The following is a 72089-nucleotide window of genomic DNA, read 5'->3' on the forward strand; positions in this document are numbered from 1 at the left end:
ATGTTACATTTGTCTGATCATCAACTTTCATAATCAGAAGCTATGTCTAAAGGCTATAATTAGGTGCTATTAAGCTTCAATTCTGATTTGGACCAGTGTGCACTGAATTATTATTTATTTATTTTTTTAATTCAGTTGTGTAAATTGGTTTCACGCAAGGAAACTGTTTCTTTGATTTAAAATGTAGGCTATTGAAAAAAATGATCCTAAAAGTATCGATGCTTCCGATACTGATGTTGTATCTGAAATATCGATCCTCACAAAAAATATCGATTCTAAATTATTTTTTTAAAATATGGGTATTATTATTTGGTTATCACGAACAATAATCATAAAGCTTCAAAGTGAAATAAAATGGATTAGGATATATTAGCAAATACTTGTGCAGGATGGGAACTGTTTCTTCCGCTCATCTTAAAATTCATAAGTGCTGAAAGACACAAGCGCTTGTGCCGTCACAAGACTCGTTCAAACGAGGGATCAGCGCCTTGTAGAACTGATGATAGAAAATCAGAGAAACAGTTTCTGGTATAGTCGAGGGCATATATACGTCGTATGCCCACATGAAATAACTGATATTATATAGTATTTGATTATTATTTATAGATTCTCTCTAAACGCGCACGGATATGCTCTGGGGATCACTGTCAAGACAGACAGCTCGACTGAGCTGATCCACCAATCAGAACGTTCATTTCAGGCGCAATTGAATATTTGCTAACCAATCATATTTTCTGTTTCAGTAAGGGGCGGGGTATTTCCAGCGTCTGATGCTCAAGCGTCACTGGAGAAACTATAATTTGGACTGCATATTTATTTCTCTGCTAAACGAAAATATATGTATATACATTTAAATGTAACTTATGCAATTAAAATTTGTGAAAATACTGCATGTTATTGCACCCCTGATAGTTTTTGATGCTCTTTTATTCTTTTCTTTTTTTTTGCCCATTACTGCTGTACGTGGTGCCCTTTTCTCGTGATATCAAATAATTTATATTTCTAATTTCACTCTACACAGAAAAGCAAATAATATTACACAAATAATTTTTTTCAATATTTTTTTATGTAGGCTATATATGGTAACACAAGATAAAGTGTTAACGTGAACATTACCACACTCATATAACAGTTTATTGCGTATTATGAATTAGTTTTTTAGTTAGAATAATAATCAAGTATTAACTATTTTCATAGTAGCATAATAAATGGAACAATAATGACGCCTATTCATTTAAATACATATAACATGTAGGTACTATACCATTGAACCCATCGATTTACTACAGTAATTTTGTAGTTGTAACCATGGTTAATTGTTAACTATGGTTTAATTAAATACCATGGTTAAACTATACTGTATTACTGTAGTGAAATGGTTAATTTTTGTAAGGGTAAACAAAATAGAAGTCTAATAATTTCTGTTTAGGCAAAAAAAAAAAAAAAAAAGAATACTTGAATAATGACTAAAATATTATTTCAAATTACCCATTTTATCCAAAGTAATCGCAAAAAAAGTACATTTAACAGAAGTATCGGTACCGGTATTGACGATATTGGACTTGAAAATATTGGTATCGGATCGAAAAGAATAAGTGGTATTGCCCATCCCTACATTCAATCGTTATTCTGATGATCTCTCTGTATTTTCTTCATGGGTTAAGAAATACACAATCAATTTTCAGAAGTAATGTACCCATTCTTGATCTAACCATTAGGTCCACTCTTCCCCACAATGGTAATCTCCAAATATATATATATATATATATATATATATATATATATATATATATATATATATATATATATATATATATATGGAGATTACCATTGTCTACGCAAAAGAGGAGTTTCTCTCATGTTGCATAGTAAGGCATTAAAATAGTTCTCCCCATCCAATCCCATCCAAAGCATGCTGGGAACTGGAAATCCCCTGCCCAGTTTCAGCCTTACATTGATTAAACAAATCTTATTCAAATAGTCCCAACACGATTGGGTAAGAGAACATTGATGGATTGTATACAGCGAAATTAAGTTAAGACCAAATGCTAAAGAATTGTTACATTAGCCCATTTAAAATAAGTTAATTGAGCAAGCAGTAAAGAAAATCACCATCCAATGAGTGAACACCATCCATTAGAAGTCTGAGTCCATTTTAACATCTATAGCTATGTGATCATAATACTTTTTAATGACTATGTTGTATATCACTTGGACTTTATATGCAATATAATGATGTTCTTATCTCAAACATAAATGTGTTGTTTATTTCAAGTGTACTGGTTTAGTATTTTCAGAGCTGCTTTCCTTTTTAGTGTTCAAGGCTGCAACTCTTGAGAGCTGAATCACTGCATATTTCAGTGGTTATAACCTCTAAATGGCTAATTTGTCATTTATGTTCTTTGGGATGATCATCATGAGCTTTTTACTAAGGCACGCATCTGACTAATTAGGCTTAAACTCCGCTTGTTTGCTTGTATTCCCTGAAACCAAATCCGATGTTGACACAGTAACCATCTGTCCTTACATACTCTCAGCCTCTAAGTAATTTGTTTCTCAATAATGATTGTTTTATTACAAACATGTATTAGAAGTTCATTACACAGAAGAGCAATCATTAATATGTAAACAAAACAAAAAAAATATTTACAAATCATTCACCCTTTTTATTGCACACAACTGTAGATAATTGGCTTTTATATGTGCATTTTCAGCTGTCTCTCAGTAAACATTTCCCTCCCACTTTAAGTTACTGTTCCGTTCAAGTGATGTAATCACGGTTTGTGTTTTGACAGTCTGTACAATCACCGAATAACAAAATTCGTAAATGCATGCCGGCATGCATTCACTTGTGGACTTCCAAAAGAAGAGGCTACACAAGTGGGCATAAATCAGAGGTTGGGCCTATCCTTGTAGATAGAAGTATGTCCCTTGTAGAGGGAAAATAATAAATGTAATCAGCTGTACAAAACAGCCAATATTAGTCAATATAATCAAAAGCCTGACGATTGATCAACCAAATTGTTCATTCAGTGCTTAATGGCACAATAGTAGAAATGTAGCTCCAAAAGAATGGCTTGGAAATCTTTAAGGCCACTGTCTGATGACTCAGACTTGACATATATTGTAGTAGACTGTGGGTCGTTCAAAAACCGTGTCCCCAACCACCTCGAATATGCAGTCTTTGCTGGCCAACAGTGGTACTTCAGTTAAAGGCACATTCTCCATTTTACGAGCAGTCTGAGTAGCCTGTGAAGCTCCATTCACTTTGGTCTAGAGAAAGGAAAGTCACATACATGTAGCATTTATAATTGTGTGGTATTTTAAGATTACAGGTTAATCCGTTGTTTATGTACATCTGCAAGACAATCAAACATGAGCTTCAAAAAGACATTGACGCATATAGCATTTGTATGTAAATAAAGATATTGAGGTTAACTCACTTCACTGTCAGGTGGGAACTCTTTTCGACACAAGTGGCCAATGATTCCAGCTGCCAGAGCATCTCCTAGTACGTTGATCATTGTTCTAAACCGATCTCTTTAAAACAGAAATGGTGAAAGATTAAAAATGTTTTGCCTCATGCTTTGTGTATTACAGGATGGTTATATACAACCTCTACTGCTAGCATCTGTTGCCTACTGTCAATTACCAGAGAAAATAGTTTTGTACAAATGGAAATAGAAGTTGATTTTTTTTCTGTGGTAATCGTGGTAAATATTTTCTGATAATAACTGTCAACTTGTATGAAGTCCAGAATTTTAATTCACTACTTATTATATTTTATCAAGATTCAATAAATTATTTGAACACAGTATTCCATCATGGCAGTGATTAGAGATTATCATAAACTGTAAATGTGATTTTATTTTACGGCAGATATGTGGCAGTCATTTCAAACTTACAGAATCCAATCAATGGCCACAATCAGTGTGATGTCATCTGGTGGCAGTCCTACAGATGTCAATACTATCACCATGGTTACAAGACCTGCCTGAGGGATTCCTGCAGCACCTATGCTGGCAGCGGTTGCTGTTATACTGGAGGAAACCAAAATATTAACATTAGTATATGATCATCCTTTATTTCTCATAACTGATCAGGTCAGATGGAGCTGCTAATGTCAGGGATCATGAATCTTTAAATGTAGATTTCTGTGACTATTACAATCAACTGAATATTTAGATTTTCTTTAGATTACCTATATCACTGTCTGTATTAGAATGTATCAGCTTATCTAGTTTCAATTAATCATTAAAACAGGTAGACTTGGCATAAATACCTGATGGTGACCAACTGTCCAAGATCCAGCTCATACTCATTAACCTGGGCGATAAAAATAGCAGCCACTGCTTCATAAAGGGCTGTTCCATCCATGTTAATGGTGGCTCCAACTGGCAGCACAAACCGGGCAATCTGCCTGTCCACATGGCAGTTCTCCAGCAAACATTTCATTGTAATGGGCAGTGTTGCTGAACTGTGACATTGGACAAGTAGTTCCAACTCACACTTAGAGATCATGTACTCAATGCATGTATTACTTTTATTAAATTTGTGGAGTTTAATGAGAAGCTGCTCATACCTGGACGATGTGGCCAGGGCAATGACCATGGCTTGCAGAAGCCCTCTGATGTATGTGAAAGGATTTTTACGTGTCAGAATGAAATAAAAGAAGGGGAGCAAAATGAGGCCATGCACAAACAAGCCAGCCAGGACCGTTATCCCGTACCAGCCCAGCTTCTTCCCAAGTGTGGACGGATCACTCATGTCCAGGATTTTCCCGGCCACAAGAAAGATAATCCCAAAAGGAAAATACCTGCAGTATAGGCAGAGATTGGTCATTTAAGAGTTTGTATGGAAGGTGAAGAAATTAGTCATATGCTTTTTTCTTTTTGAGAAAGAGCTTCTTCAAAGGCCAGTCATCTTGATATGGTAATATGCAATATCTTCAGCAATCTTAACTGAAGACTTGTCCACATTTATTTGCCTGTATTGCAGTACATGGTCATGAGAAATAGAGTGCAACAGTTCTGGAAGTAAAAATCCCATTCATTTTGTAGATAGATTTTGATTTGATTTTAACCATACTTGATCAGATACAATTATTTTTAACTGATTTATGGTATGTGGTGCACTTTCTTTTAGCTCACTCCCTTAGCACCTGTTTGCATCCCCCTTTTTATGGCACCCCAATAAATTGTGTGGCACCCCTATGCTTTGCATACATAGCATATATCATTTTGCACCTCTGTATACATATTATATAGCCTAAGTATATACTTAAAGGGAAGGCTCATCCAAAAATGAAAATTCTCATCATTTACTCAACCCAGTTTTGTATGACTTTCTTTCTTCCACAGAACACAAACAAAGATTTTTAGAAAAATATTTCAGCTCTGCAGGTCCATACAATGCAAGTGAATGGTAACCAGACCTTTCAAGCTCTAAAAATCACATAATGGCAGCATAAAAGTAATCTATATGACTCAGTGGTTAAATCCATATCTTCAGAAGCGATACAATATGAATGGGTGAGAAATAGATCAATATTTAAATTAAAATATTACATCTCCACATTCACTGAAAGTGGAGATTAGCTATTAACTATTCATTAGCTTCTGAAGACATATATTAAACAACTGGATTTATATGGATTACTTTTATGCTACATGTATGTGATTTTTGGAGCTTGAAAGGTTTGGTCACCATTCACTTGCATTGTATGGACCAACAGAGCTGAAATATTCTTCTAAAAACCTATGTTTGTGTTCAGCAGAAGAAAGTCACACATCTGGGATGGCATAAAAGTGAGTAAATTGGGGAGAATGTTTCTTTTTGGGTGAACTATCCCTTTAAATATACAAAGCACAATAAGCCTTAAAGTCAACATGAAACGGCGTTCGCAACCCATTTTATCTCAGTAATGTGACGTATTTCTGAGCAAAAAATAGGATCAGTGGCGTACACAGACCTCAGCTGGGACAGGGGCGAAATGATAAAAAAAAAGGGCAGTGAAGTCCTTATGGTGGCGTAGTGACTCGCCTCAATCCGGATGGCGGAGGATGAATCTCAGTTGCCTCCGCGTCTGACACCGTCAATCCGCACATCTTATCACGGCTTGTTGAGCGCATTACCGCGGAGACCTAGCGCATGTAGAGGCTTCACGCTATTCTCCGCAGATCATCCACGCACAACTCACTATCATCCAACTCACCACATGTCCCACCGAGAGCGAGAACCACATTATAGCGACCACGAGGAGGTTAACCCAACGTGACTCTACCCACCCTAGCAACCGGGCCAATTGGTTGCTTAGGAAGCCTGGATTCAAACTTTCAACTCCAGGTGTGGTAGTCAGTGTCTTTACTTGCTGAGCTACCAAGGGCACTGATTTTTAATGTACTTTTTTTTTTTTTTTTTTTTAAAGAGTAGCACTTAACTCAATCTTTGCTTTTTGTGTACTTAAGCATTTTTCTTGTTTTATAAATACAATTTTTTTCCATTATTTCCTTTTTGACATATAATAGCCATCTGTTATATTCTTATCAAAAGGCACCATATTTTACACTTTATTTTTTCAGGCATGATCTTTGATAATCCCATGTTTTTAAAACCATGGTATTTTTTTTAAGTATCTCGGCAGTAACATGAAATATAAATATAGTCATTCAGTACCATGGTATTACCATGGTAATGACACAGTGTCTTTTTTTTTTTTTTTTTTTAATATGGCTCTAATCATTTTCTTGTCTCATAACTCTTTTCACTTTTCTGCACCCTCACTTTATAATTTTATCTCTGCTGCTTCCATTCTGACCTCTCACCATTGTTTTGAATGGGTAGCCCACATGTCCAAAAATAGTAATACCATGGTATTTTTCTGAAAGTGATTAGTCTATTAGTTTAAACAAAAAACAAACTGGCTTTGGCTGAATCAGAAAGCTCCTTCAGTTAATGGCAGTATTCTATAAAAGACGTATTATATTTCTATCACTGAAAACGATGCCACTGCTCCCTTTAAAATGAATAAAGCTGTCTACACTGCAGGTGTGCCATGTGATGTCAGAAATGTGGTAGCAATCAATTAATAATCTGTTGACGAAATTACAACACAATTTATAGAGTGGACATTTTATCTGACCTATGTTGGTTTGCATTTATAGTTCTGCGTTGGTGTGGCGTCGTTCTGTGTGTACACAGCCAAAATGCTAACTATATTTTTCATAAATAAACAAAAGCAATGCTAGCAATGTGATTTCTGGATTCTAAAGTATTTTTTAAATTATTGTATGTGAACATGTTGAAATGTAGGCTATATTATTTATTTTACATGTTGCCTTTTTTGTTGAAAATAAATGACGAAATTACTGTATGCTTGTGCTTAAATAATAATGTATATACAGTGGGTATGGAAAGTATTCAGACCCCCTTACATTTTTCACTCTTTGTTATATTGCAGCCATTTGCAAAAATCATTTAAGTTCATTTTTTTCCCTCATTATTGTACACACAGCACCCCATATTGACAGAAAAACACAGAATTGTTGACATTTTTGCACATTTATTAAAAAAGAAAAACTGAAATATCACATGGTCTTAAGTATTCAGACCCTTTGTTCAGTATTTAGTAGAAGCACCCGTTTGATCTAATACAGCCATGAGTCTTTTTGGGAAAGATGCAACAAGTTTTTCACATCTGGATTTGGGTATCCTCTGCCATTCCTCCTTGCAGACCCTCTCCAGTTCTGTCAGGTTGGATGGTAAACGTTGGTGGACAGCCATTTTCAGGTCTCTCCAGAGATGCTCAATTGGGTTTAAGTCAGGGCTCTGGCTGGGCCATTCAAGAACAGTCACGGAGTTGTTGTGGAGCCACTCCTTCGTTATTTTAGCGGTGTGCTTAGGGTCATTGTCTTGTTGGAAGGTGAACCTTCGGCCCAGTCTGAGGTCCAGAGCACTCTGGAGAAGGTTTTCGTCCAGGATATCCCTGTACTTGGCCGCATTCATCTTTCCCTCGATTGCAACCAGTCGTCCTGTCCCTGCAGCTGAAAAAACACCCCCACAGCATGATGCTGCCACCACCATGCTTCACTGTTGAGACTGTATTGGACAGGTGATGAGCAGTGCCTGGTTTACTCCACACATACCGCTTAGAATTAAGGCCAAAAAGTTCTATCTTGGTCTCATCAGACCAGAGAATCTTATTTATCACCATCTTGGAGTCCTTCAGGTGTTTTTTAGCAAACTCCATGCAGGCTTTCATGTGTCTTGTACTGAGGAGAGGCTTCCGTCGGGCCACTCTGCCATAAAGCCCCGACTGGTGGATGGCTGTAGTGATGGTTGACTTACTACAACTTACTCCCATCTCCCGACTGCATCTCTGGAGCTCAGCCACAGTGATCTTTGGGTTCTTCTTTACCTCTCTCACCAAGGCCCTTCTCCCCCGATAGCTCAGTTTGGCCGGACGGCCAGCTCTAGGAAGGGTTCTGGTCATCCCAAACGTCTTCCATTTAAGGATTATGGAGGCCACTGTGCTCTTATGAACCTTAAGGGCAGCAGAATTTTTTTTGTAACCTTGGCCAGATCTGTGCCTTGCCACAATTCTGTCTCTGAGCTCTTCAGGCAGTTCCTTTGACCTCATGATTCTCATTTGCTCTGACATGCACTGTGAGCAGTAAGGTCTTATATAGACAGGTGTGTGGCTTTCCTAATCAAGTCCAGTCAGTATAATCAAACACAGCTGGACTCAATTGAAGGTGTAGAACCATCTCAAGGATGATCAGAAGAAATGGACAGCACCTGAGTTAAATATATGAGTGTCACAGCAAAGGGTCTGAATACTTAGGACCATGTGATATTTCAGTTTTTCTTTTTTAATAAATGTGCAAAAATGTCAACAATTCTGTGTTTTTCTGTCAATATGGGGTGCTGTGTGTACAATAATGAGGAAAAAAATGATCTTAAATGATTTTAGCAAATGGCTGCAATATAACAAAGAGTGAAAAATTTAAGGGGGTCTGAATACTTTCCGTACCCACTGTATATACTTGCGATTGGAAACCGCCCCGATCAGCTGTAGCACGAGCTGTTAAAGACATCTATGCTTATTTCCCTTTAATACGCCCACGATTTACCACGAAACCTCATTATAACACATTATTACTGTTATTGTGAGATTATTAAGAGATTTGAATGTTGTTTTATTTGAAAATTAAATGTAATTATTACATTTCTAAAAAGAAGGGCACCTTCAGACTTGCAGCCCCTTGTGCCCCTGCTGCCCCCGTTCTGTGCACGTCACATGGTTGGAATTTCAATGGAAGATAAATGCAGAGAGGGACTTGATTTTATACATCAGGGATGGATTGTGTAATTGGTCTGTAAAAGACAGGTGGTTCAAGGGATGGGGTTGAAAAACAAGAGGGCTTGAAGATGTCGTTCAAAAAGTTAAGTTTGATGTGGAGCAAGTATTACAGTTTTATGTACAGTTTTACAGTTGTATTTTATTTTGTTTGTTTAAAATAGTGTGTGCTGATGAATGTACAATAAGGCAATGCATGTGTATTAAGTAAGTAAATAAGGTCAAATTTGATTTCATCTTGACTGATAAAAGCCTTGATCAATGATTTTAAGAAACCAAATAGAGAAATTCCCTACTCTACCCAGCAGCGTGGAAAAGCGTGTGAGAGCTCTTAAGTGCAGGTGATCCATAATCCTTGCATGTGCTGCATGACAGCATAGCTTTAACACACCTCCATGGTGTTAGCCGTGTCTCACGTACCATCTGCATACAACAAACATTCCCTCAGATCCTGAAGTTAATGCTATCTGAGCCCTCAGGCTTCTCAATGACTTTGACCTTAATTTCAATAATTACTTTTAGATTTTTTTTGTGTGGAATTGGTTCTATGATCCTTTAAAACCCCAAATGTATTATTTAAAGATTATAGTTCTGACTGATCTAATTTTCAAAGGACTTAATAAAACATCACAGACTGCGTAGTTTATTGTTAAATGAGTTCATACCAGAGCTATGTCTCTTACCATACAGCTGCATTAATGATCTTCATCACACACTCATTGATGCACTGGCAAACATTTACTAGGGGAGCCCCCCGTTCACCCATTTTACCAAGTAAGAGACCTAAAGAAGAAATTGCATGTATCATTTTTTTTATTGTGTCATTTTACTCTATGAAAATCCTTCATTAGCTCCACTTAATGGAGGTTGGAGTGATTAGATATTTTACCCATCGTTGCTGAGAAAATAACAATGCCAAGTACGTTCATCTGTTGGCTGCTACCCGGACGAGTCTTATACTCGATATCTGGAGGTGGCGTGAGCTCCAAAAGCACAGTTCGACCCTTTGGATTGTCTTCATCAGGCATCAGGTACACAAAGTTTGGGCGTCCCGTGATCACTGGAGTTTTTAAAATGGGAATAAGGTCTGTCTTATACTGAAAAGAGATGATAAAAATACAAAAATGTCAGTAAAGGAGATGAGAGGAGATGATCATTGTTTTAATTGTTTGACATTTTAAGATCACTCATCAGATAAGGATGTACTGTATATGTTAAAGTGTCGATTCACTCACCTGCTGAAATGTGGCTTCAATGAGATTGGAGGGGATCATATTTCTGTGAATAGAAATAACACGGAATAAATGGCCATGTGTCTTAAGCGTTTGAAGCACAATATACTGTAAAACACAATCCATCTATCCCCTGTCATACATGCTGTGGACCCAACCACTGAAAACATAGCCCATGGATTACTAAAAATATCTTAATCATCCCTCTGCTTTAATAGGATTGCACTGTAATGGCCTAAACTCCCCAGACATGGCCAGCTCTTTCGAATGGCAGACACAGGGTGTCTCGTAGACATGTTTTCGATAATTTTTTGGAAAATTAATAAATGGAGGGGATGGATTATGTTGGGCTCCCTAGCTTATCAGAATGAGGTGAATTTTACCCCAAAACCCTTCCATCTTTTCTGTAGCTGGAAAGGCTGATATAAAGGTGACAGTGAGTTTGCCAAGTTGGACTTGTTCCTGGACTGACATCTTTTGTTGGTCTTGCAATAATGTAACTGAAATGCAACATAGCCTTAACCTTAACAACATAACCCTAACCCTTACCAAAACCTATTCTAACCCTTACAATTAACTACCCCTAAAATCAACGAGCAATGATTGGTTGATTATAATGTTGTTCAAGCCCCTAGTTCCAGCCCAAAGCAAACCCTAAACCAAACCCTGACTTATGGAACTTTTCCACTGCAGTTTAGTGCCATCTCAACATGGGTGGGATTATAGGCTGGTCATCATAGTTGCGCCGCGACATCATCTTAAACGTGACACAAACTAACCAAAACAATAACACGACCGCTAGCTGTTAGCAACTAGCTCATTGTGCTGCATAAAGCAGTTGTTGCATAGTGTTTTTAAAGTGTAGCAGTTAAATTGGCCTGGTTGTTTTAGAAGCAAGCTTCCAGTAGCTGTTCAATGAAATAAAGTGAAGCTTTCAAGCAGAGACAGAGTTAACGTAACAAAATGTACCATCCTCCATCATGGCTGAGTCCAGGGCACTCTCCCTCCCATTGCTCGCCGGTTTAGATAGCATCCAATTGGTCGAACCACTTCCACTTTTCCTTGATGGTTCTGTAGTCACTTTTAAGCTTTTTTTAACTATTCCTTACACTGTTTGGTAGGTCCTGTGGTAGCCGTGTACGGCCAACAGCTGAGACACTTCCTGAGAGAGATATTGCGTTACATTTAGTATCTGCTTGACTCGTTTGGAACCTCGACCAAGGTGGTACTAAAAAAAGTATCAGGTACTAGGTACTATACACAGTGGAAAACCCCCAAAAAGCGCCGAGTTGAGTTGTACCGTGCAGTGGAAAAGCCCCTTTAGTTGATGGGAATATTGATCCAGGACTAACAAGGATGTTGATCCAACAATTTGGCCTACTTGTCGACAACAACATTAATCTCAACCAATCATTTATAGTTGATTTTAGGGGTATTTAATGGTAAGGGTTAAGATTGGTTTGGGTTAGGGTTCAGGCTATGTTGATAGGGTTGGAGTTAGGGCTATGTTGGTTTTAGCTATGATGTTGCAGGACCAACAAAAGATGTCAGTCCAGGAACATGTCCTATTTGGCAAACTCACAGTCACCCTGATATTAAACTGAGTTTCTCTTAGTCTATTCTCGACAGTCATACCTGACCAGATCTAGCAGTGCATCTGCAGATGTCACGACCTGTCCACCCCCCAGCCTATGGCTCTCCATGTCTGTTCCATAGCCAGGTTTGATGATCAGAACAAGTATAATGCCAACCACTACGGCAATGAACGTGGTCCAAAGGTAATAGGTTACCGTCAGCACTCCCATCCTGCAGCAGGCCTTTGACTCCATAGACGACAGTCCAGACATCAAACTACAGGTAGACAGTAAGAGCTGATATGAGGAGTCTTTATTTATGAAAAATTATATTTTTGTCTGATAGTAAATTTATTAAATATAAAAAGTGAGTAAAAGTGTCACCTGGAGGTGATTAAAGGGAGAATCAGCATTTTAAGAATTCGCATAAGCAGCTCTCCAGGGAAGGAGAAATAGATTTTTGCCTGTTTAGAAAAACAAATATCTGTATTTTAGAGGTTTTAAAGACTTTAATAAAATGTCAAAATGTCACATACAGTAGTACATAACTTTTTATTATCAGTTTATAGATAAGCAAAAAGAATGAATGTTAAGGATGCTGTAACAGGCTAAAAAGGTACAACATTTTACAACCACTGTCAGAGGTATTTTATTTTAATTTCTTGTTGATATAATATGTGTTATTCATAACTGCAATATGTATGCAAATTATTTATTTTGAATTAAATGGCTCTCTGGGATACTTGATTTAAATTAGTTAAATTGGTTATTCCGCACTCACATGTTTTTGTGTAACAACCCTAAACCATATTTGACTGTTTTCCCAGTTCACTGACTTCCTACAAAGCTGTGCTAGTTTCAACAAATCAGCGTTTCCCATTAACTACCTAGACTGTAATTACAAATATTTTTAAGGGGGCCTAAGTAGCTCAGCGAGTAAAGACGCTGACTACCGCCTCTGGAGTTTGCGGGTGTGCTGAGTGACTCTAGCCAGGTCTCCTAAGCACCCCCAAAAAATTGGCCCAGTTGCTAGGGAGCGTAGAGTTACATGGGGTAACCTCCTCGTGGTTGCTATAATGTGGTTAGCTTTCGTTGAGGCATGTGGTGAGTTGTGCGTGGATGCCGCGGTGGATGGCGTGAAGCCTCCACATGCGCTATGTCTCCGCGTTAATGTGCTCAACAAGCCACGTGAATTGATGTGTGGATTGACGGTCTCAGTAACAGAGGCAACTGAGATTCGTCCTCCACCACCCAGATTGAGGCGAGTCACTAAGCCACCATGAGGATTTGTGGTTCAATTGAGCGCATTGAAAATTGGGGAGATTCTCATAATAACATAAAAGATTTCTAACGTTGTGTTTTGCACTATTGCTGCCGCAAAGCATCTCTCACTCCCAGTCAGTCAGCCACCCCCACCACCTCCCCCTGCTGTACGTGCGCATGCTCACGCACTGGAACCAATTATAAAACGCTAACGTTATTGGAAGTAGCTCTGAAAATGTAACTGTTTTCATCATCTGAGGAGCAAGTTCAACACAGGTAACCACTTTTGCTTCATTTCTTTGGTGGCTCAAATATATGCTTGAGTAAAGTTTTTGTTTTGACCATTTGTGAACTGCGTTAAACTACGTCACGTTTATGCTTTGTGGGTGTGACTTTTTTTGCCGTGTCATCACAACATTGTTTACAAGAGCACAAAGTTTCCATAGATCTAGCCTCTTAATATTGCTCTCAAAGTGCACCAGATTGATGCATTTAACTTTAAAATGTGCAAAATGTTCTTCTGGGGGAGCATGCCTCAAGACATACCTAGAGGGTCCGAGGTCCACCCACCACAGTCTCACAAAATCCTGTGGGAAACACTGCAAATCTTCACTCCGATGTCTGTTTCAACTCCCAGAATAACCTCAAATCAATATTTAATGTCTAAATATTTATGCATTTTCTAGGTTGACATGTAATGAGTAAGTAATGTTCATTCCTTGCAAAATAATCCCTCTTCAGGATGATACGAGACCCTTTTGTGTCAGACACTATTTTGTGATAATGACTGGAAGCCTTTGACTGGAAGCCTTTCTCTTTCATGTTTTTCCTCTCACCATTTAAAGTTAGAGCTGTCAAAGTTAACACATTAATTTGTGTGATTCATTTTAAAAGCTGAATGCATTCATTTTTCTTAATTGTGATTAAGAACACATTTGCCGTTAATAAAGCATAAACCAGCATAAACACTTGTCGGAGTAGGTCGAAACCTTGAACGATGTGTCCGCCCAGAGTCATTACACTGAAACACGTGGTTAAATTTGGAATTGCATACTACCATACTACTTTTCCTATTTCTGCCATAAACATATTTGGCAGAAGTAGTATGAGTAGTATGGCTAGTATGCCATTCCAAACTCAGCAACACTCAAAAGCCATGTCAGTGATCAAATGATGTGGAAAACACCTCTTAATGCTATTGGCGTTGACGCCCTGGCGCGAATCATGAAAGCAGCTCACGATTGCTGCAGCAAAGCGGGTAGCCACAGTTTACCAGCTGAATAACCTTGTGGAGGATGAAATTTTATGAGATTTAATGCCTATTGCAATAAATATGCATCCTATATGTTTTTTCAATTAGTCAACCTCGTACTAAAACTTGAATTGGTGATATTTTTGTGCATTTCTATCTTTATAGTGTAGAAGGCTTTGTTTGGAAAATGTTAGTAAAATATTATTGTTACATATTGTTTTTTTTTTCTTTCTTAATAGAAAATAAGTGCATTTTGACAGGAAAAAATATATATAGAAATACAATTTGTATCGACTGACAGCACTATTTAAATTGTAATTAAGTTACTTGGTAAACTAGACCAAGTAGGGTTCATGAGCTTATAGCTTTCAGTGTCCAAGTTCATCTCCCAGACAGCCCCTCTGAGCTACTTTCCTCATATGTTTCTCCTGACTGTTGACATTAAAAGGCTCAAACGTCACACTCCGTGTGACTTTCTCTCGCACGTCAACCTCCAGTTGCTTTGGCAAACTGCTCTCTGTCTGGGATTAAGTCAACTGAGCATAGAATGTTCTCATTTAAGTTTTCACTATCATTCTCCCCTACATGCCTCCAACCATCACATCAAAGGTCAACAATGTTGTTCCCATGTCATATTTTGTTACGTCGTGAAGATTGATTAAATCCTGAAACACAATGAGTGAATTCAATGTGTGCCCTCTAAAATGTGTTTAAATGAATGTTTGCTGGTCATAAATCACCCAACCATAGTTAATAAAATGCCCCCTTAAAAGCACATGTGGACTGAGCAAATTGTCCTACTAAAAACCACACTATGAAATTATAGAATTGGCTTGAAGCGAGAAAATAGTTAAAGGCTGGAGAGATGTTGCAACAAATTTGATAGTGAGACTATGTGGTGTTGTTTATTTGACCAAAACAATCTTGGCAATATGTTCAGATTTAACTAAGATCCCTTTGCTGGAAAAAAATGGGCCAGTTAATGGTCACATGTTCTTTAAAACACACAGTGGACAGAGATTAAATCTAAGAATAATACCCTTCATAAAATGTGTCCACAAAACAGGGTGTACCTACCATGGTAATCACCCAAACTGCATTTTTATACCTTTTGAATATTACTGCCTTGTGTTCATTATCATTTACACTTTCATAATGATTTACTTCATTCAAATCTGAGTGAAATACCTGTGTGGAGAGGGCCAGACCCCTCAGCATGAAGCCCAGGATGCATCCTGTGATCACAGCCAGCACTGAGAGAGTCAGAAGTCCATTTCGCCTGATGTACTCCTTCACATACTCCATGACATTGACCGAGAATGTGCTCTTCATGCAGTCCTTCACTCTCTCCAGTGGGGTTTTAGCAGGTCCTGCTGGAGAGAAGAATTGGGGAGGCTCGGGGGGCACCTCCTCGGCATCTGTGGGTATCAGTAGCTCCTCCATGGCGAGACACTGCGAGTAACGCAGGGAGCCAAAGTGGTGGTAACCTTTTCTAGCGAGGTATTAAGCCATCATGCATTCATCGAGCAACTCAAGACCATGGTCAAAAGGAATTAGGAGGCTAAGAGGATTAGGACGCAGTAATAAAATCTAACACTTCCCTGTTGACAGTGGCCTGATGCCATACTATTGTATTTCTGGCATGACGGAAACGGATGTCAATAACCCCCGTTTTATGCGTATTTACTACCATCAGCAGAGGTACAAAGGGACAAAAGGGCATTGTGTACTATGTGAACCTGATCCATAGTGTGGAGGGTAAATTATCTGTGGCTCTAAACCCACAGGGAAAGTCAGCACATGCCTTAACATGATCTTGTTACCACTAATGCCAAAGAGGATGCTTACAGAAGTGGGGATAAAATATTGTACAACCAGGCCAGGAACACACTTACAAAGGAAATTAGAGTGGCTAAAAGAAGCTACTCTGAAAAGTTGAACAGTTTTCAGCCAACGATCCTGCACCTGTGTGGAAAGGCCTGAAAAGCATCACAGAGTACAAGACAGAGAGACTGGGTAAATTCACATCCTGGACCCTCACTATTAGCACAGGTGCTCCTCAGGGATGCATTCTCTATCTACTGCTCTTCTCCCTGCACATGAATGACAGCACTGCAAAAGACCCCACTGTCAATCTCACCATTCTAAACAGCACTGTGGCAGCAGTGGAGTCATTAAGGTCATTTCAGAACCTGAATGGGACACCCACATAGAAAAAAAGTAAAGAATGGGACATCCACTGTAAAAAGGCTCAGCAGAGGTTGTATTTCCTTCACAAGTTCAACCTGCCACAAGAGCTGCTGACACAGTTCTACTCGGCCATCACTGAGTCTGTCCTGTGTACATCTATAACTGTCTGGTTTGGTTCAACCAAAACTACAATGGACAGTCAGAACTGCTGAGAGTATTATTGGTGCCCCCTGCACACTCTCCAAGACCTGTATGTCTTCAGAGTGAGGAAACGTGCAGGTAGAATCACTCTGGAACCCACACACCCTGCACACTCCGTCTTTGAACTGTTGCCTTCTGGCTGGCGCTACAGAGCACTGAGCGCCTAGAAATCCAGGCACAAGAACAGTTTTTACCCTCAGGCTATTTACCTCATGAACAGTTAAACTGTCACAGGACTCCCTCATAGTGCAATAATGTAAAATTATATCTCATGTACATATGTCAATTCACATATTTAATTCAATAACTGTACCCCCTACCTTGCACATACATTAGCACTTGCACATGTACATACGCCATTCTGTTATATGTCCTATTATTTCTTTGTCTATTTATACTCTTACCTTGTTTTATATTCTGTGTCTCACTGTAATGTTCTGTGTGCACTTTTTTGTCCTATCACACAAAAAAATATTTCCCTGTGTACTCAAATGTGCTCAAATCTCATTTAAGTTTTTCTTTTTTCTTCTTTTATAGGAAGTTTGTCATATGCACTGAAATTCATCTATGGAGGACATTTACCGTAAAAAAATTTTTTTTAAATACAGTGACCATGATTCAGAAATAACAGGATGTCATTATGGTGCTGTATACAGTCCACTGCCATTTATATTATTTAATTATATAAACCAACCATCTGTAACCATAAAAATCTGCTTTTCACTGTAAAATGTATTATTAATCACCATAATAACAACAGAAGGCCATATGATTAATTAAAGTACATAAAGATTGGGCCTTGCAGGAGCACTGACCAATTCACAATACACCAACTGTCAGACATGGAATACTTCACTAAAACTCCACCGGAATTTAATTTGACACAAGCTTACAGTCGAACTAGTGCACCATAATGACCTCTGCCTGCATCACCTTGGTCAAAGGATGGACTACACTCTTAAAATGGAATATATAGATAATAAATTAATTGCAGCCTTTATCAGCTAAATAACAAAAGACAATGCATCTGTTTGCACTTCTGCAGATAATTAAGAATGTAAATTAATACAAAAGCGTTTTGTTTAAAAATGGGCCCCTAACACTTTTAAAATTTTAAATCTTGACTTGTACTACATTTTGTACTACACATAAATAACTAATATTGGCATTATATTCATGCTGTTTAGTCAGCTGGTAACTGGCACCCACAGTGAGCCTGGTTTCCCCAAGGTTATTTTTCTGCATTAACCAACATCTTATGGAGTTTTGTGTTCCTTGTCACAGTCTCCTTAAGCTTGCTCACTGGGGGTCTAAATAAAAATATAATTTTTTTAATTATTTATTTTAAGTCGTATTTTTTTTTTTATAAACCTCACTATTATGATTTGAAGACATTACTATATTACAGCCATTTCTGTTAAAGCATAATTTTCTGTAAATCTGCTTTGAAATGATGAAAAGCACTGTTAATACGGTAGTACCACAAGTTATTTTGTATACGCTGTAAAAAAAAATTTTTTTTTTTGCTAAAACCTTCATTTGAATTAGACCCGTCTCCAATAACATTAAAAATATAGTAGTTTCGAGTGACGTCCCCTTCATGCAGTGGCCCTTTAAGAGCGCAAAATTCTGCCCTTTATATGGTATTGTTTATTTTTCAATGAGTGGTCCCATGCTTCAAACACATGTCTGAATCCCAGTGTATTAATTTGGTGGTCACGTCTCCTAATGGATAATATGGATTTAAGTAAAAATTTGGAGAGTAAGATGCTTTTTACACAACACAATTCATGTAGCGAGATGAATTATTTTTGGTTTTGCCTGATGAGACCAGGAAAACCCATCTGCCATGAATGCCTACAGAGATTTCAAGCCAATGGGGGAAACACCAGCAATTATTAAGCATATTCAGACACATCCCACCACTGCTTCTGTAGAATACGCACGGCTTAGTGCCACTTCATTTAACCTAAATGCTTTATCTTAATATTTACAGATTTACCGCCTCTCTGAAAAATCGAACGTTGAACGTTTAAAAATGTCCAAGTAAAAAATGGATGGTGGCGGTAGCTCATGTCCCTAGAGCCGTGCGATCAAACCGTGTGTGTGTGTGTGTGTGTGTGTGTGTGTGTGTGTGTGTGTGTGTGTGTGTTATCTGTAGTCGCACTGCGTTTTACAAGGAGAATGTCAGGGATCAATCAGTTTCATTCACACCCACTGCACAAAGATCACAATCACCTGAGTATTAACCACCTGCACCTGTCATCTAATCCAGCACCACTGAGCACTACAAAAGAGCACACTTCTCATCCAGTCTCCGTCGAACCTTGAACTAGGAACCGACCTGCTAACTCTCTCTCTCTGTGATTCCCAGATTTGTGTATTCATCAGCTCCAGTGTGACTCCACAGTATTCCAGCAAAAGGACTTACCTACTGCTTCTTTACCTAGACCCCACGTTTCCTCCTGGATTCTCCCCTATTCTCCTGTGATCCTTCCCTGTGTTTCCCGGTTGGCACCTCCTTGCTATATCCAAGCAGATCTCTACAACATATCATCCCACGATCATTCCTCTGCAAATCATACCCTGCATCTGTCAATTTCATCTGATGCTCACTTGCCATTCAGATATTAAAGCTTTCTGAATCCTATTTACCTTGTTGTCCTCGTGTATATCCTGACAGAAGGTTCGACCAAGACCGCCATGGATTCAGAAAATCCCGCTCCTGAGAGAATTCCAGCCGACATTCCTCTGCCTATGTTTGACGAGCGCGGAGCGACAACCAATCCCGCTTCCGCATCTGCTGCTTCATCTCCGTGGTGTGTGACAAGCCCCATGGTAAAACCAGCGCCCTTCTCAGGCAAGGAGGAGGATTGCAACGGGTTTCTCCTTCAATGTTCCCTAGCGCTAGAGGTACAGCCATAACATTTTCCTACTGAACTCTCAAAAATCTCCTTTGTTATTTCATTACTCACTGGCAGAGCACTGCAATGGGCCGAAACCATCTGGAATCAGGCCGGTCCAGCCACCGATACCCTCCAAACTTTCATATCCCATTTCAAAGAGGTGTTTGGCTGTCCTTTAGGCGACTCATCCACCTGTGAACAGCTCTATCATCTGCGACAAGGTACAAGTTCAATCACTGAATATTCCTTGAAATTTAGAACCTTGGCTGCGGCAAGCGGATAGAATGAGAAAGCGCTCATCACTACCTACCGGCAGGGTTTGAATCCCGCTCTTCGATTGCAACTTGCAGTATATGATGATAGTGTTGGTTTAGAGAAATCATCATTTCTCCATCCGAGTGGCCCGACGTGCTCAGAACTGTTATCCTGAGAATCGACAACCAGTACATCCTGTTTCTGTTCAGTCATTGGAACGTCCTGTGGCAAACGATACAGAACCCATGCAAATTGACAATACCCGTTTAACTGTCTTTGAAAGGGCCCGACGGATGTCAAATCATCTCTGCCTGTATTGTGGAGACAACACCCATTATATCAGCGTCTGTCCTGTCCGACCACCACGACTCCGGGTGAGTTTGTTATCCACCAGGACCCTTAGTGTTGCTCCATTATCTGCTACAGTGTCATTGATTACTGCTGATGCTAGCATTTCAGTTACAGCCCTCATCGACTCTGGGTCCGTGGGTAATTTCATCTCGAGCGACCTCTGCAGGCAACTACAACTCCCGAAGACCCACTCTCCAACCCCGTTTGCCGCAAAATCAGTGACTGGAAAAGCCCTGAATCCCGGGTATGTGAAATATCAAATCAAGCCCATCACATTACGAGTAGGGTGTCTACACAAAGAATCATTCACTCCTCTAATACTTGAAAACTCCACGGCAGTAATAATTCTGGGCAGACCCTGGCTCATACAACACAATCCCGTAGTTTGTTGGAGGAAGGGAGAAATTCTGCAATGGGGGTCAACATGTTTCCCTTCCTGTTTTCCTGAACTTCCCAAGCCGGTTTCCCCCTCTCCAGTGAGTATTCCCATCGCTGTGACATCCATTGAAAGCCCTCGGGAAAAACAGTCTACAGACATTCCTTTCTGTTACTCCACGTTCGCCGATGTCTTCAGTCCCGAAAAGGCCTCCCATCTTCCACCACATCGACCTTGGGACTGTGCGATTGACTTAGAGCCAGGTGAATCGGTACCTCGAGGTCATATTTACTCTCTTTCCATCCCTGAACAACGAGCCATGGAGGAGTACATACAGGAAGCCTTGAGACAGGGATACATTCGCCCATCTACCACTTCAGCAGCCTCCAGTTTTTTCTTTGTCGCCAAGAAGGACGGAGGCTTGAGGCCCTGTATCGATTACCGCGCACTGAACAAGATAACCATCAAGTTCCAATATCCCCTTCCTCTGGTTCCCACCTCTCTTGAACAACTGCGAGGCGCACGTATCTTTACCAAGTTAGATCTCAGAAGTGCATATAACCTTATTCGAATCCGCGAAGGGGACGAATGGAAAACTGCGTTCATTACCCCGTCTGGCCACTATGAGTACCTCGTTATGCCATATGGATTGGTCAACGCCCCTTCCGTGTTTCAAGATTTCATGAATGAGATACTCCGTGACTTCCTGAACAAATTTGTGATTGTCTACATTGATGACATACTCATCTTTTCTCCCAACGAAACTGTCCATCAACACCATGTCTCTAAAGTACTCCAGCGTTTACGAGATCATTCCCTTTTTCTCAAGGCAGAAAAGTGTACATTCCACCAAGAGACTGTCCCGTTCCTCGGTTATGTCGTCAGCAAACATGGAGTGAAGATGGATGACGGGAAAGTCACAGCAGTCACCTCATGGCCAACACCTCAATCCATAAAAGAACACCAACGATTCCTGGGCTTCGCAAATTTTTATCGACGTTTCATCAATAACTACAGTACCATAACCTCTTCACTCACCTCTCTCTTAAAGGGAAAACCCAAGTCTTTAACCTGGACTCCCGAGGCAGACACAGCATTCAACATCTTGAAACAGAAATTCACCTCTGCACCCCTTCTGCGTCATCCTGATCCAAACCTTGCCTTCATTGTGGAAGTCGATGCCTCCACGACCGGAGTCGGTGCCATCCTATCTCAACAGCAGGAAGATACCGTCAAACCTCTCCCTTGTGCTTTTTTCTCCAAGAAGTTATCTTCAGCAGAACAAAACTATGATGTGGGAAACCATGAGCTTCTCGCCATCAAGCTGGCTTTGGAGGAGTGGAGACATTGGCTCGAGGGTGCTCAACATCCATTCACAGTCCTTACGGACCATAAAAATCTGCAGTACCTCAAAGAAGCCAAGAGGCTGAACCCGAGACAAGCCCGTTGGGCCCTTTTCTTCACCCGTTTCCATTTCCACATAACCTACCGCCCAGGATCCAAGAACATCCGTGCCGACGCTCTCTCCAGACTTCATGCTCCCCCAGATCGCATTGAAGAACCTGAATCGATCTTACCAACATCGGTGTTCATCAGCCCGATCCTTTGGGATATTGACGACCAGATCCAAAGACGTACACGACGAGATCCACCTCCCCCTGAGTGCCCAGCCAATCTTACCTATGTCCCACATGAGTTTCGTCTACCTCTTATTGAGTCTGCGCATTCCTCTGTGGGTACAGGACATCCCGGAGCCACGCAAACGTTTAATCTCCTTCAACCACGGTACTGGTGGCAAAGGATGAGGGGAGATATAAAACGCTTCGTCCAAGGATGCCAAATCTGTGCTAAATCCAAGGTTCCACGCCATCTACCATCCGGGAAACTCTTACCACTCCCTGTCCCTCAGCGACCCTGGTCACATCTGGGGGTAGATTTCATCACCGATCTACCATCTTCTGGAGGTAACACGTGCATCATTATCATCGTGGATAGATTCTCTAAGGCTTGTAAATTGATTCCATTACCTGGACTCCCCACGGCCCTCGAAACCACAGAGAATCTTTTCAACCAGGTGTTCCGTCATTTTGGCATCCCTGAGGATATTGTATCCGATCGTGGTCCCCAGTTTATATATCGGGTCTGGAAAGCTTTCTTTTCTCTCCTTGGGGTCACGATCAGTCTAACATCTGGGTACCATTTTCAGGCGAATGGGCAAACGGAAAGAAAAGTGCAAGAAATAAACCGTTTCCTCCGCACTTTTTGCCAGAACCACCACGAGACATGGAGCCAGTTCCTCGCATGGGCCGAATACGCCCAGAATTCTTTACGTCAAAGCACTACTGGACTAACACCTTTTCAATGTTTCCTGGGTTTCCAGCCACCTTTGTTCCCATGGTCCGGTGAACCGTCCGAGGTTCTCTCAGTTAATTACTGGTTCCGAGACAAGCCCAAGTGAAAGGGTTTGGAACGAGGCACATTGTCATCTCCAACAGGCGGTCAACAGACATAGGATGTTCGCAGATGCCCGAAGAGGTGAGATGCCTACATATGAACCTGGTCAACTTGTCTGGCTTTCCACACTGGACATTCGTCTACGCCAACCATGTCGAAAGTTTAGCCCACGATACATCGGACCTTTCAAGATTCTCCACCAAGTCAACCCGGTCACATACAAGCTTCAACTCCCTCACTTTAGGATTCACCCTGTGTTCCATGTATCACTGTTAAAACCTCACTATCCTGCTGTTCTCCCTCCTTCCACAGACCCTGATCCTGACATGCCCCCCATTGAAGAAGATCCCATCTACACTGTTCGTGACATCTTGGACTTCCGACGTCGGGGTGGTCGCCTAGAATACCTGGTCGACTGGGAAGGGTATGGACCAGAGGAAAGATCTTGGATTCCACGGGACGATATCCTTGACCCAACACTTCTCACTGAGTTCCACCAGCAGCATCCACAGCGACCGGCTCCACGGCCTCGAGGCAGCGATGTCGGGGTCCTCGGTCCGCTTGCGCGGACCCTGGAGGAGGGGGTAATGTCAGGGATCAATCAGGTTCATTCACACCCACTGCACAAAGATCACAATCACCTGAGTATTAACCACCTGCACCTGTCATCTAATCCAGCACCACTGAGCACTACAAAAGAGCACACTTCTCATCCAGTCTCCGTCGAACCTTGAACTAGGAACCGACCTGCTAACTCTCTCTCTCTGTGATTCCCAGATTTGTGTATTCATCAGCTCCAGTGTGACTCCACAGTATTCCAGCAAAAGGACTTACCTACTGCTTCTTTGCCTAGACCCCACGTTTCCTCCTGGATTCTCCCCTATTCTCCTGTGATCCTTCCCTGTGTTTCCCGGTTGGCACATCCTTGCTATATCCAAGCAGATCTCTACAACATATCATCCCACGATCATTCCTCTGCAAATCATACCCTGCATCTGTCAATTTCATCTGATGCTCACTTGCCATTCAAATATTAAAGCTTTCTGAATCCTATTTACCTTGTCCTCGTGTATATCCTGACAGAGAGGGGCTGAAGCGGTTGCTCAAAACAGACTTTTCAACGTTAAATTATCTTTATTTTTATGTTTTCAACAATCAAATAATCACAGAAATAATGGAATAAAAGTTTGCACAACACACTCTCACTGCAAAATCGTCAGGATTCGTATGACTTTTCTAAATTTGGCTAATTTGTATGATATTGTGCGACTGCACTCGTTTGAAATCCTATGACTTTCACTACAGCCAATGACATTGCTGGACATCGTTTCCATAATACGCGACAATTACTACTTCTGTCACACTCAACAGCTTCATATCATGTTTACACACTCTACTGGTTGGTTAAGTTTAGATAAGAAGTTTGGGTTAGGGCATAATATTAATAAGCATGTCCTTAACGCCTCGTATGCAAAACTGGGAATCAGCACGTGAAGAAGTCGTATGAGTTTCTATTAACAAAATCTTGCAACACGAAATAGCAACCTCATAAATCATGTACGACTTTTCATGAGATTGGGTTGAACTGACCATCAAACACTTTCTTCCTGAAGATCCAGACATTAAAAAAAAAAAAATTAGTTTGGCAATCAAAAGATAAAGGTAGGTGATAAGACATTGTATGTTTTGTATGATGACAAACTGTAGGCCTATGTCAAAAAGCATTGGCACTTGAATCTTTCGGTTTTAAATTTACTGTAACCACATTATTATAATTATAAAACATTTTGTTTTGTAATTCTGTGGAAACATGTTAATGGCATGTAGATTCTTTTTCTCTCACTCTCCTTCATGGTGTTCTTTAACAACACTTAAAATGATAAAATAACATTTAAATTTAGATCTGTAACAAGTCAACGTTTTAAGATAAAATATTCTTTTTCAAAATATTAGAATCAACACTATGTTTTTAGGGTACTTGGCCTTGTGATGGAATAATGCAAGATCCTGCCCCACCTATATCTGTGGTCACGAGCCACTACTGGGGGCCACTATATAAAAACAAGGAGGGCAGCTGTCCCTGCCATGAGCAATCCCATTATTTTTTCGTAAACAAGACCTTGTTGTGGAGACAGTGTGCTAGTTTAATGAAACCATGGATATCACAGTAATCCAATCAAACCTTAATCCCATCATGACTAATGGCAGTTTGATGTGAGAATAATGTTTACTGCAGTTAGCCTGTGTTAAGATTCTGATAGATCAGGAACTCTGTGCGTCAGATACTGGCTTTGTGACACAGTGTGAGACAAAGGGTCAGACTGGTTACATGGTATCTGGAACTTTTCCAACCAGGTGATTATCTAGAGCAGTGGGTCTTAAATGGTTTTGCTTCACAGCAAATATTTTACATTGGACTACGTGGCGACACATTAACAAAACTGTTGAACAAAAATGTCCTTAAAACAAGACATTGAGGTGTAGGGTTAGGGTTAATATTACCATGAAGGCCCAACAATATGCAAATTATGATTAATAGGAAAATGTATAATTTGGAAATGCATATAAAGCAGAAGTGGGATTTACTAGCCAAACATATCGAACAACAACATGGCTAAATACTGTATTATTAAGGCCTTGCAGGCACAGATGGAATCAGCTGACTTTTACACATTTTCTCCATTCATTTTGAGGGGAAAATCTCCAGAAAGGATTTAAATAGAGTATAATGTGTTAAATGGAGCTACTGTTGGAGTACTATACTCTTATAGGTAGCTGAAAACCTACAAACATATGCCAAAATATTTAATAAACAAACTAATACTAAACTAACATGCAAGGGGTGGGGGACTTGTTAAACTTTTGTGAATAACTGATGTTGCAATTCTGCAGATTTCTGTGCACGCAGATTGTGTCTAGGTCTTAGCCATATTATACCAAGTGACAGAAGACCAGATGAACCAAAACACGGATGCCTGCGATATGACGTTATCCAAATGTGAAGCATTTTCTCCACCATTGTAAAAGTTGATAAGCCTGTTTAAGTCAATGACAAAAAAATACAAATATTTTATATATATATATATATATATATATATATATATATATATATATATATATATATATATATATATAAAATATACTGATTGCTGAAATATGAATACACAATCAGGAGAATAATGTTTATTAAATCACAAGTTTGTTAATAATTGGCTTTGCACCACTGAAATACTAATATATATATATATATATATATATATATATATATATATATATATATATATATATATATATATATATATATATATTGTCACTTGTAAAAAGAAATGACTTTAAACCCATAGACTTCAACTACTTTTTTCTTAATTTTCTTTTACAACTGTGCTGTGGCTTGACTTATTCCAGAAAAACCTGTACTCATATGTGGCCCTTAAACAATATTTTCATTAAGGTTCATAAAGCTGTAAAGGTAATAAAAAAGTAAGCAAAAAGTTTAATACAAAACAGTTTAAAGTTGTTAAACACACAGGGATAAAAAGTTGTACGTTTCAATTTCCTGAGTGTTACTTTGGGCAATATCTGTTATTTGAGTCATTTTTAAAACAAAGTTTTAATGAATTCACAAATGATACACTTCCTGCTATACATCACAATTTAAGCCTCTAAATGGTGCTAGTATGGAAGATAGCAACTGATAAAAACAACAACAAATAGATCAAATACAGCCTTAATGAGACAATTAACAAAATGATTTAAAACTGAACCATTTCCTTAAAAAGTAAATCCAAGGACAATAAGGACCTAAACAAAACAGCATTTGGGTAATACATTTACAAATGTTAACAAATAAAACCTTATCTTAATGTGTTACGGTCCGTGGTCCGTGTATCATCCGATCATTCGATTATTCCATTTAATCTGGCAAACCAAAAACGAAATAACGAATCAATGTTTTGTTTTTCTGTTTTTCTGTATGAACCAAATATGAAAATTTTCGTTCGTTTGATTGCTTTCAGCTCGAAACGGGAAATATAATAAACAAGGAAACCAAAACGAAATAATGGGTCGAATATACGTTGTCTTTATTTTTCTTTATTTGTTTTCCTGTTTCCCACGGTGGAATCAATTCTGTTTCGCGCATGCGCAGTGGATAGTTTCAAAGGAGTAGGTCGCTGAGCGCCAAAAGCGTAGGGTTCGATCCCAGTTGGTCAAACTTTCCAGTTCAAATGGCACTAGGCGCAACATGAAGCCTTGGATGTTTTATGAATCTGGTCCCTGGAGCACAGATTTTATCAGCTGGCAATTTTCATTGCACATTTAAGAGTGCAAGTTGCAACTATTAGGACTATTAACAATAATTGAAAGCTGAGGCTTATCAGTAGCAGTAACAATGAACATAGGCCTATGTGCAGTTATGTCACCAACACTCATTCATTATGGAATATTATTAACAGTGAGGACACAAAAAGTGTCCACATCATCTCAAGCACATTTATCGTCCAAAACCATTGTCAAACTGAGGTTATGTACTGTATCAGCTGAATGAGCAAGCTTCCAGGAACTGTTACTACTACTTCTTCTTCTTCTTCTTCTTCTTCTTCTACTACTAGTACTACTACACACACACACACACACACACACACACACACACACACACACACACATGTTGTGTTTCCATGTTTTATGGGGACTTTCCATAGACATAATGGTTTTTATACTGTACAAACTTTATATTCTATCCCCTAAACCTAACCCTACCCCTAAACCTAACCCTCACAGAAAACTTTCTGCATTTTTACATTTTCAAAAAACATAATTTAGTATGATTTATAAGCTGTTTTCCTCATGGGGACCGACAAAATGTCCCCACAAGGTCAAAAATTTCGGGTTTTACTATCCTTATGGGGATATTTGGTCCCCACAAAGTGATAAATACACGCACACACACACACACACACACACACACACACACACACACACACACACACACACACACACACACACACACACACACACACACACACACACACACACACACACACACACACATATACATACACGAAGCCGAAAACGTCAGTTCAGTGCTTCGCAACCCAGACGGGGTGAATTTATGAATGAACGCGTGAAAGTTCTGTTGTTCTGTTGCAAAAAAACAATGTTGTTACGTATCAGCTCACTATTTTAAGTGGGTATACGAAAATATCTGACCGTTCCTTGTGGGTATATATCGTATAGGCTACCTGCGTATCACGTAGACTAGTGATAGGTCTAGTATGGGTGACCATATTTTGATTACCAAATACCAGGACACTCGGCCCGGCAAACAGATACTCAAATGATACTCGAAGTTTACTCAAAGATGCCTTATTAATTTCAATACATTTAAAGTAGGCTATGCCTCCTCTGTATGGATAGAAAATTGTTATATTACAAGACACAAATTCAGATAGGCTTCTCAGAGGTTACTCAACATGTTTTATTATGACAGGTTTCAAAAATAATGAATGAAATAATGTCTCTTCTGTATTAGAAAAATAAATATATAAATAATAAATGACTAAAAGAAATACCTCCAAATTGAACAAAAATAGCTCTCACAAACTTACAAAAACGAACTAACAAAATATATTTATATCTTTAGTTTTCTTCCTCTTTATCCTGTTTTTCTTCCTCATCCTCCTTGTTTGCCCATCTATATTTGGCTGTAGAGCTGATCTTTCCCAGCAGTTTTTTGAAAACCAGGACATTTTCATCACTTTATAAAAAACAGCCAGGACGGCCAGGACAGGACGTGAAAACAGGACATGTCCTGGGAAAACAGGACTGTTGGTCACCCTAGTTTAGTATGCAACATGTTTTACTTTTTTTATATCACGTAACGTTACCTCATTTATTGCTCGAGAGGCAGCAATGTCAAGGTCTGAATCAGAAGTGTGTCCTTTTCTCCGCATATTATGCTTGGCAAGTAGTCTCCGGATGCTGATCTCAGAGCTTCCACGCTGGACACCCATTTCTTGCATCTTTACTGAGATCTCATGATATGGCATTCCATTCATAAACATGTCCTCAATAAAAGACATGTATGGTTCGAGTGCCATTTGAACTGGAAAGTTTGACCAACTGGGATCGAACCCTACGCTTTTGGCGCTCAGCGACCTACTCCTTTGAAACTATCCACTGCGCATGCGCGAAACAGAATTGATTCCACCGTGGGAAACAGGAAAACAAATAAAGAAAAATAAAGACAACGTATATTCGACCCATTATTTCGTTTTGGTTTCCTTGTTTATTATATTTCCCGTTTCGAGCTGAAAGCAATCAAACGAACGAAAATTTTCATATTTGATTCATACAGAAAAACAGAAAAACAAAACATTGATTCGTTATTTCGTTTTTGGTTTGCCAGATTAAATGGAATAATCGAATGATCGGATGATACACGGACCTGTTACCAGCATTTGTCTGTGTAGTGCCCCAAGCAGTCACATGAAACAACCAAAACTGCTATGGATAAGAGCTTCCACTGCGTGTACAATTATTAGGTAAGTGAGTATTCTGATCTTATCATTATTTCCATGCACATTTTCCAACTACAAACCATATAAACTTGAATGCTTATTGGATTCAATCATTCATACTTTGGTAAAAGTGACTAACACCTTATATCAAGATGTTCATAATTAATAGGCAGCTTCATTACCGCACCAAAATGGGCCAAAATAATTTATTTACATGACACTGAAAAGTCAAATATTGTAAAATACCTTTCAGATGGATGAAACACTCTTGAAATAGCAAAACTATTGAGGCGTGACCACCAGACAATCAAACGTTTTGTTGTGAATAGTCATCTGGGGTGCAAAAAACGCATGGAGAAGAAAAGGTGCAAATTAACTGCAAAAGACTTGATCCTCCAATGCTACCATATTCCAGAACTGCAACCTACCTTGAGTGTCCAGAATACAAGTTGTCAAGTGCTCCGAGACATGGCCAAGGTCATGAAGGCTGAAACACGAACACCACTGAATATATTATATAAGTTGGAGCATCAATATTGGGCAAAGAAATACATGAGTACAGATTTTTCAAAGGTTTTATGGACAGATGAAGAGAGTGACTCTTGATGGACCACATGGATGGGCCCTTGGCTGGATCACTAATGGACACAGGGCACCACTTCGAGTCAGGTGCCAGCAAGGTGGAGGAACAAATGACCTTCTGATTAACAGCCCTGTGCTTTAGCCACTACGCCACACCACTTTCAAGCTGAAGATGGACTGAAACTCAACTCCCAAACCTACTGCCAGTTTCTGGAAAGTACTTTCTTCAAGCAGTGGTACAGGAAGATGTCCTCAGCATGCAAGAAAGACATGATCTTTATGCAGGACAAATTTGACATCAACTTATTTGTTGCACTTTCTCTAAAAATTTTTAAAAAAACAATTGAGTCGGGAGAAATTATTTTTGTAATTTAGTTGCCTAATAATTGTGCACACTAATAGTTGCCTAACAATTGTGCACATATTCCCCTGAGAAAGACAAAACTCACTTTTTCTTTGTTAAACATTCAGGTTTGAGGTTCAATAACATTTTGGATTTGTGTTTGTTCAACAATCAAATTAATCCCGAGGAATACAATTTGCCTAATAATTGTGCACGCAGTGTAAAGGGGTCATGTCATGCATATTCCCCCCTTTATTATTTTCATTGAGGTGCACTTATAATAATAGTAAATGTTTTTGCACAATATACAGTGAGGAAAATAAGTATTTGAACACCCTGCTATTTTGCAAGTTCTCCCACTTAGAAATCATGGAGGGGTATGAAACTGTCATCGTAGGTGCATGTCCACTGTGAGAGACATAATCTAAAAAAAAAATCCAGAAATCACAATGTATGATTTTTTAACTATTTATTTGTATGATACAGCTGCAAATAAGTATTTGAACACCTGAGAAAATCAATGTTAATATTTGGTACAGTAGCCTTTGTTTGCAATTACAGAGGTCAAACGTTTCCTGTAGTTTTTCACCAGGTTTGCACACACTGCAGGAGGGATTTTGGCCCACTCCTCCACACAGATCTTCTATAGATCAGTCAGGTTTCTGGGCTGTCACTGAGAAACACAGAGTTTGAGCTCCCTCCAAAGATTCTCTATTGGGTTTAGGTCTGGAGACTGGCTAGGCCACGCCAGAACCTTGATATGCTTCTTACAGAGCCACTCCTTGGTTATCCTGGCTGTGTGCTTCGGGTCATTGTCATGTTGGAAGACCCAGCCTCGACCCATCTTCAATGCTCTAACTGAGGGAAGGAGGTTGTTCCCCAAAATCTCGCAATACATGGCCCCAGTCATCCTCTCCTTAATACAGTGCAGTCAGCCCTGTCCCATGTGCAGAAAAACACCCCCAAAGCATGATGCTACCACCCCCATGCTTCACAGTAGGGATGGTGTTCTTGGGATGGTACTCATCATTCTTCTTCCTCCAAACACGGTTAGTGGAATTATGACCAAAAAGTTCTATTTTGGTCTCATCTGACCACATGACTTTCTCCCATGACTCCTCTGGATCATCCAAATGGTCATTGGCAAACTTAAGACGGGCCTTGACATGTGCTGGTTTAAGCAGAGGAACCTTCCGTGCCATGCATGATTTCAAACCATGACGTCTTAGTGTATTACCAACAGTAACCTTGGAAACGGTGGTCCCAGCTCTTTTCAGGTCATTGACCAGCTCCTCCCGTGTAGTTCTGGGCTGATTTCTCACCTTTCTTAGGATCATTGAGACCCCACGAGGTGAGATCTTGCATGGAGCCCCAGTCCGAGGGAGATTGACAGTCATGTTTAGCTTCTTCCATTTTCTAATGATTGCTCCAACAGTGGACCTTTTTTCACCAAGCTGCTTGGCAATTTCCCGTAGCACTTTCCAGCCTCGTGGAGGTGTACAATTTTGTCTCTAGTGTCTTTGGACAGCTCTTTGGTCTTGGCCATGTTAGTAGTTGGATTCTTACTGATTGTATGGGGTGGACAGGTGTCTTTATGCAGCTAACAACCTCAAACAGGTGCATCTAATTTAGGATAATAAATGGAGTGGAGGTGGACATTTTAAAGGCAGACTAACAGGTCTTTGAGGGTCAGAATTCTAGCTGATAGACAGGTGTTCAAATACTTATTTGCAGCTGTATCATACAAATAAATAGTTAAAAAATCATACCTTGTGATTTCTGGATTTTTTTTTTTATATTATGTCTCTCACAGTGGACATGCACCTACGATAGCAATTTCAGACCCCTCCATGATTTCCAAGTGGGAGAACTTGCAAAATAGCAGGGTGTTCAAATACTTATTTTCCTCACTGTATATTTAATATTCATATGTTAAAATAACCTTTTTCCACACTGTCTCTGGCCCTCTGTCTGAAGCACTCAGTTTTGTGCTGTTCCCTTTAAGGATCCTGTGTTATGATTGGCTAACATCTTTGAAGTGCAAACAACACTTGCAGAACTGTTTTTTTTTTTTTTGTCTTCCAAGAATATAAGAATGAAAATGTGCAAGAGATTTACAAAATCTCATGAAAGCACGAAATCAAACAAGGACAGTTGTTCTGACCAGTGGTGAAAATTAATGGGGGCAAAAATCCCACAGAAACTGACAAAAATGTTCTGGAAATTCAAAAAAAGGGAGCAAAAAATGCCACTACAACAAGTTCCTGTTATTTCATTAATAACATCTGATATAGTTACAAATACATAAATCACGATCTTTACTTGAATTTTCGCAGAATATTATTTGATAGTGCACCATCCGTCATACAAATGCTGTATTGCTGAGTGGCAGATCATAGTACCAGTCTCACACAGACACAGACAGGCTCTCCGAATCAGTTCGGTGACATGCTCCTGTGCTAAATTGTGCAATAGTTCATTCCTCTCATTCAAAATAAAGACTGTCACTCACTGTGCTATACTTCCCTGCTCATCGGCCAATCTCACTTATTTGGTATAAAATGAAACGATAAAGTAATTCTATACGTTTATAAATAATTGCCTTTACTAAGGCAAAAAATGCCCCTGGAAACCTATTAAAATATCGCCCCCTTATGAAAAAGTTCATTTCTGACCCTGGTTCCAACTGAAATAACAATTGAAACTGAACAAAGTTGGCATACTGTTGCTCCTGAATACTTATATTATTAGGCGTCTTAGACATGGTGTTACAATAATGCTTTATAAAGCTGGGTGAAAATAGTCCAGCTGAGAATGAAGGGTTAATAAATCTGTACCAAGCTGTAATGGACAGTCTACCCGGGCATTCGCCTCTGTAGTGTGGCCACTTCAATACGCATCTCGTAATGGGAAATACGGGATAATAGCTGGTTGACCAAGGGAGGGGATTGCTCTTGACTGTTTGTTGCTTAAATACAGGATAATGAGCATTAATTTCAGCTAAAATACAGGACATCCTGGCTAATACAAGGCAGATGAGATGACAGCCACTAACTTCACCACTGTCTTTCATTGCACTCCGCATTCTTATATAATAACTAATTTTATATCACAACAGTATTTCGTTAGAAATTATTTATTTGGTGTAACCGTGTAATAAGCACAATCTGCTCCACGTTGGAGTCCAGATCATGGTTTATATTGTGATAAAAATGGCTGATAATACAATGTCAAGCAAACACAGACAGAAACTGTAGTATTAAATTTGTCACTCAGTGGAATTACTGTTGAATACAATATAGTTATATACAGGGCTGGATTGGTAATCTGGCATACCAGGCAATTTCCCGGTGGGCTGTCGCACTTTGGGGCCGATCAGGGGCAGAACAGCAGAACAGAGCTTTTTTACAGCGATCCAATCCCTGCATATCCAAAGTGAGAGCTGTGTCCGGGTCCTCGGCACGAAGTCGAGTTCGTTCCATGTGGGGGTTAGTCTCCACCAGGGCTGCGCTTTGTCACCAATCCTGTTTGTGATATTCATGGACAGGATATCGAGGCGTAGTCGGGGTGGGGAAGGTGTGCGGTTCGGTGGGCTGGGGATCTCGTCGCTGCTTTTTGCAGATGATGTAGTCTTCATGTCATCATCGGTCCATGACCTTCAGCTCTCACTGGATCGGTTGGCAGTCGAGTGTGAAGCGGCTGGAATGAGGATTAGCACCTCTAAATCTGAGGCCATTGTTCTCAGCAGGAAACCGATGCAGTGCGTACTCTGGGTAGGGAAGGATGTATTGCCCCAAGTGAAGGAGTTCAAGTACCTCGGGGTCTTGTTCATAAGTAAGGGGACAATGGAGCGGGAGGTTGGCCGGAGAATAGGGGCAGCAGGGGCGGTATTGCACTCGCTCTAGCGCACTGTTGGCACGAAAAGAGAGCTGAGCCCGAAGGCAAAGCTCTCGATCTACCGGTCAATTTTCATTCCTACCCTCACCTATGGTCATGAAGGCTGGGTCATGACCGAAAGAACTAGGTCGCAAGTACAAGCGGCCGAAATGGGCTTCCTCAGAAGGGTGGCGGGCTTCTCCCTTAGAGATAGGGTGAGGAGCTAAGTCATCCGTGAGGAGCTCGGAGTAGAGCCACTGCTCCATTGCGTCGAAAAGAGTCAGTTGAGGTGGTTTGGGCATCTGGTAAGGATGCCCCCTGGGCGCCTCCCTAGGGAGGTGTTTCAGGCACGTCCAGCTGGGAAGAGGCCTCGGGGAAGACCCAGAGCTAGGTGGAGAGATTACATCTCCACACTGGCCTGGGAATGCCTCGAGGTCCCCCAGTCAGAGCTGGTTAATGTGGCTCGGGATAGGGAAGTTTGGGGCCCCCTGCTGGAGCTGCTGCCCCCATGACCCGACTTCGGATAAGCGGTTGAAGATGGATGGATGGATGGCTTTTTTACAGCATCCATGCAATTTGTGATTACGTTCAAATGTTTCTTTTGTTATTTTTGATCAATAACTGACACTAAAGAACATCAAATTTAATAACAAAAATATATTGTTCAAAGACAACTGAATTGTGTAGATCTCATCTTTGGATACGTATTCCAAAGAAAGAGTCAAACCAAACTTTTACTCCATCACGCAGTAAAAAGATCTCTGTGCTGAATTTCTTTGCCACTACACTACTCAAACACTGGTGCATGAAATCAAAAAAAATTACCAGGCAGTGGCTAATCACAGACATTTTTAGTCGCATATGCGATATACTGTACATGATATGAATACACAAATAGCTGAATATAAATATTTAAACATGGACCTAAAGTTTCGATACAATATAGAGAGAAAAAGTATAGCATGGGATACAAATCGTAAGGAATTTATTGATTCTGGTTCCATAATGGTTCCACTAATTATTTTAGAACATTTTAGGAAGAATTATTTGAAAATGATGAGACACTTTAAGATTTCTACAGAGCAGATATAACCAATTAGAAATACATTTCATACAATTCTCGTAAAAGGTGTTTGCTGACTTATTAAAGACATAAAACAAATCCAACAATTTATCCTAACTAGGCAAAAGAAAGAAAGAAATAAACAAACAACAATCAAACAAGAAATGTGATGGTATATTTCATTGATTTAAAAAAAAACAATCCTTAAACTTCCTTAATCCTTAAACCTCAAATATTGTGTATCTTTAATTAAACATTGTCATATGAACAACCAGTAACGGCACTGCTTGATTAAAGTCTCAGAGGTCTAAAGTAACATGACATTACATTAACAGTTCCAGAGACAGTTTAGACTGTTCTGTTGTTTAATGTTGTTCTTCAAGATTGTAAGACTTCTACAGTTCTTATTTAATTTCGAGTTGGACATTCATAATTTGCAATCAGTGTAAGATTAATACTATACCGGACTATACATATACTGTATGTTTTGTAATGTAGATTCAGAGGAACCAGCTTATACAAGTGCTTCTATTGGGAATCTGACTATACCGGAAGTGTTGTATATTTTGCAACGTAAACTTAACAGAGCCGGCTCATAAGAGACATGCATTTGTGTGTTTTAAGCTGTAGACCATGTAGAACGCTGCATGCATGCTGCTGCTGAAATGCACTGCAGGAAACACTATCAGATTATTTTAGCATGGTGTTCCATCCACATCAGTGGAAAATTCACGCACATTCAGTTAACAGAACTGAAAGTCATGTAGATCATACGATTATGGTATTTTGTAAAGAATAGAACCGGTTCCCAACCCTAATGGTAGTATACCTATATCTGAGTGCATAGGCACTGCTCCATCTTTCAAAAGACATTTCTTTGCAAAGTCTGAACCCTAAAAGATCTTTAACGAATCCCCAGAGAAATGTGCTTAACAAAACATCTGGCCACCCATTAATGCATTCAGGAACTAAATAACCTACTCATTCCTAACATTGGGATACTTAAGAAGGCTATGCAGAGATGCAGTTTTTCCACAAACAGGAACACAACATCTGAGTACCTTTCTTGACATCTTAATATTTTTGTTGGTTAATAGCAAACTACAACAAAAATAGTACCACCTTTAGAGTTGAAGAACATCAGTTCATCGAGACAATCACACATGCTTTGGAGGTGGGACTATTCAAATAATACTGCTCTGTGACCTCATAATGTAGCCAATTTCAAAATGAGTCGATTTTACAGAGTAGAAATACTCTCGAACTGGAGAGGAAGTTTAGAGTTCTGAAACTTGCAGTATGTTTCTATAGTAAAACTGCCTTGTATGCAAAAATATCACATTTATTTCTCATGACATGACCCCTTTAAAGTTTAAAGGTATCTTTAAAATTAAATATTTACACAAAAGATGTGTAAAATTAAAGTTACATCTTTTACAAATTCCACTGCAGTTTTCTCCAAGAGTTTGGAGAACCATTAAATGGTAAATGAGGCAATATAAATATTATTAATTTAACAGTAGATTTCTTGAAACCTGTTGTTTATAATGGTTGGCATGTTTAACTCCATATACTTCTGAACCCTTTCACCATTTGATAAAGATGAGACCTGCTAGTATACCATAGCCCACGATCAGGAACAGCACCTTTAGAAGCCTGTCATGTTTATCCTCCAGCTCTCGTGAGAGGATCTCAAAGAACGTTATGAAGAGGAATGTGCCAGCTGCCAGGCCCTGGAGCACAACAGAGATAATACTTCCTGCCAAGTTCTGGGCAGTCTCAATACCCATGCCAATACCAATGCCCAGAGGGATCATTAGGCTTACTGTTATGCCCAGCTTACTGGCATCCCGTAGGGGCACTCCTGCGTTGGCTACACTAACCCCTAGTGCCACAGCTGCCAGCGTCTCGTGGATGGCCACTCCAATGAAGAGGCTTCCGAGCTTAGCTCCATCTTCCTGAAGGCCTAGAGCGAGACCCTCAAAGACAGAGTGAGCAGAAAGTGCCAGCACCAGGCTAGCCAACCTCAACGGCCCGGCACGTGTCAGTTCTGTAGGGCTAAAGTTTCCATGGTGATGAGAATGGTGCTGGTGGGCTCCAGCTGTACCTCGAGGTGGGTCAATGAAAGGAGTATCGTACTCAGAGTCACTCCCTGCCTCCGAGCCACCAGCATTAAATGTCTCCAAGTCAATAAATGAGGGCTTCTCTTTGCGGAAAGTCAGTACAGCTTGTTCGACGAATACTGTGAGGAAAAACCCAAGCATCATCATTGTCTCTGCCAATGGGTAGTCTGTGGTGACGTTTACCATTTGCAGAACTTCCTCAACCTGAAAGCAAACAAAGAATGAACTTGAGTAGATCACATGGACAAACAGTAATATGACTCCTTAGGGCCCAGTTAACTTCCTGAAAGTAAATATTGTAGTATGACTAATCTTAAAATGTATGAAATATATTTCCTGCACAGTGACAAACTAAATGCAATAAAATATACTTATGGGTTTAAAGATTCATAACATACCTTATCTCTAACCGTTGGTAGAAGAGCATTGAAGCAGGTAGCCAAGAATACACCTCCACCAAAAGAATTGCTGAATGCAACCACTTTTCTGTACCTTGTGACTTTATCAAACTCTGCCTGCATCACTCGTACAGGAATAAGGATCCCCCCCAACATGAGGGCAAAGACCACCAACAGGCAGAGGATTTTGGCTACAGCTATCTCCATCCTGAGGAGACGGACTGTGATCCGAGGTCAGCACAACATGTATATCTAAAATAAACACTGAAGCTTAGCTTGAATCCAAACCTCCTCCCACTTTAGTGTAACACAGGAGCTTGAGGTTACGTTTTGGACAGCATCCCTAATACAGCCTGTAAAAATTTGACAAATGTCATTCTATGTCATGGTTTAAACATACAGTGCCACACCAAATTAGTCACTATAAATTGCAATTAGTTAAACAATAAAGGGCATGAAATAGAAAGAAATACAAGGAAAAACTAAAAAATTATAGGCAAACAAATACTTTGGCAATTGATGTCATGCATGTAGAGTACATTAATTTGAACTCCTACAAACTGTTTAATTTATATGGCGATATATTGTTTATAATTTGGTTAAATAAACAATGGATGTCACTGGAGATGTCAGCGACGTACATATTAGCATGCTAACTCTGATGAGCTAATATCGAAGAAGTAGATTAAACCCGTTGTATGGTGCATAGATTGGGGAAAAACACCTTTGCCAGCCACAAAACACCTGTTTAACGAAGACAAAAGGACTGTCTTCGTTAGCTGAAATGTATTTCTTACCTCAAATGCTAAGCTATCAAACATTTCATGCGCCTTAAATAGGTTTTCACAAAGGACTGGGTTTAAAGGAGCGATTTAAAAAAAAAACAGTTAAATATAAGCGTTAAGTAATTCGTACCGACTTTAATGAAAATAAGCGTTTTAAACGCGATTGTTTTACTTCCTGCAGCTGATGCGCCTGTTCAGTTGCTGCGTCTCAAAACCGAATGAGCGTCCTACCAAGATAACATAGCTGTTCACACAGAACGCGTTAAAGTTTTACATATTGGCCGTTTTTAATATAAGTTTTTGTGTAAATGTAATTGTGCACCTTTGACCGTTGTAGTGTCACGCGAAAGCAAGCGCTGCTTTTTGAAGACCTCGAGATCCCTAAATTACTCCAGTCCGTCGAAGCCAATGATGCTAACTAGGTAGGCAACTTTGGACACATCCTTGTGTCCGATAATATGACAGACTTAAATCAATTTAATCAACCATGACGTATACAAAACAGTCCTGCAAACCAACACTTCCTGAAAAAAAGAAAATCACATCCTTTAATCCAATTCATCACAATATAATATGATTCAAGGTTATAAACATTTTTGTTGGTTTTATAGTTGCAAGCATGACCTGGGAGAGAACAGAACAACATAAATCCTATTTTAAATCTGATATTTAATTATCAATGTTTGCACATGTTCATTTGTCAACCCCAATAAGTTCTGAAAGAAACTTGTTGTTGAACAAGGGAATCACTGAGGTGTTAACACAGCAAAATCTGCATAATGTCCATGTAGCAGTGATTTGTTTACAATCAGAATCCAGTAAAGTGGATTATTACCAGGGAATATAGCATTTACCCAGTGTGATATTTCAGTACATTTGAGCAAAACGTTGTCAGAGTCCAGTGCCCATATTCAGTATGTTGTGTACATTTGCACTGACAACCTCTCCCAACAGGTAGAGCAATGTGGGGCAGTGGGTACACATGCAGTTTTTATTGTGATGAATAAACTTGATCTCGTCACTTGAATTGTAGGAACAAGGTGTATCTTAAAAATAAAAACATAGCCCATTTTCCATAGGTCCACCAGGTCATTGATAAGCAAATCTACAGCAAAAGAGAGGAAGACGAGATGTTAGTACAGAACATATATACAGCATATTATGCATTTGGAAATGCGTAAACTAACAGGCTCTTTAAACAAACCACACTTCTTTTGAATGCATTTAAAAAATAAAAACACTACTTCTCTTTACATTAAATATGTATCAGATATACTAATTAAAACAAATGATTGAACTGGCTTATGTGCAATACCATGGGGAGTGTCAGGGTTCCTCGTTGCCAGCACTACTTGGAGGTCGACTGCGTATTTGACTTCTTAGCTGCTCAATAAGCTCCGGGTTCTGCTGTTGCATTTGCTGTGCAAACTGTTGACCACTGGCACATGACAGGAAAACAGTGAGCAGTGAAAATCCCCCCTCTTGCAAATATACTCCTTAATATTTAATTTGGACCTTGACAGAGGGTAGTGGTGTTGCAAGTGTGTGTGAACTTACGCCTGTATGAGGCCAGAAATGTCATTGGCACCTCCTCCCGCTCCAGTTTGTGCTCCTGGGGAGGTGGCACCACCCATAGGACTATAGGCTCCAGACAACATACCTGACATCCTACACGGGCACAGAAATAGTTGTTCAATGTCTGCTGCTGATGAGTATTACCTGCTTTAAGCAGCTACATGTCAAAACAAAAATTCAAACCATTGAATTCGGTAAGTTTTATGTTAAAAAATTATATATTAAAAGTGTGCAATTAATTCTCAAAAATAATCTGGAACAAACAAATATGGTTAATATACACACTCACTGAGCACTTTGTAAGGAATACTATGGCCTCAACAGTTTAACACTGTTTTTTTTTTTGGCACCATTCGGAGTAAACTCTAGCAACTGTTGTGCAGGAAAATCCCAGGATATCAGTTACAGAAATCCTCAAACCAGCCCGCCTGGCACCAACAATCATGCCACGGCCGAATCACTGAGATCACTTTTCCCCCCATTCTGACAGTTGATGTGAACATTAACTGAAACTTCTGACCCATATCTGCATGATTTCATGTATTGCACTGCTGCCACACGACTGGCTGATTAGATAATTGCATGAATATGTATGTGTACAGGTGTTCCTAATAAAGTGCTCAGTGAGCATATATATATATATATATATATATATATATATATATATATATATATATATATATATATATATATATATATATATATATATATATATATATATATATATATATATATATATATAGTATATAATTTATCCAAAACACATCTACTCACATTTGCTGCATTTGTGGGTTGTTCATTAAATTAGATGCCTAAAGAGAGTGACAGCGAGTAAGTACTATAGATATATGCCATGGCTGAATGCATGATGAGGATCATTTGGCTTTATTTCTTGCTCTCCTTTACTCACCATATTCATGAAACCTGGATTACTTAGAAAACCAGCCAAGTCAACTCCACCCAAAGCCCCTGCCTGGAAACAGAAATGCCTCAACACTACAAACTTATCCATTTTCAGAATGACAAAAAACAGACTAATCAGAGTGGTTCTCTGGACTCACTGGGCTGGACTCCATCTTCTGTTCTGCTATTTGCAAGTTGGCTTTGTAAGTGTCATTGTCAGGGTCCAACTCCAATGCTTTGTTGTAGTAGCTCACAGCCTCTGTGTATTTGTTCAAACTTGCAAGAGCAAGCCTTGTTTGTAAGCAAAACATAATTTAAATGTCAATGTGAAGTCAACACCACTTTAAACAAGAGGAAGATAATCTACGAAGTGGAGAGAACTCTGAATTTCCACTGACATGATAGTGACCTAAAAGTACATTTCATGCTAATTGAGCTGCTGCTGGCCTTAAATAGTTTTCTGACACTGTAAATGACAAATACTTGAATATGTAGTTTTTTCAATACTTTCACCCCCAAAAAGGAGTAACACAAATCTTAGGACACACATTATTATTATGGTTGGTGTTAAATTTACCCCATCCGTCCATATGCTTTACTGTAGTTTGGATCAATTCCAATGGCATGTTCACAGTCTTGAACAGCTCCAGCATAGTTCCCAAGTTTGCTGTAAGCTGCAGCTCTAAAATCAATAAAACATATGAATTTTAACCATTAAATGAAACATCGATCCTTCGGCCACCACTGATTCTAATAGTGCTTGACAAAGATAGCCGGGTTTAAGATGTTTTCAAGCCAATGAGATCGTGTATTTACCTGTTGCAATAGTAGACTGCATTTTGAGGATTAAGCTGGATGGCTTTAGAGTAAAACTCTACAGCTGCACTGAAGTTCTCTACTTTCATCTGGTCATTGCCTGTGGAAAATCATATGCACATCTATGATTGAGAGTATCATGTGATCTGGCTTAAATTATAAATGTGTTGAGGCATTATAGTCCAACCATCGGTTTTAAGATGTTCTGCCTCTGCCAACTGCTCCTCTGTAGGTGAATCACTGTATGAATTGGTCTTATCTTCTGGTGCATCTTCCTGTTACACATAATGCCATAATTAAAAATTACTCAACACTGTTAAGCAATGTTGGAAAGACAATATTAAATACAGGTTCACTTGAAAGAAATGAGAAAAAACCTGGTTTGCGCGACCACAATGCGTTTCCTCTACTGTGACTTACTGGCTGCCAAGAGCATGAAACCATTGAAATTCAAAAGAAATGTAGAAACCGAACATTAAAACTGTAAAAACAATGTTAAACTAAAAAGGACATTTTCATATTCAGCCTATGTCTTGTTAATACTCTTGTACATTGTTGGGCCAAAGCAGTTTGTGGTAATATTAATAGATTTTAAGGACATTTCAGTTTAATTTTATATGATACACAATCTTAGTACTCTGTTGGGTCACCACTTGATGGCCAAGAGTGGTGGTGGGGTAGTGGGCTAAAGCACTAAACTGTTAAGCAGAAGGTCACTGGTTCGATCCCCATAGTCACCACCATTGTGTCCTTGAGCAAGGCACTTAACTCCAGGTTGCTCCGGGGGGATTGTCCCTGTAATAAGGGCTCTGTAAGTCCCTTTGGATAAAAGCGTCTGCCAAATGCATAAATGTAACATCTGGGTCCTGAAGAAAAAAACACTGATTTAGAGTGCTTTCACACTAGCACTTTTGGTGCTCACCCAGGGTCTAATGACATCAAAGTTTGGATAATCTGAACGCTGTTTTCCGAACTCTGGTGTGCACCTGCAAACCGCACCTGGGTACCAGAGTAAGGTTAATGTAAACTCTGGTAGTTTGTTGCTGATATGAATGCAATCACATCAAATCGCAGAAGGGAACCACTTGTAATGACTTATAATTTGCAGCTTTGCAGGCTCGCGATCACAATTATTATGGTGTAAATGCATTACTCCAACTTGCTTGTGTACAAATAAATCGCCTTCAGAGAGCAGCTCACATTCTTGACATCTCTTGCTAAGCATCCGTGGGCTTGGGCAGTCGATTGCTAATATTCATCACATCACTATACATTTAATGCATCCGCGGGAGAAAAACACAAGTGTTTTCAATGCATGGCAAGTTGTCATGATAAATCCAAAGAGACAAACATTAATGCTTCACTTAACTCAGTGACATCTTCTCAAGTTGTTACCTAACTCAACTTGTTACTGTAACAGTGGTAAACAGATGCCGCTTGTACTTATGTTTGATTACGTAATCGAACCGCAGTTCGGACACAAATAATATGATGTGAACACAGACAAGTACGGGCATCAGGAGGGGGAGGAAATTAAGTCGAGTCGGTCCAAGCAATCAAACCAAGTGTGAAAGCACACCTGGACAACCAGTCACCTGAAAAAAGAAACCAAGTTTACCTGCTTTGTTACAGATGCAAATATTTCTGGCAGAGTTTGACTGACTGCTAAGTCCTTGTCCTCCACAGACACACCAAATGCTGTCTCCAGGCACTGGAGCGCAACTAGAGAAGGGGTAGATTGAGACATATTAATTACAAATCAATAATCTAATAGTATCCAGCAATGATTCTAACACCACGATCTTACCTTCTAAACTTTCTTGAGCATCTGATGACAGACCCCCAGAGGAGAGTTGATCATGGAGAAACTGGACGATGGAGAATGCAAGACGCTTGTTGTCTGCCATTCTAATTTGAGGTTTAAACCTCAACAAATAAATATGTCAAGGAAACCTAAGAGACAGGCATGATCAATGTTATTATTACCAAATACAGCATTATAGTGAAATAGTATGACAATGGTTCGCAAATCCAAAAACCTCACTTTGATAAGGCAGAACATTAGATTAACGATGAGCTCATTTTTAATTATTGTGGGATATTCCTTCCAGATATCGCACGGTATAAAGCAAAATTAGCAGCTATTTTCTGGATGAAATGCTTTTGCACGACGCCCTCTATTTAGTAACCAACTCTTGAAACAGATGAGCTTAGCTTTAAAAGCAACAATGTAAGCCACTGTAACAAAAATAATCTACCGTTAACAATGTAAAAAGCGTGGCGAGCTAGTGAGAAACTGTGTGCAAGTAAGGAGCTTACATCTGAATATGTTCAAATCCACAGAGTCAAAAGAAGTTATTCAAGAGAGGCGGAATATTCTAGCAAACACTAGCAGTTAGCTCATGCTAACAGTCTCCCATTGGTTTACAATGTGTGCTAAATCAGTTAGCATTAGCTTCAGTTCGCTCACTTAATTTAACATAAAAACAACAAAAATGATCGAAAGTAGACTAGTTGTCAATAATATAATAAACACGCATACTAAATGCTATTTGGTTGGATATAATCGATTAAAAGTGTGATTTGTTTTCACACTCACCAGCTGTCTCCTCGCAGGAATCCCAATAGAGTGTGGCTGCTGGCTGACGATTCATTTGCGCGTGACGACACGAGCTGGGTAAATACGCGCGCGTGTGTGTGTGTGTAAAGTTTGAAAATATTAGTATCAAGGCAAGGTATCTCATTTCTTTAACCTTTAGACTGCCACTGCACTGCCACCATCCAGCAGGGGCCAAGTCATAGCAACAACATGTCTTACCAAACCTACACTCTTAACAGAATTTGTCCCCCCAAAATATATATATATATTTTTTAATGGCTATAATGAAGAACTTTCATTAATTTGAATAACTTATTGGCATGTGTTTACCTGTATTATGTCTCTCAAAGTAGTGTTGAAGTTTTCTCTGAATGTGTCAAATGAGTTAAAATGTAACTTTCGATAATTTTTTTTTTAGAGAATGTCTAGGTTAGGTACATAACCTCGGTTCCCTGAGACGAAGGGAACAAGACCTTGCGTTCATCCACTGACCACTGCCTGGTGCAGCGAGAGACATGACATCGTCAGCGTCAGAACCGCCGAACGAGATGAAGCCATGGTACGGGATGCTGAATCATATTTTAGAGCAAGGGCGATTTGCGAGCAAAGCTTCTTGAGACTCATGCCCTTGCAGTTTGTCTCCATGAGAGCTCACTCTGCGTGGGAACAGCCCAAACAGAGAATGCAGCTCTCATGCTAATCTGACAGTGGGATTTGCATCTCGCACAAGGAACACTTACAGAACAACATATTTAAAAAGACGTGAACGCGTAATGGCAAGTTTACACTAAACGATTTTAAGCCCGATTTTCGTTCACCGACTGTTTTGTGGAGATCGCCGACAAAAGCCTGAAATCATAGGCAAATCAGAGCTCGCTCCCGTGAGCGACGAACACAATGTGTGAATTCAAAGACACGATTTGAGAGAAGCAGTGACGCGTCGCTGATGTCAGGACCTGTCTGCGATTCCAAATTGTGCAATGTGAAATATGTTTTGACTGAATACAACTGCAGCCAATGAGAGAGCAAGAAACAGGGCACGGGAAGTTTCAGTGGGAGGTGTGCTGATGTACCTGCAACAGAACATCAACTAGCATGGCTGCGGTATCAAGAAAGTCTCATTGGACCGAAGAAATGGAGGAAAAATGTATGGACCATTGGCTGGAGCACCAGTGGCTTTTTGATGTTTCATCTGAACTGTACCACAACCAGGTGGAGAAAGAGAATAGCTGATGAGAAATTCCCAATTATTTCAGGTAAGCAAATAGGTAGATTTTTAAAGGAGGTACTTTTTCATATTGTAACCAATAAAATATATGATTAAAAACATACACATCATATTCTGAAATGCATAACATATGATCATGCATTTGTTTTCGTATCTCGTATCACTTCTCGCATGTACTCTGTTGTGAAACCATTGTCAAACCACCAGAGTCCAGGCAGAGTCGTCTGTGATTCATCAATAGTGAAAAGTCTTGTAATGTGTTCTCCACGTCACAGATTCGTCATGTAATTTGAAAACGCCAAGACTTCCAGGAGAAGACAGACAGTTGTGTACTATGAATGGTACCACGATCCTACGTCTTTGAAAGTCGTGTGTAGGAGGCATAATGACTCTTTCAGATAGCTAGATAGATAGATAAATATACAATGCTTATAAGGATACACAACTCCTGCCGATGTGCTGCATAGAATCAGGATGCTGAAGCTGTGAGGAGGAGTGATGATTCCGGAGGACTGCAGGGGAGCGGAGAGTCTTCTCGTTGCCATGAAGATCCCACCAATGACTCATATAGTCGATGGCGAATCAGTAGAGGGCTTCTAGACAAGAGATGAATCGTTGTCTTGAATGAAGAAAATTCTGAGGAATGGTGTTTGCGCACCTTCTTTTATAGCGGACAGCTTTGTGCCTAAAAAGGCGGGGCTCAAACACCATAGCCAATATTAGAACATTGCCGTTATTGTAGAGAGGTTTCAACTAGGTCGTATGGAAGGACACTCCCCATATGCGTTAGCAAATGCATTGTCAAATGTCGTAAGGGAACAGACATTTTTTTAGAGTTGTCAAAAGTCTTTTATCATGAGTATTTTAAAGTGTTCAGGGGATGGAATAACAACTGGAAGAAGAGTCGAGAGATTTTAAAACAATAGTAGCTTACTTCATTTATAAATACACTAGATCCTACATTTAAGCTGTGGACATGTGGCTCTGTGCTCATGAAACACCAAGTCATTAAAAGTATCCCTGTTCAACACCTCTGACCATCTTCTCATGTCATTCATCCATCACATTATTAGTTACGGTTTGTATTTTTTGAGCATTAGCCTAAACCAGGACAGAGGGAGGAGTGCAATTATATTGATACGCACACACACACACACACACACACACACACACACACACACACACACACACACACACACACACACACACACACACACACACACACACACACACACAAATTGTATGTATGTTGAAAGGGTATGTTTTATCTTATATTCCATTTACAACCATTTTAATCACATTTAAGCCTCTAAAAATGTAATTTAAAAAAGTACAATTGTAATTTTCTTTAATGTTGAAGAGCTGTCGAGGTTGTACATTTCATATCAACTACACATTTTAACACAAATTGTTAACAAGCTGAAACCTAAGATTTAAGGAGAATTACTCATATTACAATTAAATGCTTGTATTATGAAAAAGTGCAGTGTGTCATAGCTGTCTGGATGTGATCTGCAACTCCAATTTACCTCAGTTTGTCAGAAAAAAAAATATTTGTTGAATATTCTGGTACATACCTCAAGACCACTTGACATGAAGATGTCAAACCAACTGTAAATTACTCAGAATAGTATTCCATCTATTCCACGAGACTTATTTTTGGGAGTTTTTCTTTGACAGTTTTTAAATAGAATATTTGGTCCCTTTAAATGCATTCAACCTGAAGATGTCAAACCAACTGCAAATTACTGCGAGTACTTTTTAATGATTTACAGAAGGCATGAGACAAAGTGGTGGGGGGGAAAAATACTTTATTTGCTGTGCTAGCATAACAGAAAAAGGAAAACATTTAAATTATAAAATAAAAAATTTCAAAATATATAATATAAACTTTGTTTTAGTTACAAAAAAAGACAACAAAGAGTCATAAAAAAAAATAGTTTGATGCTGTTTTATTAACACATGTGATGAGTTTCTTACCTTTTCGTATTCTAGGGTTCATTTCCTATTCCCATACACAGCACACAACACCATACAATTGTTTGTCAGGGACAGGCGAACTCATGAAGGAATCAAGAAAGCAATGTTCACAGCTTTCACACTGAGTCTGGCCAAAAATAAATAAATAGAATAATAATAAATATCTTTTCTATGTTAATCAGAGTTTTTGTACTAAGCAGCTGCGACGAGCAACGGGACACTTTGACGATCACTTGGTTTCTATATTTAACTTTGCGTTGAGTAACCCCTTTTGTTATGAACTGGCGCTAGTCCAAAATCATGCTGATATCATTAGATTGAAGCCAGCATCTCACTTGCCTTATTTTGGCTGAAAACGTTACACCTACCGACTGTTTTAGTGGAGGTCTCTTCAGGCATAGTTCTGTCACACACACAGGTTCAGAATAGAGTAGAGTTGACAGACATTCCCGCTCCTTCTGCCTTTCTCTATGGTTTCTTTCTTTCTCAAATTTATTAGAAATCTGAATTATACTTTTGTGTCCTTTTGAAGCATGAAGAGGTGGTCACAATAAACTGCCATTGTGTGATAACACTGAGGATGCCTCAGTTTAACCCTTTGTGTTAAGAAAAAGAAGGTCATATGAGGTTAGAACAACATAGGGGTGAGTAAACAATGACTGACTTTTCAGTATTGGGTGAACTATCTCTTTAAGGGGTTTTTGTCTAATGCATAAAACAGCTGATATTTAAGAAATAAGGCATAAGTGGTGGTGCTATATTGTGAATTTAGTCACAGTTTATGGGCAATAAAAAGTGGATTTTATTTAAGAAATAAATGCCATCCATCTGCCAGAAAATATAAACAGAATCAGTAATATATAGTAAACAGAACATTGTTTGGTAACAAGAATAACTGTCAGCTATGGGTGCTGCAGAGTGACACAAATATAAATTCTGTGAAGTGGTCAGAGCTGTGCTTTGTCATGAATAAAGCAGGGCTGTTGACCAATCAGCTTCCAGGACAGGAACTACCTGTTTTGTAAATATATATGGGTACAACAGGGCTAAAGGCACACCTTAAGGAAAGCTAGCTTTTCTCTGAGCACAAAATGTATCAAGATCGATAAAATATATTTATTTTTATTTAATACTGATGGAGCAACATAATTTATGTGAAAAGATATAATAACAGAAGGTTGTTTTTAAAATAAGGTTTCTAAAAAGAAGGGCTTTTTACCCCATACTGTATAGATAGATAGATAGATAGATAGATAGATAGATAGATAGATAGATTGATAGATTGATTGATTGATTGATTGATTGACAAGTGCTTTGATTTGAACTCCTACTTCCCTCAGGAGCCTTTCAGTGGAACTGGCTACAAATCCCCTACACCCCACCTCAACTGGATGCACCTTTACTTTCCAGCCTCGCTCCTCTGCTTCATCTGTAAGGTTGGCATATCACAGCCTTTTCCATTCATATTTCCGTCTCATCCACAGCATCCTCCCACGGGACCGTCAGTTCGATGATGAAGACACACTGGGAGAAGTTGGACCAGAGGAACAGATCAAAGGTTGATCGTTGCAATTTTGGAGGGGAAGGTGAGCCTCTGGCCTAGGTTAACATGCATTTCCCAGTCCCTGGCTGCAGGTAGGCGAGGTGTTAGCCCTTGGTTTCTCTCCTTCCCAGATAAAGGATTATCTGTATTGGGACTGTTGTCTGGGCATTGAGAGGCATGGCACTGATGGTTCATCTTTAGCGCTCAAGATCAGCTGCCAAGCACCTCAGCACTTGGTTGTGTTGCCAGTTGTATCTGCAGGGGCGGACTGCGACTAAAAAGTGGTTCCAGCAGGGTGTAGGAGGGGTACTGGTATGGGCTGCTATCATTAAGGATGAGGTAGTTGGACCTTTTCGAGTTGAAGATGGACTGAAACTCAACTCCCAAACCTACTGCCAGTTTCTGGAAAGTACTTTCTTCAAGCAGTGGTACAGGAAGAAGTCCTCAGTAGCCTATTCAAGAAGGCTATGATCTTTATGCAGGACAATGCTCCATCACATGCATCCAAGTACTCCACTGCTTCCAATTGCTAAAAGTGACAGTTTCACAATGAATAAGACACCCTATGCCTTTGGGCATCATACATTATTTCACAGCTAACTAGTAATACCAATGGACATTTTAAAAACACGTCCACACACGAAAGCAAGAACTTGAAATGACACTTAATGCTCAAGCAAGCCTAATTTTAACTACAGCATGACTGTTTGTGAAATTAATGTCTCCCGAACAGACATTCAGAAATCATAATTTTTAGGTCTATAATACCTGGAAAAAAATCTATCTAATAATATTTGCAATTTAAATGTTGCTTGCAAAACATTTAATTTCGTCAGGGTACTCAGTTATGCTGCGTTCCATTCAAGTTGGATGAGGGATATTCCAACTTGATATCTCCATAAATGCATTCCATTCCACGATATTCAGAAGATGTTGTTTAAGGAAACAAACCTGCAATACTCCCGTTAGACAGGGGTTTGACTCTCATTAGAGATGTCTCCTAGCAACCCAAATGATAAACAATGCTGCAGCGTTAGTATTTGTGCTTCAGGTATACGATTATCAAAAGAGAATATCATGTTTTTTACACCTGTTTCTGCAAGCGTTTGTTAAACAAGCTTTAATATCATGTAATGTGGAGACTAACTAAGTTTTCGGTATTACTTAATAAAGTGAATGTTTTTCACTTTGTATATCTCCCTGAGTGTCCTTTTGTTTTGTGTGACATCATCAGAGGTGGGAACAAGTCACACATGTTCAAGTCACAAGCAATTCTCAAGTCTTATCCATCAGCTCTCGAGTCAAGTCTCAAGTGCAGTGCAGACAAATCAAGCAAGTCAAGTCAAGTCCTGATGAGTTTCAAGTCAAGTCCAGTCAAGCCACAGAACAAAAATAAATAGAGTTTAATTTTTGAAATAAATATGTATTTTTGCTCTGAAAAGATGAACTTATATAAATATCTTTACATTCATTTTTTATATGAATTGTATAACAGTAATGTGTTATACTATATATATATATATATATATATATATATATATATATATATATATATTAGTAAATTGCGTTAATGAACATGCACAGTATTTTTATCGTGGGGACTTAAAAATACTGTGAATACTTCTAGGTACCTTATTGTGGAATAATTAATGCTTCTCAACAACTTCTCTGGTGATGTAATGTGGAATAATGAAGGCCTCTTTTATGTATCTCTTGTTGGGGGTAGCTATAGCTGTTTCCTGCTCTAAAGATGTTCTAAGGAATGTGTTTTTGTCTCTGTTCTCACGTTTCACACTACCTCGAATGTATGTCACCCCCATATAAGGAACTATTTCATTGGTGAGGGTCCAGTGGAATGTGGTTTTCTGGAACATATAACAGAATGCTGAGACAATAAACGTCGAAGAAAGGATTTGATACCATTTGTGTCTGTCAGTTCTTCCCTCAGCTGAGCCGTATCGAGACGGGGATTGCAGATCAACAAATAAATTAAATACATTGGATGACAAAATTATCTAACAGTTTGGGGGCTCGTCCGGGATTTCTCCAGACAGGTAAGACTGATTTAAGTATCAGGTATTCCTGTCTGATGAGAGATTGAATAAAACTTAGTTTAATTTGGCTCTATATTAACTCCGTTAATAACTCTGCTCGGGGGCCCCATCAGAGGGATGATTTTGCCCTATTATGAAATAGGAAGGAGGGTTTTGCTCTATTATAAAATAGGGAAGACCCCACAACCGCAGCAGTAGTTTTAAGGATATCCTTATTCTGGTATGAATAGGAAGAGGACGGGAATTGTCCTAAAGAAAAGACGGAACAAATTTGATCTGCATTATTGATCTGCAGGAACCATGTCGATCGGGAAATTGTTTGTATTATTATTATTATTGTAGTATTATTAAAAGGGTGACATTGTGGGACAGGAAATAAGCCGCCCGTTATCGAAGTAAACTCCAAAATAATGGATGTTTTGCAATAAATAAGATTATAATACTGAGCCATCAGCAATTTGGCTGTGTGGTCAGAGAAAGGAGAAAGGAAAAAGGAGGAAACAAAAAAGAAAAAACATAGTTAGATCAATTCAGGAGTAAATCCAAAATCTATGGTTAAGAAGGGTGAAAAGACCCTCAGTGGGATTATAAATACATAAAAGAGTCATATGAGGTGTGGAAGAAAATACAACTATTCTGGGACATAGGTCCTGAACAAAAAGAGACGAATCAAATGCACGCAGCGGTCTCTGTTTCAAAACTAGCCGCCTAAATATGAGATTGTCATGAACAAAGCTTTAACCCCTAACCACCCAAAGACACCATGCGCACTGTTGTATCCCGATTTAAGACAATTTAAGGGTAACTCATTCGCTGCAGCCGCAGTCATGATGTATTCGATTCAGATTCAAAGAAAAATACGAGCAAAGATACAACAGCTGCATTTCCTTTAATCAAGTGCCCAAACGGATATAAAATCGTTTCAATAACATTGTCAGAGACACTGGCTATATGCAAAGAATTACTATATATAAACCGCATACCTTTATCATCGAAACTGGCCAATCTAAAAGTTCATTTACGGCGCATTGCTATGAGGGCTCTATTACGGGACACACTCTGAACTCTGTGGGAATGAATGGCATTCCTGTGAAGTGTGATATGACACCAAAATTACCGTAACATCTCCAGATAACACAAACTTGTTTAAAATGCATGATTTTGCCTGACTCGTCTGTAATCCGATGCATAAAATTGGAAAAAAAAAAACTTTTGATTCTAACCGATTACTATTGCTGTTTCCCTCAGTATATTTTCAGGCTGTGTATACAGGACATTACGGAGAAGTTTGCAGCTCAACGTCTGACAACACTTCTGCTGCGAAACAGGAAATGCTCAACGTCGACCCAGCAATATGGGCCGCCCACAAAGATGAGGCGGTCTTTATTGACGTAAGACCATATGTTGCCAAACTGTCTTTAACTTACCAGTATAGCCTACTGCAAACAGTATCCACTTTCCAAAGAAAAGAACAAGGCATTGGATAGCAATGCCTGTAATAAGGTATTTTGAAACATATTCACTCATCATATAAATACTCACTTAATCCTATGAAGAAAGCTAATAATACATGGCGATTAAAACAAGATTTGAAAATTAATGACATTGTCACCAGTGGTGCCGGATGTGTGCACTACTATTAACTAAATTCCAGCAGACCACACTCATTTTATTATTATTAATTTGTGTTAATTCAGTGTCAGTTATGCCAATTACACAGCTGCTGTTCACATTCACATATGGAGGCCAATAGTAACAGAATTTAGAGACTCGCCTGCTGTGTTCTCTGCTGTAGTGCACGCTACTTTGAAGGACACCAAGCTGCCACCTGTCTATTGCAATATGCTGACGACATTCTGCTTTCCAGCCCGGACATCAAGTCATGCACAACCGCTTCAACTATTGTGTGCAATGTATTAAAGAAAGCTGGCGTCAAGACATCAAAAGAAAAGATGCAATGGGTGAAACTGAACTATCAATCTGGGTCATGAACTACAGAAACTAACAGTATGTCTCTCCACAGACAGAGTGAAGATGATTAATACCTTCCAACACCCTAAAACAAAGGCTCAAATGCAAAGCTTATTAGGTTTAGTGAAATTTTGTCGAGCATGGGTGCCAAACTGCTCGTTATATGACAACATCCTGAGAGAAGCAACACTCTCAAGGGCTGAGGAATCTATCAAATGGACTGCTGAAATGAACATTACTACCAAACCATGATGAACCCTTTCATCTGTACATGCACAAGGCGACAGGCACAGCAGAAGCGATCCTCGCTCAGTCCCATGGCGGAACATATAGACCAGTGGCGTACTTGTCAAAATTTTAGAGGCAGTCGCCAAAACCTCCCTGCATGTTTGTGAGCAGTGACTGATGCGGCGTTGATGGTACAGCATGCAGAACGTATTGTACTCTCACATCCATTAGTTGTGCACACCTCTCACCAGGTAGGAACAATCATGCACAACATTACCACATGACAGCACAACATTGATCGGGTATGAAGTTATTTTATTGGCTACTGCAAATCAGACAAATAAACCAACTTCCACTGTACATGGCCCGACATTATCATTACACAAATTGTTGACTCAAAGGTGAATTTTCTAAATGACACACATGATTGTTATGCAGGCCGGATGTTTCATCATCCGCCCTGGAGGAGGGGGACCATTGGTACGTTGATGGGTCCTGTTCCAAGCCAAATGATTCCTGTTCCAAGCCACATGATTCCGTATACTGGTTTGGTTATGCTGTAACAGAACTTCTGAATCGAATTATTGAAGCTTATTCGCTCCCATATAAACCTGCACAAGCTGCTGAGTTGTTTGCGTTGATCAGAGCATGCCATTTGGCTAAGTTAAATCAATCAATATATACACAGACTCGAAGTATGCTGATGAGGTAGCAAAGTGGGCTGCAAGGGAAGTTATGGTAAGCCCAGATCTGAATCGAGCTGAAGATACTTTTTCCATGATACAATCAACACTGTGGTAAAAGACATTGACATTAAATTGTTATAGGTAAATCCATCTGAATCTGACAACATTGGGCCTCAAATTAAGTGAAATCAAACTTATTGCATAAATGGGGTACAAAATGCAGTAAAATGTATGTCTTATGTCTTGTGTCTTAATATGTGCACAGAACAAGAGACACAAGCCTACGAAGCACGACTCATTACCACACTCGGAACTGCCATTCTAAATGGACAGAAGATTTCCTGTGTTGTAAAATTATAAAATGGTGAAAATTTGGCAAAATAAATAATACAGAGATTCGGCTGACTGAGCTCAGAATGTCACCATCCTCAGTTGTTAAGCTCTCCATTTGAAATACTAATGGGTAAGCCTTTCCCGACCCCTTGGGGTCAAAGGCCGCGCTTGCTTTCTCTCCACAGGTGACACGGAGGTGGTGACTGCAGAATATCTGGATTCCCTCATTAAATATTAAATGACAGAAATGATGATATATCTCTCCCTCTGCCTGCAGAAAGCCCTACTCATTTGTTACGAATCAGCAGGTTCTGGTGAAGTGTCTGAAACCAACGAAGTTAGGTGAACCAAAGTGGGCCAAACTGTACTGCCGGTGACCAGAACGGGGGTGCTAACTGACCTTCAGCCACAGTGGATCCACGCAAGCCGCGTGAAGCTTGCTCCAGAGGAGGGCCTTACTGATTCAAGGTGAACGGTGAAAGCACTGGAGGAGCTGAACACGCAGCGCCAGTGCCCAACCGGGAATCTGCAAATTAGGAGGACCTGAGGAGGGACCCGAAACAGTCAACATGAAGACATTCCTACTGAAACTCTGCATATGGCAGGTGGTCGTGCTTGCCTATGACCGTTCAGTATCAACACAACAGCAAGGAGTCACAAGCATTCCAATTCCTAGAAATAATGTATGATGGTTTATGTTTTATGGTAATGTTATAGGAAGATGTTTCTGTTATGCAGGTAAGGGTAAACACGTAAACGAAGGTACATAGAATGTGATGCCTCAAGTGACCCTGAAGTATATCTAGACAGTGTTGGACAGCCAAGAGGTATTAAATGTTTGGATTAACTCTTGGCTAAAGATGGAGGAGGAATATATAAAATGTTTGGAGACAAATGCTATACATACATCCTGGGTCACATTGATGATGATGGTGAATTCATGAAGGTATGAAAGGAAATGGATAAGTTGATTAAAGAATTAGCTGCTGATAACATTAGGGAATATGGGGAAATTTTCAATGTGTTTGGATGATTCGCACCCTGGATGTTTTCCATTATATCGATTGCCATATGCATTCTACTTATGTTATTATTTGGCCCATGTTTGCTACAATTACTAATGCAAAAGATGAATGTGATGATAAACAGGCATAATATCGCCATGCTCCATTATATGTGTGTACCTAATACTGAAGTTGGTTGAGAAGGCTACGTGATCCTTTCAGGATCAAAGTGGACATTGTGGAATAATTAATGCTTCTCAACAACTTCTCTGGTGATGTAATGTGGAATAATGAAGGCCTCTTTTATGTATCTCTTGTTGGGGGTAGCTACAGCTGTTTCCTGCTCTAAAGATCCTGCTTCCTGCTTCTAAGGAATGTGTTTTTGTCTCTGTTCTCACGTTTCACACTACCTTGAATGTATGTCACCCCCATATAAGGTAAAGAACTATTTCATTGGTGAGGGTCCAGTGGAATGTGGTTTTCTGGACCATATAACAGAATGCTGAGACAATAAATGTCAAAGAAAGGATTTGATACCATTTGTGTCTGTCAGTTCTTCCCTCAGCTGAGCCGTATCGAGACGGGGATTGCAGATCAACAAATAAATTAAATACATTGGATGACAAAATTATCTAACACTTATTATCTGAATTGTTTAGATTTTTAGAATTATCCGGTTAAATTGTATAACACTGCGTGTATGCTGGGTAAAAATGCAGTCAGATTTTCACATTGATCTAATAAAAACGGCAGACGGGCTGAATGAAAATGCTCATTTGCTCTCTGACAGTAGGTGGCACTTATGCAGCAGAAATATAGCTGTTATCCTGGTAATGCCTGTACACAAAGCAGCCCTGCACTTATAAACAATACTTTATTAGGCATTATACCAGGGGTCGAGAACCTATGGCTTGCGAGCCACAAGTGGCTCTTTATTAAAAATTAAGTGGCTCACCATTCACCAACACATGAATGTTTAAAACTTTCTAGAGATAATTTTCCAACAAAAGGTGTGGGTGTGATTGCAAAGCTTGAATTCAATGACACTGTTTTGATTTCCTTTCTCCCGAATTTGTCGTATAGCTAATCCTGGTTAACAAGGTTTTTAATGAACACCCGCCAAATGCAGATTTTTTTCATGCAGAGCATTTTGCTGATGTACCATCCAATATGGAAGGCGACCAGTAAGACTTCTCGGAGTGATATATTACAAGAAATTAGACACAAAGATGCGTGTTTGACGAAAAGTGATTATATTTTGAAGAACAGATGAAAGAAAAACCATAGATGCACATCTGATTTGATATATGTGCGCAGTGAGTTCTGCTGTTCACGAGTGCAATGAAATCACTTCTCTGAGACACGCACATTCATAGAGTTCTGGGCCTAATTTCCAAAAACGATTGATCTTAGTGGTTAAGAGGATTTTCTACAAGTGATATTATGAATGTTCGTTATTTTTTATGTGCACCCAGGGTGTGATATAGCACTCGCCACCTGCAAAATGCAATGAGGCTCAATCCAGTTTGCGAGCTCCTTGTCCAAATGTATTTCATGCGGCAGTTATTTTTCTTTTCTACCCGCAGGTGGATGACATGTAAGATGTCTCAGAGTGACATATGACAAGAAATGCTGTTAGTCAAAAAGACACGCTTGTCAATATAAATAAAAAATACCCTTTAGCTTTATTTGAAACTCAAATATATTTTATTTTATGATATAAATAATGAAATATAATTTCTAAGTCTATGGTTTAGGAACATGCAGTTCCATACTTGCTAGTTTACTTAGATAACACTGGAGGGCAGCACAGTTTAAATTTCAATAGAAGTGTACCAAAATCAAAACGACTTTTTAAATTGATTTTTTTTTTAATCTTGTGATTAATGTTATATAATGTTAGCCACTCTAATGGCTTTTATCTGACACATCCACAGAAATCATTATAAAGAAGAAGTTGTTCTAAAGCAACTTGATACTCCCTCAGTAAACTTCTCTTTCTGTAAATGTGACCCTTTAATCATCTGATTCACAACCATTTGGCAGCTATAACTATCTCATAGGGAGGTACTGGTGCACTTAATGAGCATCAAAATGTTAAACAGCAATTAGCATCTTATACTGCTATGGGTGAAACACTTGATTGCAAATTAGAATTTTCGTGAGTAGCCCATTTTATAATGAAATAAAACGGGAAACAAAGCAAAGCATTCACAAAATTTGTTGCATCCAAGCCATTCTTTCTTTCTTTACCAAATTAAGAAAATTAAATGAATAATATGTCAGTCTGTTACACATCAATCTGCAATTATGTCATTTAGACTAAGTCCATGACCACAAATGGTTTTGATTAAGAATAGAAACATTAACAATCCTGTCTCTATGTTTTCATATAACAAACACATCGGAAGTCTTCTCATTGCTCAGTCATGTACACACCTTACTGAGAGCAAGAGCATTTGTTTTGTGAAGGGAATTTTTTCTTCTTCTGCCATTTTCAGGCAAGGAGAACTGACACACAAGCCATCATGCTGATAGAATTTTCCTGTATATTGTTGATATATTGTTGAAACTCTGTAGGTCTGTAGGTTTCAGCTCTGTAGGTCCATACAATGCAAGTGAATGGTGATCAAAAGTTTGAAGCTCGAAAGAGGAGTTGAAGGGGATGACTGAATGTTCAGTTTTGTGTGGGCTATTGTTTTAAAACTTTTGAATTATCATTTAAATGGTTATTATGTTAGTTAAATATAAAGACAGGTTTGGGCATAGCTGAAATTACATTTCCAACAAAGCTAACAGATAGGCTAACACAATCATGATTTCAAGCTCGATTACACTTCATATTGTGCTATCTAGTGCTCTGCATATGCGTCAAGCACTAGGAAGTTTAATCGAGCTTGAAATCATGATCATGCCTAGAGACTGCAATATCAAGGTGTAGAGTGAAAAATGAATTATATTGTGGTCTATTCTCACCTAAAACAAATTGGATCACTTCAGAAGACATGGATTAATCAACTGGAGTAGTATGGATTACTTTTATAATAACTTTTGGAGCTTCAAAGGCCTGGTCACCGTTCACTTGCATTGTATGCACCTACAGAGCAGAGATACACTTCTAAAAATCTTCATTTGTGTTCAGGAAAAAAATAAAAAAAATAAAACCATATGCATCTGGAATGGCATGAGAGTGAGTAAATGATTAGAGAATTTTCATTTTTGGGTGAAGTATCCCTTTTATATCTTCAATTGTGTTCCACAAAAATAAAACATCATACAAGTTTAATGACATGAGGGTATGGGTGGTGACTGAATGATCAGTTCCCCTTCTGTCACTCACTCAATGTTGTGTCGATTGCAGTAACACAAGGTTCTTCTTTCGGGAGCCTCGGATACCTCTGAATATGAAAAAGGCCAATGCCAAATTGGCAAACAGAATTTTCATGTCCTGCCCCCAGATATACGGGTATAAAAGGCAGAGATCGTGCATCTGTTCAGTCAGATTATTTCTTCAGAGCCGAGTGGTTGTGTGTGTTCCGCAAGCTGAACTCTCTTCCCTCACTCTCTTCCACTCACCTCTAAGAAAGCTTTCCTGTTGGATCTACAGCACATTGCCAGCAGCTTTCTCCCTCCTCTGCACGCGTGAGCAGTCCATGCCCCTGGGCGCTTCTACAGTTGTCCTCTAAAAGAGCAAAACTCCTCTAAAAGAGTACTATTTTAAAGAAAATAAAGAATTAACGCTTGGCGTCGAATGTCTTTTTAAAGACGTGTCTTTTTCAAGACGTGTCTTTTTCAAGATGCCCTTCCGCCTTTGCGTTGTTCTTGGATGCGGCAGATATTTCTCCACTTCTGATGGCCATAGGCGCTGCCTTGTGTGTCTAGGTCGCGATCACACCAAGGCAGCGTTTGTGGATGGTTCATGTACTCATTGTGAGAACCTGACCAGGGCATAGTTGCTGTCGCTGCTTTCCTTTCTCAAAGGAAATGCCACTCCAGCTGCCCCTCGCGTTGCTTCTTCCCACGGAATTGAGGATGGCGATGGAGGTGATTTGGAGAGTTCAGTGGGTGCGATTTCACTGGGTAAATCCCCACGAATCACTCGCCCACCAGCACGCTCGATCGCTTCTGTCCGGGCTCGACGTGAGACCGGCTCACCTCAAGGCCAGTCTGATGTCTCCGTATTTAACATGTAGCAGGATGATGACGTTGCCGCTGCATCAGAGAGCACAGTTGCCTACAGCTTGCTCACTGGGGTGATTAATACAATTATTATTTAATTATTTTTAAACATGATTAAGAATCGTATTTTATCAAAATTACACAATGATGATTCATCGACTTTATAGACATTACAGTTTTATCGTCTGTTAATGCTGATCTTCTGTAAAGCTGCTTTGAAACGATGTGTGTTGTGAAAGGCGCTATACAAATAAAATTGACTTGACTTGACTCAGCTAGGCTGCTGTCTTCGGGCTTGCACACCCAGTTCGAGGCTGACATTCAGATGTCCGATATGCTTGCCTGGGCCACCGTGAGCGTGTGGCTGAACTGGAACCCTCCTTCCTCCCCTCAACCCTCATGGCTAGACGATTGGTTCCTCGGGTCAGGGCACCGCTCGAAGCTACCCACAGGAAGCGGACACCCCATGACCCACAAAGCTCTTCTAGGACCCAGAAGGCTCATAAGTGTTCCTGAGACGGGCCACCCATGGGACGAAATGTTTGCTCAGGAGCTGGTAGCCAGACCACTCCTTCCCACGGTGGAGGGCTGGGAGGAAAATCCCAGGTTTCCATTTTTTCATTTGCCATACCCCCTTTGGGCTGCAGTACCCACTTTGTCAATAAAAGTGTGATTTCCGCATTCCCTGGGTCACCTAGCCGGTGCCCGCAAACAGTGTTCTCACGGTGCCCCGGCAATAGACACTTACAGGTGAAGTGACACTCTGAACGTAGAAACTCCTCGTCCACATTTGTACAGCGTTCACAACCCCGGCTTGCCGGTTCTGACGAGACCAGAGGACGCCTCACTAGGACCTCCTCCTCAGTCACTAACCCGCCCCCTACCGGGTACACGGAGCAAGGTAAGTGCCTTGAGTTATCTCTCACCACACATGCCTCAGGTCACAACTTTGCCTCCCGATGCAACACTACCTGCTCCCCACCACTGCGGAGCCCCACCGGGTATGTCAAAAATGATCGTCCTTTAGTAACCCTCGCGCAGAGCTTGGACGCATGGCTTACGCATTCCAAGCTGTTGACCAGGACAATTTGACACGGCTACGCGATTCAGTTCACCAGGCGTCTGCCCCGTTTTAGCAGCATCAGCCCCCCTTCAGTGCATGGAGAAAAAGCCAGCACACTGCACGTGGAAATGCTACACTTTTGCAAAAGGATGTGATAGAGCCTGTCCCTCCAGCCAAGATGGAGAAGGGTTTCTACAGCCCTTACTTCATCGTACCCAAAAAGGGTGGTGGGTTGAGGCTGATCTTGGAACTGCGAGTTCTCAACTCGGCTCTGCACAAACTCCCGTTCAAGATGCTCACGCAAAAACACATTCTAACATGCGTCCGGCATCAAGATTGGTTTGCAACCTTAGACCTGAAGGACAAAGTCCTCCCCTTCGGCCAGTCCCTGTGGCCTCGCGTCTTCATGAAGGTCGCAGAGGCTGCCATTGCCTCACTAAGGGAAGCTGGCATCCGCATACTCAACTACCTCGATGACTGGCTGATCCTAGCTCACTCTCGAGAGGCACTATGCGCCCGGGAAAAGAGCAAGCTCTCCCCGGTTCAGAACATCTCAGAGCAAGTATGCATTTCCCCCAGTGAGCCTACTTGCACAGGTGCTGGGAAAGGTCAAGGAGGATGGGGAACAAGTCACTCTAGTGGCCCCTTACTGGCCCATCCGGACTTGCATCTCGGATCGCACTCTCCTTGCGACAGCACCTCCCTGACAGATCCCCCTAAGGAAAGACCTTCTTTCTCAGGGATGGGGCACCCTCTGGCATCCGTGCTCAGACATCTGGAACCTCCACGTCTGGCCCCTGGATGGGGTGCAGAAGATCTGAGTGGTCTACCACTAGCTGTCGTAAACAACATCAGCCAAGCCAGAGCTCCCTCCACCAGGCAGTTTTATGCCCTAAAGTGGTGCCTGTTTGCAAATTGATGTTCTTCCCGATCTGAAGACCCACAGAGGTGTGCAGTTGGGTCCGTGCTGTCATTCCTACAGGGAAAGCTGGAGGGGCGGCTGTCCCCCCCCACCTTAAAGGTATATGTTGCCGCTATAGAGGCCCACCATAATGCGGTGGACATTAAGTCCCTAGGAAATCATGACCTAATTATCAGGTTTCTAAGAGGCGCCCGGAGGTTGAACCCTCCCAGGCCATGCCTGTTCCCCTCATGGGATCTCTCCGTGGTCCTTGCGGGCCTTCAGAGCACCCCCTTCGAGCCTCTAGAATCAGTCGAGCTATGTGCCCTCTACCAGAAGACAGCCCTCCTGATTGCGCTCGCTTCAATCAAGAGAGTCGGAGACCTGCAAGCATTCTCTATCAGCGACACTAGCCTGGAGTACATTTCGACATATGCTCATGTTTCAGGGACCTGGTAGTGAACCTACAAGCGCTGCCCCCGGAGGAGGCAGACCCAGCCCTTTCGTTGCTGTGTCCGGTTCGTGCTTTGCATACCTATTTGGACTGCACACAGAGTTTTAGACTCTCTGAGCAGCTCTTTGTTTGCTTTGGCAGATAGCGGAAAGGGAACACTGTCTCCAAACAAAGGCTTGCCCAATGGGTAGTCGATGCCATCACATTGGCCTATCAGACCCAGGCCGTGCCCTCCCCCTTGCGGGTTCGAGCACACTCTACAAGAAGTGTGGCATCCTTGTGGGCACTGTCCAACTATCTAGCAGACATCTGTAGAGCATAAGGCTGGGCGACACCCAATACCTTTGCGAGATTCTACATTCTCTGGGTTTAGTCGGTTTCGACTGACCGGGTGTACCGCTTGCCCTCCACTGAGGCGAACACGTGCGCTTTTTATCCCAGGTGAGTCCACTAAACTCGCGGTCCCTGGATGTCTTTCCTCCCTAGCCCTCTGGCCCGCTAATTCAGCAGAGGAATTCCCGACCAGACCCACTACGGGTACTAACTACTCTGTACTGGAATAGGTGCTCCACAGGGTTTGGCCTTCAGAGGATGAATCCCCCTGTGCGTATTATCCACGGTATGGCTCCCCTGCCGGCGGACCCAGTCTCCCTTGGGCAGTCCCCTCTGCCCCCCGGTCGCTGTGTCTGTAGCAACTCCTCCCTCGCCAGGTAGGACCTACCACTGCGCCTCTTCCACATGGGGCCGAAGGCCCAATTGATGTATTCACCGCATTTAACCTCCCCCCAGTCTGGGCAGGATGTGGTCTCCGCAGGGTTTTTCCCCCCCGAATGAATAGGAGTTGAAAAAGAACGCCTTCCCCGATGTGTTATAACGTAAATGGCCCTAGCCGCATCTAACACTCTATGAGGAGAAACATAGAGAGAAAAAAGGCAGCGGCTGGCACGGCCTGCTCCCATGCTTGCCATGTCGCTTGTTCCCACCCCCAAGAGAATCCTTGGTCGGATGCCGGGAACCAATATGACAAAAAATAATATGATGTCTTAGCGGGGCATCGGGGAGGGTTACGTACAGTCTGATGCTCATGCTTCTTGGCACACAATAGCTTGCTGCACCAGCATCAGCAGATCACCTAACATGGTTCAGTGTAGGTGGCGCTATTGAATTGGTACCCCTTGTGTCACTACAATCGACACAACGTTGAGTGAGTGACAGAAGGGGAATGTCTAGGTTACTAGTGTAACCCCCGTTCCCTGATGGAGGGAACGAGACATTGTGTCCCCCCAACACTGTACCAAGCCGCTGTGATGACCGAACCTTATTCTCGGCTCCTCAATGAAGAACCTGACTGAACAGATGCACGATCCCTGGCTTTTATACCCGTGTGTCCGGGGGGCGGGACATGCAAATTCTGTTCGCCAATTTGACATTATATACTCAGATACTTCATATTCACAAGTATCCTAGGCTACCGAAAGAAGCCCCTTGTGTCACTACAATTGACACAACATCTCTTTCCCTCCATCAGGGAACGGGGGTTACACTAGTAACCTAGACGTTTTGTGTGGGCTATTGTTTTTAAACTTTTGAATTTAATTTAATGGATATTATGTTAGTTACATAAAGACAGGTTTGAGCATAGCTGAAATTACATTTTCAACAGATCTAACAGATAATAAAGAGGTAAAAAAAAAACAACATAAACCATTTACATATAAATAAAAAGGAGTAGACAATACCTCCCTCAGTGGATAAAATAAATTCTTTACACTATTTATGAGTGAAATATTACGTATATAAGTCATCATCAGGCTATGAAAACACCTTCTGACAATATGCATGTTTCAGAGGCCACTTTAACAAAACATGTCATAAAAGCAGCAGGATGTAAAAGACTTCTGCAAAAGACTCAGTGGGCTCATAAACCAGGGTGGACCTGTGCAATGCACAGATGTAATCTTCCTGACAGCCTCATCTCTTGAGCGCACTTTGTAATGGACACCAATTATTTGTGGGACATATTAATTTTCCTTGAGATATTTATCATCTTCACAGAGCTTATTGAGGGATCACAGCAATAACAAAGGAGCTTGTAACACATAACCCTTCTGTGGCCTTGACAAAAAAATGTTGCCTGGTAATTTCCTGTGAGAGTTTTAAAGTTTGTTACAAAGAGATTTGTGATACCCAAGGTTTATGCCTCCATTATGGTTGCTATACTCTCAGCTCCTTCAGTAATATGAATAAACCAAATGTGACTTCAATGCAATCCAGAGGGAATGAGTCATTTGTCCTTTATGCAGAGAGGGTAATATACTTTTTCATTTTACTGATTAATTTCCAATCTCCAAGATTGACTATTTTCTTAGAAATTTTATAAGAGTAAGCCAGTCAATTTCAATAAGAATTTTTATTTTATTTTTCCAAAATAGTTTACATATCATCCTGGCTGAAATCTTGGTCAAGTAACAGGTGTAAGATGCTGGGTGCATTTTGTGCTTCACTTTAAAGGAATAGTTCACAAAAAAATGAAAAATGTCTCATCATTCACTCACCCTCATCATGCCATCCAAGATGCGTCTGACTTTTTTCTGCCTAATAAAAACAAATTTTTAGAAGAACATTTCAGCTCTGTATAGGTCCAAACAATGCATGTGAATGGTGACCAAAATGGAAGGTCCAAAAAAAAAACACACAAACGCAGCATTAAAGTAATCAATACGACTCCAGTGGTTTAATCCATGGGTGTTTCTCAATGTGCGTTCTTTTTTGTTCTTACGTTCTTGTGGACTCATTTGACATCATCATCCACAGCCGAAGTTCAATTATAATACTCAAGAATGCACCTAGAATGCATAAAATTACCAGAATGTGTTCTTGATCAAGCAGAATATCGAGGATGCATCGGATGGTGACTTGTGAGCAAGAACTACGGTACTATGGTGGGAGATGAAGGACATTTATCGTTATGTTTTACCCACTGATATATATATATATATATGTGGTTTTACCTCAAGAGTTTCCCACTGTAAGCTTGCGAATGTCTGACGGCTTGTGAGAATCTTCATACTCTGTCAAAATGTGTTGATTTGTTGGGCAGAATTTTTTAATAAATTAATAAACACATGAAGGTAACAAGTTGTAAAGGGGGTTCAAACTCCATCAAGCCTGCCATGCCAATCCATCCAGCTCACTGCTCCGCTCTACCATTACCAGAGGTGGAAAGAGTACAAAAATATTCTACCTAAGTAAAAGTACTATTACTTTGATGAGCTTTTACTTAAGTACAAGTCAATTTACTGGTGTAAAAATCTGTTAAAGTAAAAGTTAAAAGTAGCACAGATGTCTCACCTGTGTAGTGCAAAAAGGACAAGGGGATATAAATCTCAAAATAGTTGTTTTTAATTAAAAGAACACCTTTACATATTAAAGTGCAATAACAAAATAAAACATGTCAACACACAACATTTAAAACATTTAGAGAGGTATAATGTGTCATTTTAGTGCAGACAATCCCATAAAACATTTTCAAGCAATACAACATTGAAGGTGGCTTAAATTGTGAATTCTGTAGATCATTCTTCTTTTCTTCACCAACAAACAGGTAAACTATAAGTCAAAACGGGTCAAGGTCACAAGTATTGTGGCTTACCCTAAATGACCCTAAGATGTCTGGGACCTATATCAGGGACCTTCAAGATGTTTTTAAGACCAAACTATGCCATTATTTGATATCAGACAGTGCTCTCTACCTGTCGAATAACAAAACAACATGTCAAATAATCTCCAAACATGTCAAATGAACCGCATAGCAGCTGCTATAATTTTTTTTTAAATGGCCCTGCCCTATTGTATATATAGATTACAGTACCTTTATTTGTGTGTCCATCTTAGAACATTACTCTCTGAACTTCCTGTTAAGTTTGAACAGCAGTTGTTTTTCAAAGTTAGTAGAGTTCATCCTTGCTTGCTTCACAGTGAACGGCAGTTCAGCACAGCTGAAGAGACACTCACAGACGGCTGAGGCAGGCAGGCCAGTGTTGAGTTTGAGAGAAAGTTTTTTGATGTGTGGAAATTAGTTTAGCAGATCCATGTTGTTTGAGACACAGGGAAGGTACCCATCCTTCTCCACTGTACCTTGTGACCTTCTGGACTTTATTGAGGAGAAGAAATCTTCTTCATCTGATGAATGTTGCCCGACTTGCTCCACCGCAGCATCTGCCATCTGGTCAAGGTGTTGTCTCACACCAACCAGACCTGTTGAGTGACAATCACACAACAATGCATATTGAATATTTCTGACAATTAAGCTTTGATTAATGTGGCAACAAGAGTTCATCATAATGCAGAAAATACAATAACTACAATTGTGTAGAAAGACTCATATTATTGCTCTTATGACATTGTTTTGAGTAGAAACAAAATGGACAGAACTGAGATTAATAATTAACAACTGATTGCTTAAATATGGCAAGGGGTTCACTTCATTTCCTTCGAGTTGAACTTCAGCAGAATTTAATGGGGTTTCAGCTGGATATGCACCACTGGTGTCTGACTTATCCGTCTCCATCCTTCTAGCGATTTTAGCACCAGTTTGTTCTCTGCCCATCATTCACTGCAGTAGTTTCCAGGGTTTCCAGGTGCATTTTTTATTTACAATTTTTTACTCAGTAACGGATGGGATTTAAAATGTAGCGAAGTACAATACTTCAAACAAAACACACTTAAGTAAAAGATACAGATTTTAAACTCAACCAAAAAAATCTACTCAATTACAGTAACATTAATAAGTTAATGTTATTCATTGTTTTCCACCTCTGACCACCTCCTGCCTGAACCACATGTCTGCTCATCTTTCATCTATTTGCCAGTTTGTGAATAAATACCATTTTATTATACACTCTCACTGTCTCTGTGTTTGAGTTCAGCGTTTGGGATCATACCATTGTCTGGGCATAACATAGTTATACGGTATACCTAAGGTATTTATAAAAATTTGACTCTAACGAAGTGCTCACCTTAAAGAATCTCTAATTCCTGTACTAGACCAATTGATAAGCATTATACTTGTTTCAAACGCAGAGCAAGTCTTGCAGTTGCATATGAATTTCACACTGATAGACTTTTTTGTTTGTAGAATTTTTTGATAATTTTTTATGCTATCATGACATGAAGGCCCACAAGACACACATTTTGCTGTTGCTTTCAAAGCAAATGGAATTTGAAATACTTTCTATTGTCTACTGACCATACTATTTTCTAAAACTCAGCATAATCCACAAATATGTTGACGTCACACAGTGTTTTAAAGCAATTTGCAAATCCTGTTTCCAGAGGAACTTACTTTTTTATCATTGTGATTTCATTCATAGTGGCTTTACTGCATTAAACTGAGACATGATGTCTGGGGAAAAAAGTTTCAGCAGCCTAAAATATTTCAACAGCTTATGAAAAGCATATCAGTATAACAGTATAAGTCTCACATAATAAACAAATCTCTTTTCCTTTTTCCACTACTGGTAACAGTTTTGCTGTGTGTGTTGATTAGTTGTTTGTATAGTTCAATTTAGATTTATCAGCTCTTATGTATAGCTCTATCTAAGCCAAATTCTTTCATCTAGACACATTAGGAATAGTCTTAATATGTACATTGTACATGCAGAGCAAAAAAGGCACACAACCAAATGATTTTTCTTGATCTCCTTGCCTGCTGTATTTAATGAGCTCTATAATTGACATCTTTCTCTTTTGTGTGATACATTTCCATGTTACGCAGCAAATAAGGAATTGCCATTAATTATTTTCAAAATGATCTAAGAAGACAGCCCTTTTTTATAACATATAACAGTAATCTTTTTCTCAAAGGTGAGATAAACTCCAACAATCCATTCAGGTAGCCGCTAAAAGCACTAAAAGCTTAAGACTGGAGCAGGCTGTGCACCTCAAAACTGCTTTGCTGCTAAAAAAGGAACAAAATTAAGTTGTTAAATAAAAAAGGCCTGTCATCCTCAAAAGCATCATGTTAGCACAGATAGAGGTGAACACCATTTAGATTAACTTTTAAGATGACCCTCAAACGTCATTTATAGCAAGCTTTTATTAACATATAAATAAGATTCCCTAAAAAGCAATGTGTGTTAAACAGGCCAGACTTTATTATGTTTTATTTTTTGCTTTGTCAGGCTCTGGTGTCTTCCTAACTGCATAGATAAAATGTGTTCTTCAAGAAGGAGAAACTTTTTTACTGCAGTTAACAGAATATGAACGCTGCAGTAATCTGCTACAATTTTTGGATGACTAATAAAATAATGACTAAATAGATTAATAAAATCTGATTTTAGTAAGGTTATAAACAACATGAACTCTTTTTTTAAAACTCCAGAATAAATGTTTAGAATAACTTTCGCATAAATTGTGCAAGGATAACAGAATGATGCTATCTGCAAAGTAGCCTACTATTTATGAAACTACACCCACAGGTATTACATCATAATACAAAACCAGAAGATTACCCGATTACAACAATAGTCCCACCACTAAAATAATGAATCAGAAAACTTTACAACTCAAATAACACACATTTGTTTTATTGAAGAATTCATATATGTACTTTGACAAATATAGGATCTTTACATTTCTGCTTTCTAAACCTTCAGAATGCCTTGCCCCTTAGATTTATATTGCAAGTGCAGTCCTGTAAACACAACTGTTGCAACATGTCACAGATGCTGTCAAAAAATCTTAAACTGATTGAACCCAGAACATCTTAATCTAATACAGTATTTGTCAGCAAAAATACTGACCCCTCGGGGTTTTCACCATTTCCACAGAACTCTCAGAAAGTAAACTTTCTAAGGTAATTTATGGTAATGAAACAATGGGCCTTCTCAGCTTCTGATAGAGGTCCACTCAATAGAACAGTGAACTGTTGTTCTTGGCAAGTCCTGTTTTCCAACTGACTTCAGAAAGCATTGTTTGTTGAGACCAAATGCTCTGCCAAGTTCAGAGAGGTAACAGCAGAGGTCAGGACCTTGGTCATAAAATACTGCTGCTTCCAAACAGCATAATCATTATTTTAATGTGGGGAATGGTTTTAGTTGATTAATGGTGTGTACAGTAACACAGTGGTGTGCAATGTATCTTTAATTATGGCTAATAATAATACAAAAACATAATAACGTTGCCCTAAGTATTAAATATTGGTGAATAACTCTTCATGCACTTGTGCTTAAGACATGAATGGTACCTCAAATCATGCTGCTTGTTAAGGAGAGGCATTCTATTTATTTTTAAGACAATTAGAGTTATGATATTAGCCTTGCCAATTACAGTATATAAAAGGCAAAACAATGCCACAGACAGAATTGATCTAGGAACACAAGCCATATGGGACAAAAATGTTAAAGAGACTAGGTGGTGTACTTTTTGGACTTTGGATAAAAGCGTCTGCCAATTGCGTAAATGTAAATGTAAGAGTGGGGGTCCTGATGGTGTAAAGCCTGGGCGGTTAATGAGATGTGAGCAGTTAAGTTGGTCATCAACCAAGCTCTCCTGAGACTGCAAGATGTTCTGTCTTGGCTAGGTTGAGCTGAAAGTGACGTTGCTTCATCCAGGCCAAGATCTCAGAGAGGCAGGCAGAGATACATGCTCAGATGGTGGGGTTGTCAGGCTGGAACAACAGGTAAAACTTTGTATCATCTGCGTAGCTGTGGTAGGAGAATGTGCCTTAATGATAGATTTGAGTGATGTAGTGTAGATCAAGAAGAGGAAGGGTCCAACCACTGATCCCTGAGGAACACCAGTGCTTAGCTGCTGTGACCTGAACACTTCTCCACCTCAGGTGACATTGCAACAACCTATTAACCACTAATTAACACCATGTAATAAGTGGTCATAGTTGTTTTCACGGATGAAAATGCTGGTTCCACAAACTAATAGTCCAATACAATGTCAACAATCCTACAATTAGGGGTTGTTTTCATTTCCAGCACAAAGTTTCAGAAAAAGTTGCCACCAACTGTATTGGCACATGGCCAAGGAATGTTGGATCGAGTCATATAAATGTGCCTCATTCCAAACTCCAATTTTAAAAGTGCTTTCTGGCAAAAATGGGCTCAGCTATAAATTAAGCATATTATTTTTGCAAACACTTAAGGTAATGACAGTGTTACATAACCTCTGCTCTACAACTTCTCACTAAATGTATAAATGCATAGATTTTCCAATAAATGTATAAAATGTGTGTATGTGTATTCATAAAAATATCCATCTCAATATATATCCTTCTGAACAGCCTGTACCCAGACAGATGGTAAATCAAATTGGCTTACACAGAAATACTCTTCCCTCAGAGACCAGCCAGGGAGAAAATATAAGATACTAAATGGAAATGTAGAACAAGATTTCACTCAAATAAAAGAATGTAAGTTAAAATGAGAGGTAGGCGACAGACCATCCAGTCATTCTAGAGCACCCTCATTAGAGCATGAGATAAAAAAAGAACAGTATAGTGCTTTGATGCAAATGAAGCAGCAAGCGTTGTGTAAACATTTAAACGGCTGACCGTGAACAGCGACTGAATGCCTCATTCAAGTGACCATTAAATCACAAAAGATTTGCTCTCTGCTTCCAAGCTTCTACGCGGTGTTTGGTTTTGTTACTCTGCTTGCAAATGTTTTGCTTTCCTCAGACAAACATAACATACTTCAGAGGACTCATAGGCAAATGCAAAATCACTTGGAACAGTAAAGTGTGAAACTCAATGGGCACATGTGGGGGCCAGGCCTCTGTCAGGGGCAGAACCCCCCCCCCCCTCCCAAGAACCACCACTGTATATAGGTCCTCATTTACCCCTTTTCCACCAACAAGAACCAGGTGCTGGTTCAGAGCTAGAGCTAGTGCCGGTTCGGAGTTGGTTCGACTGATGAGCCTCCAAAGAACCGGTTTGCTTTTCCACAGGCTAAAGAGCCAGCACAGAGCCAGGTCTTACGTCACTGTATACGTCTCATCTTTCCCAGCAACGTTAGCGCGGTGGCGCCAAACACAAACACACCAATAAACAATGGCGGACGTTGATTTTCTATTTGATGTTCATGGCTTTGCGGACCTACATCGGCATCCAAACACGCCGGATCCAACATGTTCGCGTGGCTCGTCTTTATTTGTACAGACGGAGATTACAAGCGAGAGTAACGGTATATACATAACATTTATTTATAACAATAAGATGCCGACTTTAGCCTGAGATTTATATTTTAGCCTCAGCATGTTGCTAACCTCCTAGCATCGATTTTGCTGATAATCGATCACATTGCAGTTAAATTAAAATGTATTAAGCATTGGTTGAATAAGTTTTCCGACGCTGTTTTGTGAAAACTCATATGTTTATGTGAGCTATAACGCAAAAACCACTCACAGTAATAAAACTAAAACTAGATAATCTGCAGAAAAATGCGTCCACTGTCAGTGTTGT

The 72089-nt window shown here is 39.9% G+C and overlaps 3 protein-coding genes across 6 annotated transcripts; all 3 read right to left on the reverse strand.

The window, feature by feature from the left end:
- Nucleotides 1-2561: 2561 nt before the first annotated feature.
- On the reverse strand, nt 2562-16211 carry LOC127625950 (excitatory amino acid transporter 5-like). Of its 2 annotated transcripts, XM_052101449.1 has the most exons (11): nt 15868-16211; nt 12549-12628; nt 12226-12441; nt 10594-10636; nt 10248-10455; nt 10042-10141; nt 4583-4816; nt 4283-4477; nt 3906-4040; nt 3444-3540; nt 2563-3273 (listed from the first exon to the last, which is right to left on the reverse strand). In XM_052101449.1, exons 1-11 carry the CDS (start codon nt 16120-16122, stop codon nt 3109-3111), a joined length of 1728 nt encoding a protein of 575 aa, XP_051957409.1. In that variant the 5' UTR covers nt 16123-16211; the 3' UTR covers nt 2563-3108. The 2 variants fall into 2 exon arrangements, with proteins under 2 accessions (XP_051957408.1, XP_051957409.1); XM_052101448.1 differs by having other exon boundaries at nt 2562-3273; nt 4283-4816.
- Nucleotides 16212-35457: 19246 nt separating this feature from the next.
- LOC127626157 (zinc transporter ZIP3-like) lies at nt 35458-39566 on the reverse strand. 3 transcript variants are annotated; one of them, XM_052101740.1, is made up of 3 exons: nt 39423-39566; nt 38316-38668; nt 35458-38121 (listed from the first exon to the last, which is right to left on the reverse strand). In XM_052101740.1, exons 2-3 carry the CDS (start codon nt 38520-38522, stop codon nt 37381-37383), a joined length of 948 nt encoding a protein of 315 aa, XP_051957700.1. In that variant the 5' UTR covers nt 38523-38668; nt 39423-39566; the 3' UTR covers nt 35458-37380. The 3 variants fall into 3 exon arrangements, with proteins under 3 accessions (XP_051957700.1, XP_051957701.1, XP_051957699.1); XM_052101741.1 differs by lacking the exon at nt 39423-39566 and adding an exon at nt 39113-39397 and having other exon boundaries at nt 38316-38567; XM_052101739.1 differs by lacking the exon at nt 39423-39566 and adding an exon at nt 39113-39397.
- A 61-nt stretch (nt 39567-39627) lies between these two features.
- Nucleotides 39628-45146, reverse strand: LOC127626056 (small glutamine-rich tetratricopeptide repeat-containing protein alpha-like). The gene is made up of 12 exons (XM_052101587.1): nt 44994-45146; nt 44202-44347; nt 44013-44116; nt 42582-42669; nt 42395-42494; nt 42156-42260; nt 41737-41869; nt 41586-41648; nt 41450-41487; nt 40658-40768; nt 40416-40538; nt 39628-40205 (listed from the first exon to the last, which is right to left on the reverse strand). Exons 2-11 carry the CDS (start codon nt 44299-44301, stop codon nt 40427-40429), a joined length of 954 nt encoding a protein of 317 aa, XP_051957547.1. The 5' UTR covers nt 44302-44347; nt 44994-45146; the 3' UTR covers nt 39628-40205; nt 40416-40426.
- Between the last annotated feature and the right edge of the window lie 26943 nt (nt 45147-72089).

The sequence above is a fragment of the Xyrauchen texanus genome, chromosome 32 (assembly GCF_025860055.1).
Source record: "Xyrauchen texanus isolate HMW12.3.18 chromosome 32, RBS_HiC_50CHRs, whole genome shotgun sequence".
NCBI lineage: Eukaryota > Metazoa > Chordata > Actinopteri > Cypriniformes > Catostomidae > Xyrauchen > Xyrauchen texanus.

Bases quoted from the DNA above. Each gene is read 5' to 3' on its own strand.
- LOC127625950 (XM_052101448.1), bottom strand. From the start codon at position 16,122: ATGGAGGAGCTACTGATACCCACAGATGCCGAGGAGGTGCCCCCCGAG. The intron at 4,817-10,041 runs GTAAGAGACATA...CCTATACTGCAG, and splicing joins ATCATTAATGCAGCTGTATG to GTATTTTCCTTTTGGGATTA. The intron at 4,041-4,282 runs GTATTTATGCCA...GGTTTCCTCCAG, and splicing joins GGACAGTTGGTCACCATCAG to TATAACAGCAACCGCTGCCA.
- LOC127626157 (XM_052101740.1), bottom strand. From the start codon at position 38,522: ATGGAGATAGCTGTAGCCAAAATCCTCTGCCTGTTGGTGGTCTTTGCC. The intron at 38,122-38,315 runs GTATGTTATGAA...GTTTGCTTTCAG, and splicing joins TACCAACGGTTAGAGATAAG to GTTGAGGAAGTTCTGCAAAT.
- LOC127626056 (XM_052101587.1), bottom strand. From the start codon at position 44,301: ATGGCAGACAACAAGCGTCTTGCATTCTCCATCGTCCAGTTTCTCCAT. The intron at 41,488-41,585 runs GTGAGTAAAGGA...CACTCTCTTTAG, and splicing joins ATCCAGGTTTCATGAATATG to GCATCTAATTTAATGAACAA. The intron at 40,769-41,449 runs GTGAGTAGATGT...GTGCCCGTGTAG, and splicing joins AACCCACAAATGCAGCAAAT to GATGTCAGGTATGTTGTCTG.